Source organism: Strigops habroptila, chromosome 1 (assembly GCF_004027225.2).
Source record: "Strigops habroptila isolate Jane chromosome 1, bStrHab1.2.pri, whole genome shotgun sequence".
Taxonomy (NCBI): Eukaryota; Metazoa; Chordata; class Aves; order Psittaciformes; family Psittacidae; genus Strigops; species Strigops habroptila.
In genome coordinates, this window is record NC_044277.2 from 7,895,887 (window position 1) to 7,956,834 (window position 60,948).

At 41.5% G+C, this 60,948-nt stretch overlaps 1 protein-coding gene across 1 annotated transcript; it reads left to right on the plus strand.

Annotated features, from left to right (window-relative positions):
- The first annotated feature begins 19,723 nt into the window (after positions 1-19,723).
- Positions 19,724-59,167, plus strand: NDRG1 (N-myc downstream regulated 1). The gene is made up of 16 exons (XM_030482090.1): positions 19,724-19,790; positions 32,955-33,033; positions 35,397-35,432; positions 42,704-42,809; positions 44,488-44,608; positions 46,653-46,715; positions 48,340-48,400; positions 48,865-48,951; positions 50,399-50,455; positions 51,387-51,490; positions 51,874-51,930; positions 52,862-52,913; positions 53,568-53,615; positions 55,169-55,204; positions 56,550-56,601; positions 57,311-59,167. Exons 2-16 carry the CDS (start codon positions 32,971-32,973, stop codon positions 57,574-57,576), a joined length of 1,209 nt encoding a protein of 402 aa, XP_030337950.1. The 5' UTR covers positions 19,724-19,790; positions 32,955-32,970; the 3' UTR covers positions 57,577-59,167.
- The last annotated feature ends 1,781 nt before the right edge of the window (positions 59,168-60,948 follow it).

Genomic DNA, 60,948 nt, shown 5'->3' on the forward strand with positions numbered 1-60,948 from the left:
TGAAAGCAAGAGAGTCTGGGCATTCAAAGGCAATGTAAGGCATCTGGTTCAGTCTCACCGTAATCCAGGGGAGGTGTCACCCACACCATGCCAGGGTTTTGTCTTGGGCAGTGCTGGTTGGGTTGGTCCATATTGAATTCTGGGAGAGAAGTAGTTTTGGAGTGTGGGCAATCAGAGATTCATTGCTTCAGTTTCTTCCCTGGATGATCTTTGTTTATCAGGGCAGACATAACCCCAGAGCACAGGAGGGAGATCAAACTCTGCAGAACCTGTTCCTACAGTCCTCTCTCTCAGGGACAGAGAGGTTTTTGAAAGAGGCTCTCCTGCTTTAAGTAATCTAAACACCCCTCATGGTGTTTAGATGCAGAAACTAAGCATCAAGCATGGGGCTTTTAGGCTACAAAAAGCCCACTCTGCATGTTGAAGATGCCCTTCACTAAAAGCTTTTCCTTCCTCTCTTTTTCTGCAGCTGGTTGACAGAAGGCCCTAGAGATTAGCTATGTTCCTGTAAATTATTTATGCTGAAATATTTCGTGTTGAAAGATGTAAGCCCTTTGTTTCCTCTGTATGTACACAGTGATCCCCGAGGGCAAGCAAATCCTGCTTTGTTTTGGATCAGATACATTGTGAATTACTGTTGTAAAATGGCCTGGAGTGCACTTTTATGAGTCAGTCTCACCTTTACGCTTCCACATGTCACCAAGGACTCTCAGATGTCTGTGCAGCCTTCCAATTCCATATTACCCTAGTTAAAACACGACTAATCCCCACTCAGGACGACGAATTTCCAAAACATTTTCTCCAAAGCAATATTTCTTTATATAGTTTTTACAGGCAGATTAAGCACTTAGCTCCCTGGTTGAGCAAAATAAGAAAACCCTCAAGTAACATAGTTGACTGATTTGGTTGACTGATTTGGTTGGCTGATGTGTTGGATTAGGCAATCCTCAATAAGCAATGTAACCCCCATATCTTAAAACAAAATGCATGAGACTATTCAGTATTCTCTGCTCCTGTGAATGGAGGACTATGCTTCCACACATCCCAGGTGAAAGGATCTAAAGAAGAAACATGGAGATAAGAATAGTACAAAAACCCAGGCAGGCAAACATATGGATAGATTTCACCTTAGTCTTCCCTCTCCTTCTTCCTGCCCATAGCAGAATAGTTCATCTCCTGGAAGCATAAGGTCAGGCTTGTGTGGGAAAAGCATGATCAGAGATGCAACTCAGCAAAACTCCTAAGAGATTTCTATCCCCATAAGCAAGGACTCTGTCACAGGGAAAAATCCAGAAGTATGAAGTCCAAACATTAGGTTTGGAGAAATCAGCTGGCAATACAACATGGCCTTTTTCATCTCCAAGCTAGAACACTTGTTATCCTCCTCGTAGCTCTGCAGTGAACCTGACAGAACCAGAGGCAATGGGCATTAAATGAAAGACATCAGAATTCAACTGAACATCAAGAAACATTTTTTTACTGTGATGGTGGTGTAGGTTTCCCAAGGAAGTGGTGGAGTCTCCTTCCTTAGAGATATAAAAAACCCCTTTAGATATGGTCCTGGATAGCCTTCTCTCAGTGATCCTGCTTGAGCAGGGGGGTTGGACCAAATGACTTCCAGAGGTCCTTTCCAACCTCATCCATTATCTGCAATCCTGTGAATCCACTGGAAAGCTCCCATCCCCTGAAGCATCCCACATGCTGTGTGGTAGCAGGGGAGCTCAACATTAGCAGCAGCCCTCTGTTACAGTCTCTAACAGGGAGGCAGTTTTATGTGATCCAGTATGAGTCACTGGAGTTGCAGGTCAATGGCCAAATTCTTCTTTTTGTTACACCCATTTAGTCCTGTGGGTTTCAGCGAGTGGGAGTGAAATGGAACTGGCCCAGATACATTTTATTGAGCAAAAATGCATTTTGGTGCAAGCAGTTTCAAAAATGCTCAATAAACAAAGCACACTTTAATATGATGCCCTGAAAAGGTCACCCAAATCTTATCCCTTTGGGAAGAGAATTAATTTAAACAAGACTTGGTTAAGGAATAATACCACCCTAAAGGGGATTTTGCTTTTTCGTGGACAGTATAGGTGGCCATCAGTTGCTGAAGCCTTCCTTGGTTGCACAATTTAGTGATGCAAACGCAGAATGTACTGGACACTATTTGCACTGCTAATTCCCCTGAAATGAGGTTTTATGCTAAGTGCTTCCATACTTCACTGGCACTCTGTTTTTAAAACTTTTAATGTAAAGACCTTTCTCTTCAACTTAGCTTTGATTCAAGGATTTACTTTCCTTTACTTGGAAGTTATCAGTACCACACTTTTTAGGCATGCTGCAACCTTAGAAGGCTTCCTCAGATCCACTCAAAACACTCTGAGCATTTTTCCACTTTTTTATGATACCCTTTGGAGAACCTATGATGGTTATTTTACAGATGGACACAGCAATACATATCAAATGCCCCCATCCCTCTCAAATAAAAATCCCAAACAGACAAAAATAACTGTCTATATGTGAATTTTCATTATATGTTCTTTATGAAACTTCTCTAAAGCCAACATGTATGAAGAAGCATAGCAGATGAATCTGGGCTGCAGTGTAGTTTTACTCTGCTCCTTAAAGCAATGGCGCTGTAGGAAGAAATGCCACTATTGTTACAGATGTTGCTGCAAACTAATGAAAGTTAAGTCTAACCAATAGGTTTGTTATAATCTATTCTGTCCACATGGAACTTTTCTAGGGTATTGCTGAATTTTTTGATATAAACACATTTATGGAGAGTAAAATAATAGATAGCTGGAGAGGGACTCTTCATTAGGGACTGTAAAGATAGGATAAGGGGTAATGGGTTCAAACTGAAACAGGGGAAGTTCAGGTTAGATATAAGGAAGAAGTTCTTTACTGTGAGGGTGGTGAGGCCCTGGCACAGGTTGCCCAAGGAAGTTGTGAATGCTCCATCCCTGGCAGTGTTCAAGGCCAGTTGGACAGAGCCTTGGGTGACAGCCTTGGGTGACACGGTCTAGTGTGAGGCATCCCTGCCCATGGCAGGGGGCTGGAACTAGATGATCTTAAGGTCCTTTCCAACCAAAACCATTCTATGATTCTATGATATTTGTGGTTTTCAATTTTTATTTTACAAAGCAGAATATCCCCACTCATTAGATTTCTGATTTCTACCACCAAAGGGAAATTCTCCACTTTCAAAGATAATAAAATATCCAACTGTATTTATACAGAACCTAGACAACAATTCCACATATTTTCTCTGGTTTTTTTTGTCTGGCTTCTTCCTACCTCATATGCTGCACAGTCTCGTCAGTCTACCAGCCCTGATTGCTGGGTTTGTGCCTGGCATTAAGCATTTAACAGAGACCTTTTGTTGCTAACTGCATGGTTATGACAAATGGCAGATTGTTAAAGCAGGAGCTGTGTTGTCAAAAGTCAATCAAGAGTGTGCCAAAAATTCTGGCTCCTTGTACAGAATTCAAATGTGGAATAGGCATCTTCTAGATTGGAGAAAGAGACAGCTCATACACACTGGCCAAATCAGAACTTAGGAAGAAAGAGGAACACAGAGATGTACAACTGGAACCGGCAAGTGTGTCACCATGCATGTTCTTGTTTACTTGCTTTTGCTAGAGAACGTGTAAAAGTAAGAGTTGACTGCAGTGAGGTAAGCCCTGAGGACTTACAGAAGGTGAGTGTCCTGTCTGCCTTTAAGGAGATGGAAGTGAAGAGGAGGAACAAATCCAAGGAATTCAGTTGAATGTGGAAAGCTACTGGAACAAATTACAAAATGGCTTGGGAGCACTTGGAAGATAATAGAGTGCTAAGAAATGGCCAGCATGGTTTTGTCAAGAGTAAAGCATGTTAGTGGAGTTTAGTTTCTTCTCTGATATGCTAGCTCATCGTACAGGGTTTGTGTGGCAAGGTTTTGGTAGCCAGGAGGCTACAGAGGTGGCTTCTGTGAGAAGCTGCCAGAAGCTTCCCTTCTGTCCAACAGAGCCAACACCAGCTGCTCCAAGATAGACTCACTGTTGGCCAAGGCTGAGCCCATCAGCGGAGGTTTTAGCACCTCTGGGATAACATGTATAAAACAGGGTAAAAAGCCTGTGCAACAGCAGCAAAAAGGGAGGAGTGAGAATATGTGAGAGGAACATCTCTGCAGACCCCAAGGTCAGCGCAGAAGGAGGGCAGGACGTGCTCCAGACACCACAGCAGAGATTCCCCTGCGGCCCATGGTGTAGCCCATGGTGAGGCAGCTGTGCCCCTGCATCCCATGGAGGTCCATGGTGGAGCAGATACCCACCTGCAGCCCATGGAGGAGCAGCAGAGACAAGGAAGAGATAGAGGAGTCAGGAGTGAAGTTGAACCTGGGAAGAAAAGAAGGTTTGGGGAAGGTGGTTTTAGTTTTGCTTTTATTTCTCATTGTGCTACCCTGTTACTAACTGGCAATTAATTAAACTAATCTTCTTTGAGTCAAGTCTGTTTTACCCATGATGGTAACTGGTGAGTGGTCTCCCTGTTCTTATCTCAACCCACAAGCTTTTCATCTCATTTTCTCCCCTTGTCCTGCTAAGAAGGGGGGAATGAAAGAGTAGCCTGGTGGGCACCTGGTGGCTAGCCAAGGTCAATCCACGACACATCCAGCTGATGACATGGAAGCGACTGACATAATTTATTGCATTTGTAATAAAACTTGGAGTAAGACTTTGCTATAACATTCTCATACAGAGAGCAGGGGTATACGTGCTACATGAAACTACTATTAAGTAACCACAAAATTCAGTGGAATGACTCAGAGCAGGGCACAATAATTGCTACCCAGCAGAGATGGCACATCAAACAGCCCCTTTCAGTTTGTGATTTATATCACTGTAAAATAGAATTCCAATTTACGTGAGCAACTGGCACCAACCTGTGCAGGCAGGTTTGACACTCAAAATAATCTCATTAAACACAAGAAATGGCCTAAATTAATTAATTTATTAAAATTGTAGAAATCAGAAATCACAGACCAAATAGGAAGAGAAGCTCGCAAGGCAGGAATAGCACAGACTAGGATCTACAAACTGAGTATGAAAATGTATGATACTTGGTCAACTGAGTGCAAATGTCACTCTGGGACTACTGTCAAACACAGGAGGTAAACTTTGCCATTCATTTACCCCCTTGGAGTAGCAAATCTGTACAGAAATCCTTCAGCACCTGTGACTTTCAGCTTTCAGTGCCAGCTTTGGATACTGCAGGTTAAAAGAAATGTAAATAAAACAGAGACACTTGAATGAAAAACTATGAACCTGGCAAGGACTTTAGGAAACAAGATTTATGAGGAAAGGTTTTAAAAATACAGATTGTTTTGCTTTTCGAAATACTAAAAGGGGAAGGCAACCAGTAGAAATGCCACAGCAACACACAGAGGAGGAAAGTCCCAAAACTGCTTGCCTTGCTGTACGTGGAAATGTTATCAAGCGTGTTACGTATTAGCAGGAAAATCCGGTCTCCAAGTGTTCTCAGTCTATGATAAGAAAGAGCTAACAGAACTAAGTAAAAATAGAAAATACTTTCTTCAAATAATGAGATACATTATATATTAAATACATAAAATAATGTATCTCAAAAGACATTACCTAAAGAACCCCCAAACTCTATTGCTGCAGGATTTTAAAACAAGTTCAAAACCCCCAAACCCAAACCTTCATAAAGGATGGCTAAATTTACTTATCCTTTTCCAAAGCAGCAGATAGATTCCCACTTCAAGTCCCCTTCAACTCTAATATTCTATAATTTGATATGAAAGTACAGGTTCTGTTCTTCCCACTAGAAGCCGCTTTGGCAGCTTTCTCACTTTAAGGGGGAAAAAAAAGTAATATTTGGAAAACGCTGTGAGTTTCTTTCCAACTCTGGTTTCCTGTCAACAGAGTGATGCCTTGATTCTTACTGAAAGCCTCAAGGCTAGTAGCCTGTTTTCTCAAATGTATACAGTAAGCCAGTAGTTCCAGTAGTGTTTTCATCTAGTATCTTTTTTAATCCCTCTTAATGCAGGGCTGCAGTGCTTTGGGTACATCTTTTTTGAAGTCTTGTGCTGTTTAAATGGTAACAAACACAAGAAGCTGCCTGAGCTTCTCTAATCCTCTTTCTATAGGGAGGGGGCTGAAAACCTTCCTTCCAGTCTCTTGCAGTGTCACATCCCGTTTTCCAGGATGTCTGCGCTTCCCTTCTCCATGCGCTCGTGTGATGTTTATGCTATTTTTCTTCTTCAAATATTTACACCATCAATAGATTGGTCACAAAGCAATAAACAGAAAAATGCATGTTCAGCCTCCAGAGTTGCTCAGTTTGTATTTACTTTGTACACTGACATATGCCCATCTTGAGCCCAAAGCCCTTGTCATCTGAGCTACCCGCTTCCTCAGTGAAGTTTCCTAGACTTAAAACCATCTTAAATGCATCTAAACTTCCTCAAAACCAGCATCATTCAGGCTAGGATAGATAAGTCATTCCTATTCCACTTTTATAAGCAAATTTCCTATATTAAGGAACTGATTTAAGTGTTTAAACACAAGCACATATCAATGACAACAATGACTCATTATTGTTATTTAACTGCAGAAAAGTCACAGCATGAGTAACTGTTTAACAGAAAAAGACGTTTTAAAATAGTGGCTAATCCTAACCTTAAATATCTACCAGATATGCAGACCCAGTATCACACTCCATGCCCTGGCTCAGCGTTTCTCCAGTACCAGGGAACATACTAACTGAGGCCCCTTCAGATCATTCCAGGGAGGTTTGGTTCTTTGCCAGGAAAACTCTTGAGTGCATAGCTGCTGGATGTTGGCAATGGGCATGCAGACGATGTGGCTCTAAAAATGTCCAGATCAGTACTCTGCAGCTGCTGCAAAATAAAAGGACATTTCCCCTTTTGGTGAAGAAAGTTCTGTTTTGACAAACTTATAAGAAGAGGCTGTGGCAGCTGCTGAATCCAGGACACTGTTGGTACCAGCAGATATCATAAGCCATGTTGTTCGGGGGTTTTTTCCCATTTGGATTTTTAGTGGGCTGCTGGGTCTGTGTGATCGCTCATGCAGGGAGTACAAGTTACCCTGAAACGCTGATAGTGGCTGGTCCTCAACAGCCAGACACTCTTTTGAACCCATTTAGATATAGAAGAGAATCCATTTTCTGCAGCATCTTCCCTACATCAGCAATTCTGATAAGGTGCTCTTACAAATTTGCATGAAGGAGTGTCCAAGCAAAGGATGTGGATTCTCTCATCTAGAAATGGGCCTGAAAGATATAACTTCAATGGGAAGCTGCTTTCCAACAACCAAGGTGACAAATCTTATCTTTTGGGAGTAGAATTCACCAGATTCCTCCATCACCCAATCGCTTAGCACACAAGCTTGTCATTACAGGAGCTCTTGCCTGAGCTTATGAAAAGGTGGTAGATCAGAACTGGATGGGCCCCCTGTAGGTAGCCCAGGAGTCCTTGGGACCCTTCCTAGGAAATCATCACAGCCACAGTAGGAAGGGCTGAGGTCTTGCTTTCATGTCTGCAGCTGGAGCTTTCGGCTTGCACTAAGGCCGAGGTCATGCTAAAAACACTGACTTGATGAAAGGTCAATAAATAATGGGTCTCAGCTCAAGTCTGCTTTCAGCCTTTGTCTTGAGTTTCTAATAGTGACAGATAGAAAGGACCTAGAAAAACTGCTTTCACCATTGAAAACAAACTGCTCTGAAGCAGTTCCACAGCTGCCCGGGGGGGACAAGATTTGTCCCTTCTCCAGCCTGCATCAAATACCTCAGATAGAACATGAGATTAAATTTGGCTCCCATTGGCTTTTGTGTTTTGGAACTAATGACAGTAGGAAGAATCAGATATGGCAATGGTTTTGTAGACAAAGCAACTAGTTAAAGGTTTTTGATTTTGTCCATGCTACATAATACCATTTCTTAAAGCACGTTCCCCAGTTTACTGCAATTCAGTTTTAAATCCTGCTGCAGACAGAGTTTTATGCTTTTCACAATGTATTAACTGGTTATGGTCAAGAGTTAAGAAATTTTTTAGGTCTTCTTTAAATTTCTACAAGATGGCTTTGAAGTTCTGTCCAAATATGTCTTGAGATATCATGTTTGAAAATGGACCATAAAAACTACAAGAGATTTTTAAGGATTCTGATAATTTTTAAGGGGCTGCTTCTGAGATGAAAATAACCTACGATAGGTGGGACGAACAAGGCAAAAAAGGCATTCCAGCAGGGAAACATGCTAACCAGGAAATCTTGCATTCAGTAGCAAATGTTCTTCATGTCACCCCCAAAGTTTGCTTTATGTCCTTCTGAGCTGAAAGGACACAAAGTGTTGTACAGGGAGTGTTTTCAGATACGGGGCCTCAGAGCTCAAAATGTTTTGTTTTGGTACATTCATACTATTCTCCCAGGGTGAAATTGGTATTAATCATCCTGCTCAAATCTCTGATCTCATCATGGCTCAGATGTGTTCATCACCAAAGGTGAGGCAATCCAGTGAAAGCTTCATGATACAGGGCACTGTTTTCTGGTGCTTATCTTCCCCATTTTTGCAAGGCTGCCACAGACCACATGTCGGTAGATTACTGCATTCAGGCCCTTCTACAAAGTGTATCTGTGTCCATTCAAAATCTGCTTATCCCACAATACTAATATTTGTGGTAGCTCCAATACCTGTAATTAATAATAACCTTCAACTATTCAAGACTTAAACTCTGGCCTTGGTCCCCTATTTAGAAGATGATTGGGAATGTCCTCACCGTTTCAATAATGAGCATTTTTGCCACAAACTGTCTCTTGAGATTCATTTTTAGCGAACCATAGCAAAGCAGGGTTCCTAACCTTAGCTCTGTATTACCCAGCAATGTAATACCAATGCTAATGAATAATAATTAGCCACGTCTATAAAGCTTTTCTACACGCTATTAAGCACCTGTGGCCTTGCATGCATAGATGTTGTATCTCAGTGCCGGGTGATGAAAAGCTAAATTAAGTCCTCAGTTATGCTGGCAGACACTTAGAGAGTTCAATGAGGTAACAGCTAAACTCAACCTCGCTGCCCAACCTGTCTGGAAAGCTGCTTTTTCAATTTGATACCATTGGTGATCAGCCCACTGGACTGAGGATATGGGAAGCAGCAGCAGCATGTGTGCACATGTATTTCACTACAAGCTGTGGGAGGTCATGCCCACAGAGCTGTGATCAGCTATGTACTACGCTATGTAGTGAAGAGAAATTATATGTCTGAGTACTATATCTTCTGCCAAGGCTATCTTAGGATAGAAACTAAAAGAACGTAATGCATCCTAGCTAATAAACACAACTAAGCATTTAAGATGTATTTTTTCCAGCTACTGTTAACAGTGGCTTTGGTTGTTCCTTCCTACTCTGCTTAGCCTGTACTTTTTGTAAAAGTGGCAAGCCTTAGGATGTTTTGGTATCTCTGTTCCTTGGATACTCCCCAAGACAGCACTGAGAGTCTTCAAGGGTTGTGATGTCCTTATCCTCAGAAATTCTCCTGAATTCCTCCATGCTCCAACTGGTGCTCATCACTCTGGTGCCTCCGAATCCAGTCTTATTCACCAGTGAGCTCTTCCCTTCCCAGTGGCAACTGGAGCTGGAAATAGGCTGTACAAGCCACCCCCTACCAATAACTTTAATCAATGTCTTCCAATCTAAAGCCCACCCTTAGCTGTAGCTTTGCCAATGCTGATCACCTATTTGTTCTAAACAAAATACGATGTTTGCAGGTTTTAAGTGAGGTTGACCTGTTCACATTAAACCTTAAGTGTCTGCTCTATTAGATATTTATTCTGAGCATTAAGACATGGGTTAGCAATGACCACATTTTCTTCCAGAACTGCCTTTGATTTTTAATTCTGAAAATTGTTCTCTGAATATTTTTGGTAGGGTCTAGTTTGTTCAGTCTAGCAATGACATTAAATGCATATGTGCTAGTCTCCTGTAGACAAAATCCTGTAATTTTCCACACCCAGAGCTAAACCTAGATAATTCCTTTTCTTACTAACAAACCCCTGTTTGTTCTTACAATATATATCTTTGATTGCTTTTTAGAAAAGCACTACTTGGGCGTGGGGTAACTCCATTTACTGCTAATTGAAATATTATAGTAACTCAGACCTTATGCCTCTTTAATTTCTGCCTTGGGTTTTTAAAACTCTAAGCCTGAATCCCATATCTAGGGGACATGCTACATTTCAGACCAGAAACTAGTGATTTTGGCTAGTTAGTGGAAGCCTCCAAAGCTCACCTTTTTGAACAGTCTTGGCACCCTTCATTGTTGGCTCTGTTTTATGGTGGTAATCCCAATGTTGCTGTGATCTACTCTACGTCTTCCCATGTTGGCTTTCCTTTGGGCCTGCTATTTCCACTGAGCAGAACTTGGTTTTGTTTCCTTAGCTTTATGTTAATGCCTTAAACTTCTGTCTAATCTCACCCTCCCAAGCCACAACTTGTAGCCGTTGTCCTGCTATATTCTCTCCCACTACTGAAACAGGTTTGGCTTCATTAAACCACCAGTTTCCTTTCAAATAGACATAGGCTGCTATCAGACCACCCCTGAGTCTGCTCTTGCCAAGACTAAACAAGCCCTCCTTCCTTATCTTCTCCTTGAAGGTCATGTGTCCTACTCTCCTCACTATCTCTGCATCTCTTTGATGAGCTTTTTAAGGTTCTTGATATTCTGGTGTCCAAAACTGGTCTCACTGGATGGATAGAGGAGATAATGATTTCCCTAGATCTGCTGGGCATGTTTCTCCTGATGTAACTCAACATGCAATTTGCACTACCTGTAATGAGATTCTGGCATCAACCACAACCCCCAGATTCCCTTTCATCAAGTCTCAGCCATTCAGTTCCCAGCCTGTGCTGATGCGTGGGGTTATTCCGCCATAGGCACAGAACTCTGCACTTGTCCCTGCTGAATTTCAGGAAGTTCTTGTTGGCACAATTCTCATACTTCTCAAAGTCCTTCTGGATTAAAGCTTTGTCACTTAGTATATCAATCACTTTCCTTTACTGAGCATCATCCCGAATTCGCTGCAGGGTGCATGCCCCTGGTCTCATCATCCAAATCATTGATGAAGATATTGAACAACACTGGGCCACTGTGGCACTCCACTTGTTACTGGTCTTCAGCTGGATATTAAGCCATTGATTATTACATACTTTCACCCTGGCAGTACAGCCATTATTCAAGCCATACTCATTCATTCCATACTTTCTCAACCTGAAAATAAGAAAGCTGTGGATGATGGTGTCAAAAACGTTACCAAAGACAGGGTATATTATATTCACCACTCTCTCTTCATTCACATAGGCAGTCTTTTCACCAGTAGCCCTTTTCCAACTGTCATGAACCTTCACTAACTGGCATGATGTTTTGCAGATGATAGACATCAACCTCGGAGTCACTTATCTCTGCTGGTTTCATTAGCTGGATGATGCCTACAGCAAAGAGCCCTTCTCCTTTCCTTGCCTTAGGCTGAGGAAAGCTTTCTGGAGGCATGATTTGAATTGCAGTTGCTTTCTCTCTCCTCTATTCCGTGGTATCTTGAGAACTTCTTAATTTTCCTTTTGCTTTTTCTTTCTGATAAAAACACAATAGTTATGTTTTGTTTATGGGAGGGTCTGTGTATTTGTTAAAAAAGTCTCAGAGTTGCTCTGGACTTAACTGGCAGCTGTTTAACACATCAGAAATTTCAGCTGCTGTGAGAAATAAGGTTGCTGTCTTCATTTTGGCACCCAATTTCAGGCAGATAGAAGCTGAAATGCTGCTGTTTTCCCAGTGTTTTCCACCTACCCGGAGGCTGCAAGCAAAGGTGGTGTTTCACAGAGGACTGCCCAGTTCCTCTGGATGTGTGTAGGTTAAAAGGGGATAGGGTATGAGCTTAACACCCAGACCCTTGGCTGCCCACTCACTTCATTGCTGTTTCACTCACTGGCTCTGGTCTTTCCACTTCCCAGAAGCTGTCACCAGGCAGCATGGAGAACACCACACTCCATCCTATGCAGTCCCCCAAGGCTGTCCCTCAGGCTCTGCATCCTCCTGCACACTCATTCTGCTCCATGCATACCCTGGGGTATGCAATATATCCCTTCAGCTCCGTGCCATAAAAACATCACTGTTCTGGGTTGCAACATTGCCCTTAGAGATTATTTCAGAACCTTTGAACTAAAAAACACATTAAAAAATACTGATCATGTCTTAGGACCAGAGGGACACCACTTGTAGCATAGAAGAGAGCCAGGGCCAAGAGCCATACAATGTGTGGGGTCAGTCTCCCGCAGAGGGCTCGTCCTAAGGCATGGAGCCTGGGCTGGGCCACACTGCTTAGTGTGAGGGCCAGAGGCTGGGTTTTGGCCCTTTTATATTTAGGAGTACGGACACAGCATCTGTTTGAGACGCAGCTTGTACCGGCCAAAACTTAACACTAAAGTGGGATTTTTTCTGTGACTCATTTGATTTGCTAATCTGAAACAGATTTACCATGTCTTGTTTAATAGGGAACAGCCTTTAAAGCTATTAAATGAATGAATTGCTGATTTAGAGCTGGCTGTTTGATTCTGAGCAACTGTTTTGAAATGACTGGCAAAAAGAGCACACCCAGTTTTGCTCCAAGAGCTGCAATCAGCTTACCTACTGCTCTCTTCTTCTGTCCCTACTCCCTCCATTACTTTGTCTTAAGGCAATAAACACTGTTTGTCAAATGATGCCTAACATGACCCCTTAATCAGACTGCAATCAAAATCTGCTGTTTGCGTCTTCTCTCCTCTGAGGCACCCTCTTCTGTAAAACTTGTATAAAAACTGAGCCAATCTCTGTCATCTTTGCTTCAACACAAAACAAGGGAGAAACCTGAGGTATATCTTTCCTAGGTATTTGTATTTTACTTTAAGGAGTCCAAGACCATGAACGTGGTCCCAGGACTATCAATGTGGTCAACTGAGAGTACACAGTGCCAGCAGGCGAAATTACTTTGTGCTTCTCTGACTGTGGGTTCAAAGCTGTAAGAGCAGCATTTATAACCAAAACCCTTAGAAAACAGCTGTAGCCATCTAACTGATCACAAATGATACATGCCATTTAGGGTCTTGCAGAACCAGACTTTCTTTTAGTTAATTGCTTGCCTGTGTCATTGCTATGTGAATTTGTGCTCAGGGCAAAAGGACATACACTTTTAAGTGTATTTGCAGGCAGAGGGCACATGACATTTCTACGTTAGGAAGATTAGACAACGATCAGGCCTTTTACCAGTTCCTCCTTATCAGACATGAGGACCGAGTTCTGACTTGTACTTGCTTAGATGTTCCTCAAACCAATAGGCACTTACCAGCCTGTTTTGCTTAAATTCAAGCTATCTCAGCCTTGGTGGGTTCAAAAGTTCAGCTGAGATGTGAGCTGGATGTTTCTTCAGAGAGGTTGTGAAAAAGGGAATGGGAAGGATTCTGGTACATGCAGATCTACTGGTGCCAATGTATTTGTGTGTATAGCGATGCCTCAGCCAGACTGAGTGGGAGGAAGAGGGGCAGGGAGGGAATTACTTTACAGATTTCTAGCTAGTAGAGGAACTTCTTTAAAAATATAATAACTAAAGATGGGGACTACAGGGAGAGAGTGGAGCACTTGTACTTCAGTTTTGGAGCAATTTTGCGCAGCCAAATAACAACTGCAAAGAATCCAAACAACGTCAAGTTGCATTTGGTGCCTTTTCTGCCCTGGTCAGTACAGGAGATGCAAGCATGTTGGCTGATGTGACCCACACCAAAGTGTTTGGAATCAGGAGATTTTCTGGTGGCTTCCAAGTCCTGTGATCTCTTGCTTTGAATGATCTAATTTATCAGAGCACATACTCATACTCAACACCTCCCTGGTCACATCTTTCTGCTAAAGAACAAGTTGCTGCAAAACCTGTTTTAAGTAAATGATTTGAAGCTTCCAGGTTGCTTGTGAAGCCCCTAAACGAGTTCATTTGAACATCCCCAATTCTGTGCCTTAGGGTGGATATGTGCAGGGTTTTCCTCATAATGTTCAAGTACATAGAATCCTTTTTTTCTAGTATGTGAGAGAAGCTTTTATGAAAAGATATTTACAACTTAAAAGTGCTTCTTTAAACTTGCTATTGAATTTTCAGCAGAGGATGGTAGTTGCAATTGATGGTCAGATTCTTCACTCTTAGTGAATGGGGATGGAGGGTCCTGGCACCCCATGGCATTGGTGAGGCAGACTGTGATAGGATTACAGATGTAAGAAGTTGTAGATGACCAACTGGGGGCATCAGTTTGAGTGTGTTAAATTCTCTACTCATGCAATGCTTCAGAAATGCAATGTTGCCTGTGTAGCTTGTCTTCTTGTAGGTCATTTTGTAAAGAAGAAATGTCAAAGGATAGTTGTTCATGCCAAAGGCAGTGCTTTCTAACAGTTTCCTTTAGCCAGAGCAACCCCTTTCTAATAAACACAAAGTTTCTTGTTGGGAATGGGCTGGAGAAGGCCACCTACCACTGAGAAAGTTGAGGAACACACACACCCCCTTCCCATTTACAACCTTTTAGCATTTCATTTCTCCTGCCTCTGACAAGAGGTTTAAGACACTACTTTTAGACAAATTGAGACTACATCAATTTGTAGTTCTCTCTCAAGGAGAGAGAATTCTGTCAAGGAGAGAGAATTACCAGCAGTGAATTATGCTTTGATTGTGGTGAATGTGTGAGCTGATTCCACCTAAACCTCCTTAGTCTGAAATGCAGATACTACTGAGACTTTTAAAATCCCTGTTGGGCTGCCACCAAATCTGGAAGCACTTTTCTTTACCACTTGCTGTGTGTGAAACCACTGGCATCCTGGGTTAAGGAGTTGCTCTAATTCCTAATGAAACCCCAGTAGGGATTTCCTCCCTTTTGTCGAATCCTGTGCAAGTTTCAGAGAGTCACTGCTGGCTTAGTCTTTGCACAAAGATAGCTTTGAAAATGAAGGCTCTTTTCATGAGTTCTTGGTGTGAGAGGTTTTAATCTAGATATTGCAATTCGAGCATTTTTGGTTTAGAGGAGTGGAAGTACTGGCAAGTCCCAATTCCCTTTCCAACTGCAGCCAGGATAAGAAACTATCTCCTCACCTTCACAATGACATCTGTGAACTGCAGAACCAAATTCTTCCTTTTTCCCGTTTGACTTGATGAACTTTCGTTATTTTAACAAAATGCATTAGCTTCAACAGGAGAAATTGCAAGCAAAATGTTGTGCAATGGGTATATAACGACCCTGTAGGCTGTGGTTAAGACTTTTTCCTGGTAAGCAGAAGAGCTATGCTCAAACACAACTGTGTATGTGAAACCAAGTCCCCCAGATGCCTGCATTATCTGTGGGTTACAGACTGTGAGGCAATACCAGAGAAAGCGCTCACCATAAGTATTCATCTCACAGGGAGAACTCACAGTCAAAAACCTTATGTGGAAATAAACATAAAATCTATTTTAGACCTTGTCTCTCTTGGTTTTTTCTCTTGGCAAGCTTTAATATTTATCACTCATCATGTTGACTTCTCATAAACCCAGTTCTTAGATGCTTGTCCACATGCACTGGACCAAAAGCCTGAGTGGAGAATGTGGGGCAGGGCAGCCCTGTCACTCAGCATCACAGTCCTGCTGTGAGTTTAGCTCACAGATTCCACCCCATTTAACAAAGCTTCCTACAGAAATGTTCCCCTTGATAAAACGCTCCACCAAAAACCTCCTAAAGGGACATACCTATTCAAAACAATCCCCCCACCCCTCCATTCATAGAATGAACTAGCAGATAAACCCTGATCTTCTAAAATATATCAAAAAATAATTGACTTCCTTTGCAAATGGCAGGAAGGTCAAATTGCAAGACTAACAAAATGACTCACCCCACATCTATGCTTTTGCTGAGATAGATAAACCTGCCAAAAGCAGTTTCTAAACTGGAAATAAGTACTTATGTGTGGATATGAATAATATCAGGGAAAATCTCTGACAAGGGCATGTGAATCTGCAATCTGTGGTGTTATTTATTTAGATTTTATTTAAGGTCAGTGTCCTTGGTTCAAAGCTGCATTGGATAATTTTTGGAGAGACAACCAATCTGTATGGCTACATGTCAGCATCATTGAGGGATCCAAAGGCAAAAACAAAAGGCTGTAGTAGAATAAAATTCCCAGTGGATAGGGTGTGATATTTGATGGGTCACACTGGGGATTCTTTTGACATGAACCAGCAAACATAAAGTATATTTTTCATAAAACATGTAGCTTAATCCAAAACTACCCCTGTTGTATTGTTAGTGAGAACAAGGTAACACCCAGTTACTTTTGCAGTGACTAATAATATTACCACTGCTTAAATGTAAACAGTGTGCAGACCTTTCTAAAGAAATGCATGGTATTTCTATTGCAAAGCATAATGCTGTCCTCCTATTTTATTCAACTCTTTTTCCTTTGCTACTGCAGCACAACCACTGAACTTTCCTGTGTTAATGCTGGCATGGCAAGAAATATAATGTCAAAGGAAAGAGTAATAGTCTCAAAATCTGTTTCTGTAACACTGGAATAGATGGAATTTCTAGCCCTCAGCGGATTTTGGACCAGGTCTCTTGTCCTATGGTTCTTCATTTGCATCATCCTCTTTCCCCTGGAGCCTCGTAAACATTGATTAGTTAATGGCTTTAAAGTGCTACTTAAATGCTGAAATATCGTTACTGCCAGGTATTGGAACACATAGGCAGGTTTCTGCTCAGTGCGTATGATTAGTCTTTCTCTACCATGGAAGTATGCCATTTCCCTTCTTTGTGCAAATGTGTCTGTGTGTGCTTATACCTACAATAACCCAGCTCAGTAAAACAAAATAAAACAGCAAATCAGGGGCTTGTTTACTCTTAAAAACCTTGGAGACCTATGCTGCAATCTCAAGTGAAAGCCATAGTCAGCACTGGAGAGGGGTCATGCTTTCAGGTTAGTTTGAACAGCCCATTCACTGCTACAGGAATGGACATCTGTGGCAGGGCAGCCACTCCCTATAGAGATGCTCTTCTGGAAAGAACAAGTGCATGCCAGCTGCATAAAGCTAGTGTACTAAATTAAATCATATTTACAGTAGAAGTACTCATTAGCTTTTCAGTAGGCACATGTGGGTGCAGCTCGTCTTGCCTCCCTAACACAGTGGTTCCTAAAGTACACACGTCTGTACACGTACAGATCCTGGTACATGAGCCACTCGGTAGCGATGGGAATGCGGTGTGAGCAGTCGAGCAGCCCAGCACTCAAAAACTCAACGAGGCTGTGAAACTCAGTGAGGCTGTGGCTGTTGCAATGTCAGCAATGCCACTTTGGCAAACTAAGCCTTGAGATTCCTGTTTTCCCTACCTACCTTCTGAGTGGTCTTTTTCAAGCAGAGAGGAACGATATTCCCCATGCTTTCAGCTGTGCTCCTTTCTGGCACATGGCAGAATTTGGCTCTCTGAGCACAAACTTTAGCAATTACATCTTCACATAGTAAAATACTTCCTAACTTGGATTTTTGGAATTACTTCATTTTCTTTTCACCCTCAGACACTGTAAATCACCATGTTATTTCTCAGTCATAACTAGCAAAATAGCTGGGAAGAGTGTTTGTGCTAGTGAAGGCTCAGTTCAGATGCACGCATTCTCAGGCTTTCCTACTTATATGTGCTAGCAGCTACTGACTCCTGGGGTCTTCTACCTGCCTGTCTCCAACATATTCGGGGGTACAACACTGCATGTGATCTAAATAACAAACAAACTGCAAAAGAAAACACTTCATTCCAGTTCTCTTGTTCATTCCAGAATCAGTACTTTTTTTTACTGTGAAAGTCTTCATTCAGTGCAGGGGAACAGTTCATTCCATTTGAAACTCTGGAGGTTTCAGCCCCTTCCCCAAAATGCAGCCAGATACAGCAGACTCAAAAACTCTTGAGGATGGGCCAAACCACAGAGTTCAGACACTGGCCCAGATCTGTTTTGTGAAGGACTGAATGTCTCTGAGCTAGGAATTTGTTTCATGATCAGATGAAGGAAGTATTAAAATGAGTCAAGCCCATCTTCTTGTTCTAGCATTTGCACTTGTTCCATAACTTCAGAAGACTGAGCTAGACAGATCTTCCATAACAAACACAGCAAGCCAGTGATCTGATGACATAATTTTAAAGATATGACTGCAAAATAAGCTCAAATTATTTGTGATGATTTCATTGGTCTCCTGCTCTAACAGTTTAAAATGAATATGAAAAAGGTTAGACCTTTTATGATTCACAACCAAAGCAAGCACACAGAGCAGCACTGTCTCAGAATGACAAATGCTTCTCTTGTGTTGTTTTAGAAATACTTTTCATCCTTGCAGACATTAACTAATCAAATGTAAGAAAACATTATAAGAAATGTCCTTTATTCTTCACTTAGTAGTACTTAAGACTTGTTGCTACACAGTATTGTCTCCTGTCATTTCATAGTGAAAAGGAACTTTTTCCAGGGTTCTTTTTCCGAAGGCAGCACTTTCTGACTCAGGTGCAGAAGCTGGGTTAGGAGGAGAGAAGCTAATATGCATTTGAACAGCAGCAAGCTTTTATAGACTCGGCTTAATAAGTTTATTGGATAGCCAAGAAAACAGAGGCAGAGAGTTTAACAGAGTTTCAGGAATTTCAGATTTCAGGCCACTGCATGAGGGAGTATGATAACATGCTGTGATTTCATCAGCTTGGGTCACTGTAACCTGCTGTAAAAGCGACGTTGTTAAGTGAAATCACACACATGGGGTAAATGTGCTTTACAGAAAAGCCACAGAAAAAACAGCTTGGGCTGCCATAGTTCAACCCGCCCCTTAGTGGGTGGCTATGCACAGAACTGTGTATATAGAGATATTCTTCACTCAGCAGGCGAGGGCCTCTTTTTGGAATAAACGATTAGCTGCGCTTCTTGCCAAAGAGCTGTTCTCTGGGAAACTCGCACAGCACTTGCACCACCCGCTCACCCTCTGAACTTCATCAGAAACATGTGACGGCATTATTTTCTTTCTACTGTGATTAGAGTCCCTTCCTAGTGGTCATGATAATGTATGAGCATAAGATTTTTTAATTCGGGATCTGGTAAATAGACTTATTTTTACATAGTAGTACACATATTCACAGGATTTTGACCACCTGTACCTGGACACCACTGTAGAAGTCCTTTGTTCACCATTTCTCACCACTGCCACTCTTTTGGCCCTCGGGCAAACTGCTTGCACACACTCACATCTTCTCACCAAATTGTGTGAAAACCCTTCTTACAGGCGTGGTAACGCTTTGGGAAGCAGGGCAGCAAGTCTCAGCAGTTCACTGATCCCAAAGTTTGCCGAGAAAAGGGATGTCAGAGGTGAGCCTCCCCCTGCGCTGGGACTCACGACTTAGAAGAAGGGGGAAATCTGGGATTGCGGGTGTGCGCCAGGGATCCCCTTTGACATTTAGGGACCCTGTGTAAACCGGGCATCCGGGATGTAGCCGCCCCAAACGATTGCGGGTGACGAGGGGGAGCCCTGGGGCGCGGGGACGGGCGGGCGGAGCCCCGGAACGGGTGGCTGCCCGCCCCGTGCTCCCGACGAGGAGGCGGTGGCGGCGGCGGCGGTGGGCAGCGCCTCCCGGCGGGCGGGGCGCGGGCTATAAATCCGCCCCACGGCAGCGGGCGGGTGGCGGTCGGAGCGCAGCGGCGGCGGCGCAGAGACAGCGGTATCGCGGCAGGTAAGGGAGGGTCCCTCCGTCTACACACCCACCTGCATGCCTCGCCATTCATCCGCCTATCTATCCGTTCATCCTCCTCATCTCCCCCACGGACCTCGCAGCTCCTTCGAGGGTGCATATTTGCGTCATCCTCCTCCTTCTTAGATTTCTTATAAGTAAATCCTTTCCCCCCCCCCATTCCAAGCAGGACTTTGCCGGCGGAGGAGCGGGTGGTTCTTAGCGGGGTGGTGGTTCCGCGCTGTCGGGAGGGAGCAGCGGACAGGGTGCTCTTCTCACTGATGAGGGCAGCTGCTGGATGCTGCTGCCACAGTCCAGGATCCCTGGCAGCAGGGGACTGGACTGGACTGGGCTGGGCTGGAAAACAGCTGTGGAACGAAGGCACATACTTTTCCTACAGAAGTTGACTACTGGCGCTTGTTGCTTGTGCCTCTCTACTCTTGCAGCTCTGCCTTAGATTTGGGGCAGAGAACAGGCTTGACTGGTGTCCAGCCTTTACTACTCAGTTGTTTCAGTGGAGTTATTGTCTTCATATGTGATGATAGGTGCAGTTTGCCATCCGTGTTTATGAGCACTGCTCAGGTTCAGAGCACTTAAAAGTAGTGTTTGCAGTGGAGGCACAGACACATACTGGGTCTGATGAAATTTCATTTAATCAGGGAGGATGTTTTGGTTAACGCTTTCCATTGTGTTACGTTTTTCCTATGAAACACTTGCAAACTGGCATCGCTCACTGTTTTATAAAGACCAGAGTGTCTGATTTTGCACCCCATGCCCAGAACAGGACTCCTTTTAGGCTTCAGATAGAAGTATTTACCAGCTATGTTATTTGGATGTTTTTCTCCTCATTTGTCTGTTTAATCAGGACCTGTATTTTGGGTGTAGAAAATGCAGTTGTAGGGGCATGGAAGAGGTCAAAGGCAACCTAAAGCTTTCTGTCCAGATTCTCTGCAAGGTATTGCACTGTTTTGACTTACTTTGGCTTTTTGTCAACTTTTTTTTGTCTGTGTCCAAGTGTGTTGAAGTTAGCTGCTGAAAAACTCACTGTTGAGGGCAGTAGCCTGTAAACAAGAGCTATCAAATACTTCAGGTAAACATGCGAGAAGCCTACCTTAGCATTTTTAGTCTTGGCTGTTAGAGGCATAACTTACATCAAAACTTCAGATAGTGGTACAAAGCTGGTGCACTTTGAACTTGGCTCTGGGAACATGTGGTGGGGTTTTTTTTCCTTTAAAGAAAAAACTTGTGCTCTTTTAACCAGAGTCTAACATAGTTTGACATAGAATGACTGTGTTTTTTATCACGAGTACTTGAGTAAACAGCAGGCAGCTAATGCTGTACGATGTCCTGTGCACAGCAAGACTTTAATGACTGTGGATGAAATGGTGCGACTCGGGAGCGGGTGCAGCAAAAATAGTGTTCTTTAAAGGCTTGTGCAGTTCCCAGAGTGCTAATCTCTGTGCCCTTGAAGACAAATGCATGTGTTCAGGAGGAACTGGTGTGTGTTTTGCCATGGAAAACACAGATGCAGTGAAAACAGGTTTTAATGTGGTAATGAGAGATTACTTAGGGTGTGTATGGATTCTGTACCTGATATTTTTCAGTGTAAACTGAACAGATGCCATGGGAAACTGAGAGTTGTGGTTTCTCAATTGGAGTTCCTTGCACTGCAGTTCAGCAGATACCTGAACAGGCTGGATTTCAACTTTGTAGTAGTTTTGTTTCAAAGTTTTCAATCAGTGAACTGAGAGATTAACTCATCCCCTTGGGAGTGGGCACTCTGGAAAGTGCCTGGCCTTGAACCATGCTGGGGTAGAGGGGTCTAGAAGGTCTTGACAAGCTGTGTTTTTCATTTGTTTCCCTTAGAAAGAAGGTTTTGTGTTCTGATTTCCTATGTTCATTGGCCACTGTGCCCAAAGTGACAGCAGGATAGAGATGTCAAAGTGTCAGGTGTCCACAGGATTTGGCAATAGACAAAGAAGTGTCACCCGCTGCTGAGGGAGGGCTCCCACATGCGCCTGCCTGTGTTTGGGAACCAGCATCTGCACCACCCAAAACCAGACTCAAGTTTGTCTGTTTCTGCCCTGCACAATGGCTTTTTTGTTCTTTCCAAATAAAAAAGGAATGCTAAAACTGTGACATATCATCTGGGCAGCTTGTATGAATGCTTGGTAAAAACAGCAGGATTCGCCCATTTTCTTTACTTCAGAGATATTCTGTTCTTTGACTATTCCTTTTTGCACTATGACAGTTACGTGGGGAGATTACAGTGCATCTTGGGAAATGCTTTGGCATGGGAGCCTGGTAAAAATAGTTATAAGGCTGTTGCGTAATTTGCTCTTGTAGTTCAGGTGGGATTAACAGTGAACTGTTGTGAGCAAAATGCTTTGATTCAGATTTTTAAACCTAAGTGATTAATTTGTTTGAAGTGCAATATACGTCTTGTCATGACCAGCTGAAGAGATTTTGGCAAACTTCTAACTTCCCATAGAAAATACTATTTTTTTTTCGCTTAACCTCATTAGAGCCTGAGAATCTGTTGCACAAAATGTGGAGCATATACGTAATGAGGTTTTCTGCTTTTATTGTCTCAAAATAGACAAAGAATGAAAGACGATACAAAAAGGTGAAACTGGCTTGAAGCTCTTCAGAATGGAGACAACTAGAAACTGTGAGACTCTCAAATAATACAGATTCTAGTTGTGGTGGATTGGCAATGTTTACATCATGTGTACAGCTGGAAGCTGACAGCAGCAAAAGCCCATTTGCTGTCAGGGGAGAGTACAGCCTGGGAAACCAACAGCCTGAATCAGTTCAGCCCCAGCCATACGCAGCAGGAGTGACTTTCTCTAGTTGCTCTGGTTTGACCACTTGAAAGGGAAACCTTCCAAAAGCCAGGAGATGCAACTGCTTGGTATTAATAGGGATGAAATGCTGGTTCGTGAGATGGAGTATGACTTCCAGCTGACAGTTTACATCTAACTTTCATGTTGTGTCACAGCATCTAGAAGTCTCAGGCAGAAGTGCAGAAGAGCCCAATTTGTCCTGTCACTGTTTCACTAAATAAATGGTATTGTATGTAGACTGCCCTTTAGGTGAACATTTGTAAGTTTACCTACTGAGCAATGGTGCTGCCCTTGCAGCCTTCTTCGTATAAGAATTTTCCTGGTCTGTTGCATGGGGAGTGGATCTTCAGCAGGTCAAGGATCAGTAGTTACCCCTCTGCCATCTGTCAAAGGCTCTGTTCCAAAAGTTACAAGTAAATTATTTGCTAGTACTGGAAAGTCACGGGAAATACTCTGAAACTTTAAAAAGCTGAGAATAAGGCAATCCCACTTTCAGGCTTGGTGTGTGTGTGTTGCTATGGATGACTAAAATCTGGGTTAGGCTTCTTGGAAATCAATGGCTATGAATATAATGGCTATTGAACTTGGTTGTTTCTCTCAAATGGTGGTGGAGGGGTGTTTTTTTCTCATATCTGGGTCACTTCCAGAGCCCTGGGTGACTTCAGCAGGGCCAGTCAGCGGGAGGTAATCCCTATTGTTAATTCCTTTTGGCTGCAGAGTTGGAGCAGCAGTAAGGAACCATTCACGGCTTCTCCTGAATATGTGATCATGTATCATTAAAGGGTTATTATGATATAATTAAACTCAGTGCTGAGCATCCATGAGAATCAGTACCATTATTTGCCATTTAATCCAGCACAGCGACTGTGGAGTAAAAAGAAAGTAAAGCCTGCAATTATCCAAGTTTCAGGCTTAAATGCGGACCATTCTATGTTGGATGATGAGGGAGACGAGTTTAGTTTTACTTTTAAGTAAAGGCTGCTGCCGGATCAGGCCTGTTTTCTTTCCCAGCTGGCATGCGAGTGTTGTCTTTGGATAATGCCCAGCAGTTTGTTGTCAAATAGGGTGTTCTCCATGCAGAGGTGCTCCACACTGTGCTTGCTGATGCACAGCTGGACTGCCCGTGCTGATGAAATTTTCCACAACTGCATCTGTTTGTACAAAGCAGGATGTATGTCAGTTTTACTGCTCTAAATCTGTGTGGCTGATCACGTTTCCTATGTTTCTTTTGGGTTTTGCGCTACTTCCTTTCAGTTAATTGTCACAATTTTAATACATCTTTTTCATCTGTCAGTTGTTTTTTTTTTTTTCCTCTTGGTAGCTGGAAGTTTGTCAATGCAGATCTTCCTTTTCAAGCCCTGTTTTTAAAACTGGATATTCACTACTTTTCCAAGCCTTTAACTGGCTGCTTCCTGTCTGAACTAAGTATAGCTTCAAAAGTATAGCTCTTTTAGCTTCTTTTCTACCATGGATGTATAAGGCCAGTCTGCTGCTACTATACAGGTAATGTAGAAATTAATAGAAAGAGCAAATGGTAGGACATAGTGCAACATGAAAACCTAACTGACTGTAAAACAGATCTTTCCATGTTCTATCAACCATCGCTTGGGGTTTTGTGTGTGTGTGTTTATGTCCTTGCCATTTTGCCACTCGTATAACTTGCCCTCTTTAAGAAATTGGGATTTTTTAGGAAGCAAAACCTAAGTTGTAAGGGTCTTGAATTAGTAATGCCCCGATGAAGACCCTGTCGGTGGAGACACTGGTGGTGAAAAGCAAAAGAGTGGTAATATATTTTATATATACATGTGTGTTTATTGGTAGGCACAAGGTATAATGGAAAAGTAAACAGCAAAGTAGAATGCAGCTTTTAAGGGAACACAGTAAGCAGACATCCAGACAGGAAATGCACTATTAGAGGAAGGAAGGATTGCTTTTGCTGTGGGATTTTGGGTTGCTTCCTTCAGGAAGCTCATGTGCACCTTGTCAAAATAATGATGTCATTTTCCTACTGCTATAGTTTGAGTGCTCTAAATATATTTTGTTTATTGCGTGTTATGTATGTAACATATCCCTGCTAAAGATGCATTTGTGTCCTTAGCCGAAGTTGCAATGTGGTTATGTGACTAGTCTATGAAGTCGAAGCACTGTAGAGTTTTAAGATGACTCCTTATGGTATGGCAAATTCAAAATGATTGAATTTTGATTCAATTTAAGGCAATTCAATTTAAGACCATCACATTTTTTCCCCATGTGAAACATACTGAGTTTCATGAAGTTGTGTATAAAATCCCACTCTTACATGAAAACTTGGGCATGCATAACTCCAACCCCTCTTGTAAACATAGCCTGGAAAGTGGTAAGTTCTCTGCCTGATATAATAGATGTTAACCCAGAGCATGGATGGGTAAGGTTTTGGAAGAAGTCAGCTGAGGATGAAAAATTGCTTTTTGTCCACTTTGAAGGGCCTTATTTTGAGAAACAAGAAGTATTCTGGTACTGGATGGTGCTGACTTAGACACTCCCTCACCAGTCCCTTCTGTTGCGATATGGGCAGGAGCATGCTCAGTCCTTAGGAAGATCATATTGTATCTTTAGGTGCCAAGGCTTTCAGGCAATGGAAGACTCTTACCCAAATCGAGTCCTTCAGCATGTGCAAATGCTTTAATTTGGGTAATTTCATAATGGGACATTCTTGGGAAGAATGAAAGATGTGTCCTTAACACAATGCCCACGTGTGCAAAGTTTGAGTCCAGATTAAGATCTAGAATGCTGAAGTTCATCCCAGAAAAGGGGAGTGGGAGCTCACAGGAACAAAATAATACCCATAAATTATGCTTTCCTTCTCAAAATCAAAAACTCTCAAGACACTTATCATGGTAAATTTCAACTCAGACATCTTGGCAGGGTTTATAAAGAGAACTTGAAATAGTGATGAGCAAGCAATTTTAATAGGTGGCAGAACATGTTGTGTATATACTTAGAAGCTGTAACCCATGTAGTATGACCTAATGAGTAAATTTAAATTAGGATAAATCATCAGCCTTAGCTGTGATGTTTTGTAACAAGCACTTGTCTTTGCAACATCAAAATGAAAAAGCATAACATGAAAAGAAACCAGTATGTACTTGCAAGGGTGCAACCTAGAAAGCCAGATAGATAACACCCCTTGTCTCTGAGTATATGTTGAGCCTGACCCTTCTTGAATAATTTCAGTATGTTTTTGCCTCTAACTTGCACAGAACCACCCACTTTTTGAAGCAGTTGCAGCTGGACAGAAGCTATGAACTATTAAAGCATGGGAGATTGAGAATAGGAGGGGGTGTCGAGCATGGCCTGACACTGGTGAGCTGCAGGAACAATAGCTTGTTTCTTGTCTGTTTAGACAGCAATCTTTGTGGCAGAATCCGTTTCTTCCATGCAGCGAAATGCCTAATGCATCTTTGCAGTATTTATTATCTAATCTGCCCACAAAGCCCAGCCTAGCACCCAGGTGTGGGGCAGGCATCTGGTTCTGTACCAGTGCATTGCCTTTGGTCTTTAACACCTTTATGTTTGCAGTCAGCTGAAGGAAGAGTGGGATGGATGCAGAGAAGGATGATGGGACTATGCTAGGAGGATGCTAGGGCAGTGGAAGGAGACAGGCTGGCTTGGTGGGGTAAGAAGACAACGCTGGAGTAGGCAGATGATTTTCTGCTCTTTCCACCCTGCAGTGCTGCCACCCACAGCTCGGAGTCCTTTAAAGCTAAAGGATGATATTGGCACCATCACAAATGGTCATAACGTGATTTCAAATAACCTTAGGCTGCTGCTCAGATGTAGGATTTCTTATAAAAGCCCTGGGTTCCCCTGCCTCCACCGTGTGTCATCATGCCCTGCAAGGACTGTTTGCAGCCATGTCAACAGTGAGCAGTGGCTGCTTGAGGAGGGAGGTTGGGATGACAGCAGTCTTCATAGCCAGTAGTAATTTTAATCTATTTAAAGAAACCTCACATAATTGGAGATAACCACTTTTCACAAAGGTATGACCAGAAGCAGTTTCAGGTGCCAGATGCCAAAGAAACCTGGGTTTCAGAGAACTTGATTAGGGTTTGTAATCTGTCCCTCTGTAATATGATGTAATATTGGAGCTGTAATATGATAATGTAAGGATTGCAACAACAGAATAAAATCCCTAAGACATTGCAAGTTCTCCATTTCCCTGCCACCTAGGAATAGAATAGCTGCTTGTTATATCGGAGGGGGAACAACAGGGATGTCCAGATAGGTGTGCTGCGGACAGCAGGCATGACCTTTGGGTAGCACACCCAAAGAAACATACAGCCAGTTTCTACTCCTGTGAAGGATGGGAGGAACCCGAACTTTCCAAGGAACATTCATCATTGCATCCCACAGCAAGAAGATTGTGCAAGCTGCGTTGCAACAGCTTTCTTGCTCAACATCTGCGGAGTAGACAGAAGGGTTGCTTCCAGCTCACTTTGTTTTAATGCTACTGCCAGAGCATATCAAGCATGTGAAGAGTAACCAGTTCCTGGTCTGAGGAACTGGCAGTTTAAAGGCTGTGTCCGATGTCAGAGCAATTGCAGCCCAACAGCTCTGTGCCAGTCACACAAGTGAAAAACAGCCAGAAGAAAAGGACTGGGGATGAGCCTGGAGATCCTCTTTCTAACTGCGTGGATATGCCAAAGCCATGAGCAAGCGTAGCTGTTGAGGATGCTGCAGACCCAGACCTGTGCATTGTTGGGGGAGCCTGGGTGGTATCAGTTGCTGGCTCTGTCCTCGCAGCCTTCTCCCGGCTGTTATTTGGCACAGGGCTCAAGTTCTCAGCTAAAAAGTTCCAGTTCCCTAATCAGATTGATTAGCACACAGCATAAGTCTAAACTTAAAAGTGGCTAAAACTTTAAGCCTTTCTTGCTTTTTGGCTTTGAAAATCACTGTTCCGCTACATTATGCTCCTAAACCCCCTCCTTTTCCCTTGGTTGCCAGCTCTTGTTTTCAGCTAGAGCCTTCACTAAAGCACTCTTGTGGAGCAGCTCACAAAGGGGGTTGAAAGGAAATAAAAGCAAATTGGTCAGAAACAAATAAAAAGTAATTAAACCGAGTGTTGGCAGTGTGCTGTGCTTGAAGAGGGCTGGGTGATGGTGGTTCTCAGGACAGCTGTGAACTGGAGGCCACCAAGCAGTGCAGTTGTCTCTGTTCCCTGATATTATTTAATTTAATGTTTTAGTTTCTGACCTTTTCTGATTCGGAACTTGAGGTTATTTAAGGGTTATTAACTTTTAGTTGCAAACCGAGATAATCATGTATAACCAGAGGCTAAGGAAACTCAGAGTCTTGAGTAGTTGAGTGTGTTCAGTTTTTGAACTTGCTGCTCAGACTGCTTAGTCAGGTGCTACTTACTATCAAAAGTCATCTGCCTTTTTATAAAGGGGAGGAACTGCTATAAAACCTCTTCCGTGTTTTGTGTGGAATTATGTCAGAGAAAATCAGTAACTCAGTACACAAAGGACCTTGTGATACCAGTGCCCGTAACAAAGAGTAGCTTAAACAGGGCAGAGTGGGCAGATGCTTATGTATGAACTGCTTTGAATGCTTGCAAAATGCATCGTTTTCAAATGAATCACAAACAGGAAGATGGGATTTGTCAAGTTTATTATAAAATGTCTGAAATGTAAACTGCACTTAATGAGAGCGTGCACTGTGGACTGTAACCATACATGGGTGCTATTAACTGATGCCCACTTGTCTCTGTTTAGTGGAGACAAGTTTTCCCAAGCTGCTTTCCAGTTATTTTGGTGCCAGGCTAGTTTGCAGTATTTACTGTTAATGACTGGAAGAGGTCTAATCGACCGTATGTAAGGCTCAAATGCTGTTTGAGCATCACAGTAACTTTCCTTGCTTCATTGTCAGAGGCCTGAGCTGCTTGGGTATTTTTCTGAACTGGAACTGATGGGGTTCTTTGCTAATCAACTTCTGCAGAGCGCTGGAGACATCTTAGCTCTCTTCATCCTTGCCTCAACTGTGCTTCTTTAACAGTGCTTTGAGCACCTGCAGATTCACAAAGCCTCAAATTGCCACCTGTGTCTTTTTTACCTGTTTTGGTGTCTGTCCTTTGAAGATGCTTGTGTCTTTCAAGGCATAAAGCGTAGAGTGATGTGAGTGGCTTGGAAACACCTATCATGTCTGGCCATGGAGCTGAAGCCTCATGTGGTCCCTCTCCCTCTAAATAGATTAACACCAGTGCCTGGAAGCTGTGACCCTTGGTGCTCATGGTCCTCTCCCTCTTTGCCATTATCGTATACTCATTAGGTGCTCATGAGTATATAATACCACATATAAAGTGATTGCTCAGCCTGTAAAGATGGAAGTGCCATCAAGCTGCTCTGGTGAGGTTACCCTTCTGTATATCAGTACTCAAAAGGACATTAATCTCTGCTGCTAGTGTTTAAACAAGCTGTTCTAAAGAAATTGTTGCCTTTATGAAACACTCAGGCAGGAGTCTTTTTCTGTTCTTTGTTTTTCATGATAACATGTAAATAAGAAGCAGTTGAGTATGAGGCAGAAGTAAAATGGTAGCAGTTCCCCCAGCCCTTTGTGACTGTGAGACCATCACACTTGATGGTGCACCCGTCAATACAAACTTGGACAACCATGTGTGTCATTAGAAGAATAAAGTTTGAAACAAGGGATCTTTGAACTTGTTTCACTTCTGTGCTTGGAATGAATTTGGTCACGTATGTCAGGATTACCTAATGTTTGGCACTTACGATTGCAACACTGCTGGCGTCTGAGGATGGGTGGCCTGAAGTGTGGCTTCTTAGCTCTTTTGTTGGGATCCCTGTTGTGCAAAGCCAGGCGGAATATCCATCCTGTATTCCCTGCTGCCAAAACAAGGCTCCAGCAATTACTGTCCCTCCAGCAATGATGCAGAGGGACAGGGGATATATTCTGAACCTTTAAGAGCAAAATAACAGGGCTCAGTAAAATGATTCCTGAGCCTTGCTTATGACACTTGCTGTGGTGGTTTTGGGCTTGGGCTGGAATGGCTACAGAAAAGCCTCTTTGGATGAAATTAGTGAAAACAGTATTGTACAGATTACTTCATTCCCCATGCCCCTTTTGTTCTGAGAGGCTAGTTTAATGCCTTTTCTGCTAGTTGGCAAAGGGAGATATGTGATCAGTTTTAAAGCACTTTGCCGGCTGCAAAGGTGCCTTGAACCTTTACTTCTTGGTTAGTTAGAAGTATGATTGTTTTGCAACTTAATCCTTTGAGCAGCAATTTTAACCAGTACCTGGGTGCAGGGTGATGAGTGTTTGATGAATGGAGGTGGTCCTCCCAGAGAGGAGAGCTTTGGACCTCTCAGCAGGCTGAACTGGCCAAGTGGAGTGAAAAAAGTTGGTTTTCTCCAAGTTGGCAACTTTACTGCTTGCAGATAGAAATGAGCTTTGTCTTTTGCACTGTGAGGCAAGTACTTTGAAATGTGTATGAAGGAATGCTTGTACAGTTATCTATTTAGCAGGGTTACACAGTTACATTAGCTTCAAGCTACCCTGTCACATAATGGGGGGGAGCACAAAGCACCTATTTAGAGATTACAAAATCTGTGCTGAACATGGATGGTACAAAACCACTTCCCCAGCATCTTTCTCTCTGGGAAATCGGATGTTTTTTACAGTGCTGTCAGATAGCAGGGCTTTGTTTGCCAGCTCTCGTGAACAAACAGCATGTTGTTGTGCTGCCTTATCACAAGGTTGTTTCTTGGTAGGAATGTATCAGGTATTCCTGATGCAGAGAGGGAAAACCCAGAGCTTGGAAATGCCTGATCTGGAAACATTATGTGGCTCCGAGATCTGGTATCTTTCCAAAAGTGAGAACTTGGTACATGTTGGGCTTTTGTTCAGCAGACTTTATAGCAGTCGTGTAATCTGCTGGTCAGCATTTCCTAGTGCTGGTTCTTTCGGAAACATAGAGCAACAACTTTGAACTATTATAAAAACAGGATTGTTTTTAAGGCTATAAAAGGCATCCATCTTGTTCTTTTTGGCACAGATTTTCTGGTCATTTGTAGTCAATGCTCTGAGTCCCTGAAAATCTGAAACTATCCCATGTAAACAACTTTCTTCCACAAACACTAGTTGTGGCTTTGTTCCCTGAGCCGCTTCTTACTGGAAAACTGCAGGGGACCTGGCTTCTTACTTTCCTCCCCTATAGGAAAAACATGGAAAAATATCTTGCATTTCTAGTACCTGTTGAATTAGGTTGCAACAATTTCTGTCTTAACAGAATTTGCTGAATTGCAAAAAAAAAAGCCATTTGTGTTGGGTGCAATTGCATGTAAATATTTTTGACCTCCAAATACTGCAAAGGTATTTATTTTTCCTCTCTGCCATGCACAATTGCTCACTGTGTGGAATGGCAGATTGCATAAATGGCTGTAAGCATGAAAATATGTAGCACTATTTCTGAAGTGTCACTTGCAGTTGCCTGAAATTTTGGCGAACTTGGTTTTTGCTTGTTCTTCATTATTAAAATCTGTAATGGATGAAACTTACTGAAAAACCTGGAGAAAAAGGGTGAATCGAAGTGTCTGTATTGGCTCTTCTGACTATTTAAGTATCTCTGTTACTTTGTTGTAAATTTGGATTACAAATTACTGGTGGTGGGGTTAGTTTTGTTCCTGTCCTCATGCCTCAAGTGGTGGGGTTAAATATTCATGAAGCTTTTCTCTATGCTTAAAATCCACAGTCAAACTCTTTAACAAAAATCCACCCAATTGCATAGCTAGCAAGGAGGGTTCCTAAAATCTGAAGCTGTTTGCACGTGCATGGACACCAGTGTTTAATCTGTGTGTGCCACTTCATAGCTTCCTGCAGCATCCAGCCATCTTACATCTCACTAGAGCATTTTGCCCAGGCAAAATTGTATCGAGTTGACCCACAGATGCTCCCGTGGGCATCACAGCCTTTCTTGAGCACCAGGTCATTTATGTAGGCAGGGTTGATTGGCTTAAATCAGATTAAAGTCAGGAGGTGAGGAGTCATGGTTTAAACAATCTATTTAAATTGTGTTCTGTAGTTCTGTATCTTCAAGAAAACTGTTAATAATTAAAGTGTTTGCAGTTAACACAATCAATAATTCTTAAACATGTTTCAGCCTTTTAGCTTGCTTTATGTGTGCACTTACTCATATATTTCACTTGAGACCATTCTGAACTTTCCTTAAAAAGTAAATAATTGATTTGTGTTATTGTTGTGTAGTTAATAAATATCCATTTTTGTCCAAAGATGCCCCAAACCCACACGATAGGAATTTCTCTGGCAGGCAGAGGATATGCAATAAATATACTTTGTATTTGTCATCTTACTGTTAAGAGTTCTGTCCTCTCTCTTGAAAACTGTTTCTGGCCATTCATTAGAGCTTTTCAGGGATCAGCCCTCTGCCTCTGGCACCTTATCTTTGTCAAGAGGATGACAATATGCTGTTATTCCTTTTTAACTCCCTGATATGATTGCTGAACTGAGATGCCTCTTGGTCCAAATGCAAAAGGTGCGCTGCACCTGCAGCACAACCTGCTACTCTGTCTGCCTGGGCAGTCACCTCTTCTGGGGCTTGGCCTTATCCATGTTCGCAGTTCAGTTTCCCACAGATGAAGGAATCACAATGCCAGTCCTTTCCTAGAGCAGGATACAGCAGTCTTGTTCCTTTCTTTGACAGTTTTGAAAATGGACCTTGTAGATGTCCACTTAAAGGACTGTCTGTTTTACTTGGTACCATTTATTCAGACCAAGAACAGTGTTTCTGTCCCAAAGAATGGAGCACATTGATCTGAGAGTAAAGTGATGCTAATGAGTGTCCAGTTTTCTTATAGTGAATAATGGAGAGGGAAGCTGCATCAAAAAAAAAAAAAAGGGAAGAAAAAGGAATTTCAGAGACAAGTATTGAAGCTAACTTCAGAAGGTGGTTGTGCAGATTTGGCCATGCCTCCTTTCACCTGTGAAATGACAGTTTCCATGACACCCTGTGTACTGGTCCCTGCCCTTTTTCCTTCAGCATTCCCCGTTTTGAAGCTGCCAAACTTTTGTTTGATCTCACGGCTTTAATATTTCTTTAATCTCGTATTGTGCAGGAGTGTGTGTACATAAATAAACCAGGGAGGCATTTTACAAGAGATTCTTAACCTTCTTGCCAAAGGTCTTTTAAACTATAATCTGAGACAGTGGGCCACTGCTTGGGGGAGGGGAGGGGGGTGGAGCAGGATCTTTATTTGTTCCTGTATTTAATCTTTGATGCAAGCTGAGAACAAATCTTTTTTCATCTTTGCAGATATCAGCTACTGACCATGTCAACAGAGTTCCAGGATGCTCACCTTACAGAGGTGAAACCTCTGGTGGAAAAGGAGGAGGTAATGAATTTAAAGCTTTTTAGAGCTTATGTATTTTATTTCAGGGCTGCTGTTGGAACTGCGTATGTGTTCTTAGGTTAATTTTAACATACTGCATGGAAGAAATAAGTAAGAAACTGGAGATGGAGTAAGAGTGGGGTTTTTAAATAGTGCAAAACCAAGACGTAATTATTTTCTCTTTTGGGGTATCTGGTTTTACTCTTCTCTAATGCTGATCTGGTGGTGGCATTTTTTTCTTCTTCTCAATTTGAGTGCTTTGGGTGTCTTTAGCTATTTAGAATGATGCCAATTGAGCTATCTCATGTACATCTATCTATAGGCATAGACTTCTCAATGCGAATATAAAGACTTTACTCTATCAGCTGCCTTTCAAGGAGGCACAGAGAGAACCTGCACTTTTCCTTTGGGCACATCTGAGTCCAGAGGTTCAGCTGTGCCCCATCTAGTCCTCTCTAGCTACACTGAGCAATGACTTACAGCCAAAGTGCTATCAGGTCTGCAGTTGGCTGGGTGTACATGAGCTGCAGCCTTTCCACTGGCATTGCAGTGGAGAAACGTCCTAACATCCCAGCCTTTTTGTTTTGGTTTGTTTTTTTTTTTTTTTTTTTTGCTTGTACTTTTGGGTTTTTTCACCATTTTCTTCAAAAATCTGCCCATAGCATCTGGCTTCAGTGTCTGTCTGACTCTGGTTGTAGCAATACTCTGTGCTGTGGTATGTTCATGGCAAATAAATCACTGCAATACATGAAGGAACCTCTCAGCTTTTTTTCTTGACACAAACCTAGATTTTCTTTTGTTCCCAAGGATTTTAATTCTTGACAATGATGTATATAGCCTGTTGGGCTTTTTTCTGGTTTTCTACACTGGAGCTATTCATTGCTCTATTTCTGCTACTTTCTTTTCTATTCCCTACCTCTTTCACGTAAACACTTCAGAAAATTATTTGCACTTGTGACTGCAGTGAAAATGGCTCGAGAAACTTTAAACACAGCTCCTCTGCCAAGGACATTGCATGAAAGCAGAGCTTGTTTGGATACCAGTGAATGCAGCACTCAAATGCTTCAGAAACTAACATCCCTTTTTAATGCCAATATTGTTCAGTAATAGTAAAGCAAAGGAGATACTAAGCAGAGGCCTATGCATACTAAATGCTTTTGCTGCAAAGTTTGGAAATATCTTAAAACACTGATTAACTTCCTTGGTTTTTGTATCATGTAGATCAAAAGTTGGAAACCTGAAAATGAACCCTATATGGTTTTATTAACTTACCTTTAAGTTTTGTCTATATGGATAAATTAGCAGAGAGTTGGACTTCCTCTGTGGCCATTCTTCACATATAACAAGGGTGTATTTAATGTATTTTGAGAAATGGAAAAGATTTCCCTGAAAGACACTCAGCACTTACTAAGGTTAACAATGGAGTTGGTGTGGACTTCATGCACACAAAAGTCACATACTGGCTTGTTGTGCTTAGGTTTCTTTTAAAGGTGAGTCTTTGTTCCTAAACAGTGGTGAGCTTTATTTCATATACTGTCTATATGGATTCCACATATAGTTATTCCTTTCAACCCCACTGTAACACCAGTGTATGAAACCAGCTATGTTTAAAATGTTGTGAGACCAACAGTATAGTAAGATTAAAACCTAGCATATTGTCTAATGCTAAGGCTGTGTAAAATGACTTCCACAAGCTCAGCCAGCTCTTCAACTGGCTTATATGTACAAAACAGTGCCTAATTGCCTAAAGATCATGCCTTTGAAGTCCTGTCATAATTACAGGTTGGAGTGCAATGTTTTGAGGTCCATTATCTGAGACGATATTGCCCAGGACAGCAGCTGTATTGCTTCTGATATCTTCTATCCTTAATTTACCTGGGCTTCTGGGACTAAGTGACCTCCTTGCCAGGATCCTAAGCTTTTCTTTTTATCTCAATGCTTTTTGCAAGCTTTGGCTTCTCTGTTGTACTCTGCAGATAAAAATGTTTGCTTGGCTGCTCTTCCCTCTGTTTTCAGCCCTCCAGTGGAAATACAAGTTTGACTTCTTCTTGTCTTTTAATAAAAGGAGGTGACTGGAAGATACTCCTTCCCTTGAAGTTATAAGCCTCTTAAATTACTGGAGGTGGGGAGGGTGTCACCTAACTCCTTTCAGATGGAGATCCTCTGTGGGCACATGAGCTTGTCAGTAAAAGTAATGGATGATCACAGGTTGGAATGGACCTCTCTGTGCCCAGCCAGCCTCCCAAACATAAAAAGGCCTAATTTTTGGCTAGGATAAAACCCTTCTTGGGTGCAGAACCAGTGGGTTAGAACACAGGTGTACATGCAAAAGCTGCATGCATTAATGCTTTAAAATCTCTTCACAGGCCATCACTCGCCTCCTTCCAGACTTTGATGTTCAGGCAAGTAGAGCTATTCTTTATTATTATTATTTATTATCATCATCATAATCATTGTTATTATGAATTGTTGTTATTATTTTGTTAAAAGGGGAAACTGAATCGATATTTTGAGAAAATAGCAAAATGTGATTAGAAATGACTGCCTGCTTGCCAGAAATGCTGTTACTGTGGGAGAAGGGTCTGAATGGGGCTCTGATGTAGTGATGTGAAGAGGACTGCAGGAGGTCTTTTCAGGCTGAAGCTGAGAAAGCTTCGTTCATAAGGGGTGGCTGAGTTGCAAGAAGTTCTATTCTTGCTAAGAGAATGAGTTTCTTCAGCAGTGGTAGTGAAAGCAAAATATTCCCCTCCTACATGGACACACACTTTCCCCAATTAATTTGCTTTCATTAGCAATGTGCATGCATTTCCTTGGAGGAAATGCCCTCCAAGGAGCCCCTCTCTATGCTGTTGAAAGTTTCTAAAAGATTCCTGGAGCCTGTAGAGCAGTGGAAGGCACTGAGCAATCAACTTTACCCACAACAGGAATGGTGATAGTTTCTGTATATTTATTTACAGCCAGAACAGGAAAGTCCATAAAGCACACCACTGGGTCAAACGGTGGCTTTCCACTTTTGCATGTGTCATGCTTTTGAGAGGTGACTTTCTAACTCTTAGCTCCTGTTTGTATAGTATTTTGTTGGTATGTGGGCTTCTGACTGAGCAGTTTTTCCTTGCTGGTTCCTAAGCTGAACTAAGTCGGTGTCAGGCTGTATTGAACTGGAAGGGAGGGAGACCAGGATGCTTATACCTACGTCAACAAGAATTCCCACTGCTGAGGACAAGAAAGTGTATGTGTTGGGATAAGAGGCTCACTGGGTGTCTTATTTTTATCAAGAGATGTAAGGAAGGAGGTAGAACATGGAGGGATAAGGAAAGCTATTAAACTGTTCTAGTCTCTTGAATATTCAGGCAGAGGTCATTGAACGAAATCATCCTTCTGCGCTTTGTGGCATGTTACACTTTATTTGTGCCTGTCTATATTTTTGTTAATGTTGTGCAAATTGGTTAAAAATCCAGCACAAACTCAACAGTCTTTTCCTTGGAAACCAAGAGAGACACTTATCATGAACATCTTTTTACCATCTTTCAATGGTTCTTACCTCTGTAGCAAAGCTCTAGTTTACATTAATCCTGCATCTTCCTCCTTATCCTTTCTAATGATGAAACACACTGCCTGAAGTCTTGATAAATGCAAGTTAAAGCTGTCACCATATGACTTCTGCAGGACAGTGCACAGCATGGGAGAAGCTTTCTTTTTGTGTCCAGATTGATCACTTGGTCTAAATAAATCTGAATCCCAGATTAAGTCTGCTAACAGGAATACTGTGGTATTTTGATTAAGAATGCAGAAGTGACCCGTATTTCATTTCTATTCTTGGAATAAATTGCTTGGTTTGTAAATCATGTGTATATATAGATTTTTTTTTTTTTTTTTGAACTTTCAGCAAATTCTCTAAGCCTTTTGGGTTCTTTTTTTTTCCGTGTTTCAGATTAACTGTTGCTAGCCCAGAACAGTGGTTCTTGTTTAGCCCTGTTCTGCCAGCTCTTGCTTTTTGAATGATCTTTCTTTCTTAGAGTTTAATCTTTGGCTGTTCTAGTTCAGGAAGGGAAAATATGGAAGAACAGTCTCAATCCATTATGTTAAGAACTGCTGCTGCAAAGGAGGTTTAGCTTTGGTCCTTAAAACCACAAGTGCCCTACCTATGTGTCTTTCAGCTCTTCTGTGTTTGATTTATGAAAGAGATGGTTTGAAGTGGCTACAAGAGATTCTTTTTCTTAGTTCATTAGAGAAGTTCATGTGTGGCCCTGGAGGATGTGGGTCACTCAGGGCTGACACTGAAGCTCATGTGTGTGCTTAATCAGCAGGCTGTCCCATGAACTGCACTTTGGGCAAGGATGGACCTGGCCAAGGAAGGAGGCAACCAGCCATTGGCAGGATGGAGCTTCTTTAGTGCCTGCGTATGGATGTGGGTATCCACCATATCCCTTGCAATTTACTCCATCCTTTTTGGGACAAATTATGCAGTGTTCAGTTAATGACCAGTGAAAAGTAGTGACTGCCTGTGAGGCATCTTGGTTCCAAAAATAAATTTTATCTAGTTATTCAGGTTTGGAAAGAAAGTCTTATTTCACATTTCTTATTTCACATGTTTTATGCAGACTTGGGTTAAACAGACTTTTCCATTTTTGAAGTAAGCCACTGTATAGTGCAGTATTGCCCTTCTGAAAGCACACATTGCAAGACATGTATATAGTTATTCTCTGGACAAAAGCTTTCCTGGAGTTACCAGAGGTTGGCCAAGAGAAGAGATAGCAGAGCTGACAGCTCCGAACTAGCTTTAGACAGCACTATGTCTGTATGTCTGTCTGTGGCACCCACCTGAAAACTTAAGTGAAGGTCCCCTGCCTCCCAAGAAGAGGAGTGCTCCTGGCCAAACCTGGTTTAGCACAATTAATAATAAACTGGTGCAGGGCAGTGTGCCCTGTGCTGCTTTAGGTTGGCTTAATGCCAAAGACACTTTAATTGTATTTCCAGTTTTATGTATTTGCCTGTTCTCTAGTTTGGCAGCTTTGGAGCTGATGGAGACCTGGCTCCTCATCATGGTATATATTAGCTTAGTGTTCCAGAAGTGAGCAGTCCATCAGGATACTGCTTTCTCAGTAACTAAGCAAACTTTCTGAGGTGGGTGTCAGCTGTAGGTGGCAGAGGTGAGTTTGTCCCTTGGAATTCAGGGCTCATTGCAATCTGTATTCACTGGCATGCAAGAGCCATGTCTGCTTTTCCTCCTGCCTGTGAAGGGAGAAGGAAAGAGCTGCCTTGCAGAAGGAGAGAAATCGGCTGGTCGTCATGGTGCAATGGAGTGGGTTTCCTGCTGGTGTTGATGGATCCTGTTTGGGGTGTTGCAGCGAGTTACATGGATTTCCTCATCCATTTACATCTCTGAAGGAAAGAAATGGGGATGTTTGTGGGTTTGTGCTTTCGCAAGGCAGTGTGACCCAGTGATAATAGGACTAGGAAGAATTCCTGGGTAGAACTACTGCAATAATCTGCTTCAGTTTCCTAACCAAAGTTTTTGTTGCTGGCTTCCATCTTAGCAGAGTCACTGAACATTTACATCTAAAGTCATCATACATATTAACGTACTGTTAATGTAATTAACTCACAACCTGAATTGAGAAACTTTTTACTTAATATTGCTAATTTAATATTGAAATCTAAACAAAAACAGAACAGAAACAAGATGAAAAGAAAAAGAGAAAAATAGCTGGAAAGGTGGGCATTGGGATTTTAGAAATACATGAGATGAATTGAAATAACTATTTTAGAGCGCAAAAACCTAGAGGAAAAATGCTAAATATCTTCAGGGAAAAGGGAATTTGAAACCCAGCATTGCAATATCATAGTAAAAGCTCAAATATTCTTGTTCTTCAAGATATTGGAGGAAAAAAAAAAAAAGAAAGAAAAATAGCATGTGTAGATATTACTATTTTAATTTCTTAAGTAATATGATCTTAAAGTATACTGTCTCCTAGCAATCTGAAAGCTATTTAAATCCTTTTTAAAAGCTCTGAAGCTTTTCTCTCAGTTCCGAGGCAAGAGAAGGGAGGTGCATTTAACAGGCATAGTAGAAATTAAAATAAAAGCATGAGATGGTAATTGAGGATTCAGTATATTTGAAAGCTTAAAATAATCTTGATGGAATGCAGTATTTTACTTAAAATATAAAATATGGTGGGTTTTAGCAAAATATGCAGTGTGTGTGTGTTTTCCTTTTTAGATATCTAAAAGTGTTTTGGTTGCATGTTCCATACTCCAGAAAACAACTTTTTCATAAAGATGTTCCTCGGTCCATATCATCTCTAGCCAGGGTAGAGAGGGGAAGGAATAAATGGGCTCTCCCATGTTACCAACTTAGAAATTGGCTCCCCCTTCTAACCTCATGCCAAAACATCAAGAAAGGTCACTTGACCCCGAAATAAAATCTACTTTAGCACAGATCAGCTCCTTCAAACTCAGCCTCTCTTAAATTGCACGTATCGAAAGTACTTTTGTGTCTGCTTTTAGAGCATGAAGATGAGACTGCACCTCTGTTAAAGTGAGAGATGTGAACAGATGGTGTGTTTGTCTTTATCCTTATATCGGATTAGTGTACCTTGGATTTTTTTTCCAAGATAGTGTTTTAATACAAATCAGTTGGTGAAGAGCCTCTTACTATAATGTCGATGTTGATTGGGATGTGCTGCCATCTGTTTTTAGTGCTCTGCGTTTTGAAAACATCCACCCCTACATCACGTAGACAAATCTCTTGATCTTTAATAGGATCAATAGGGATGTAAAGTTGTTGGCTTGATGTCACTGAACAAACTGGTTTGAACTGATTGGGTTTTTTTTTTTTTAGGAGAACCTTTAGGGTATTCACCGTAAAGAATTCACGCTAATGAAAAATAGCACAACCTTCTAGAACTAGGGGAGTCTTACTGTGAAGATAATGAGGAATTAAGCCAATTGTTAAACTGACTGTGATTTATGCCAGTGATTAAGAGTATGGGTCACCTGTCATCTCTGAACTATTTTTAATTGACACTCAGTGTGAACGAGACTTGGGTTTCTAGTTCCAGAATCATTAGCTGTGGACGTCAGTGGAATGTGCAGGTCCAAGGGTCTGGCTTTATTCACCATGAACAGATTTTTTCTTTCATGCACAAAGGAGAAAGATCCCAAATCTTGAAAGGTGGGTTCCCTCCTAAGAAAACATATTCTAGGCTTTCAGTGCTCTTACTGGAAGGATCTAGCAATAAAAATGTGATGATGCAAAATGCCTGTTAGTCTTCAATTGAGGAGGAAAGGATTTCTATATTCCACACTCATTAGGAGGTGTGTTACACAATATTGTTTACTCTCATTACTGGTGTTAAGGCTGCCAAACTATCAATTTTTATGCTTTATATTGAAAATTATCTTAGTACAGAAGGAAGGTAGAATGTGGAAAATATTAATTGCCATTAGTATTAGTTGATATTTATTGCTACTGTAAATCTCTTCTAGAGTATTGTATGATAAATATACCAACAATACCACATTTTCTGCCAAAATTGGAACTTAGTGATGTTAGTATGACTGAGGTAGGAATACTTTAGATTAAATGTTGCTTATCTAATTTGGATAATACTAGACTTCAAACATTTAAAGTCCTCATTTTTGTTGTGCAGAATCATTCTGACTTAGACTAATTTTTTGAAGTCTTCTGTCTTCTTACCAGACACTTTTAATCCTGGCTTTTAGGAAAGAAATGGCTTCTGATGTGATTTAGAATAAGTCTGGAATGTTTTTGCATTTGAGATGATAAAACATCAATGAAATGATGCTAAACTTATCAAAACCAGATTGAAACAGCGACAGGAATGACTGTACTAATTCTCAGGTTTGAAATTCAGCACGTTGTACATTGTGTGGTCAAGACTGAGTTCACCTTTGATCTCTGAGCTCTGTTGAATAAGTTCTTCTCCTGGACAAACCTGACTCAAATCCTATTTAAGAATGACATCCTCATGAATTAGCCTGTTTTGTTCTTTCTAGCTGGGCATTATGGGAGTCATAAGCCTGTCTGGGATAGCAGCTTGCCTATATAACCCAGTTTCCTACTTGGATAAAGTAGAAACCTACTGTCCTCTGTTTGACTTGCTGGATTTATCACCCTGTTTTGACTAAAGATGGTGCTGGATATGGAAGACACAGCTTACATGCTAAATGATGCAGTGAGTATGCAGAGGAATGAATCTCTGAAGAGACATAAAAGCTGAAAATTAGTGTTTCGATGGAATATAGTTCAGATATCAGAGATGCTCAGCTTGCCCAGTGTATGAGGAGGAGACAAATTTTGATTCATTGCTGTAATTATAATTTAAAACTGATGAAAGTGTGGAATTGCAAGGAAAATAAGTGAATTGTGGAATAGTGTTGACTAGCATTCTTAATTTCAACAAAATGTGTGGTGTATTCTATGTATTAAGTTAAAGAGCTGATATTTAGATCAAATTACTATCTCTGAAGAGCTTTTGGTTTTGCTCTGTAAGTGTTCAGAGTCTGTACACTCCTGAGTTCTACAGCATAATTTCTAATAGATTTGAATTTAACTTGGACTTTGGGCGTTACTGCATGGAGAAGACAAGCAAGGCCTGCAGCAGGGTATCTGTCCTGTACAATAAATGAAGTATTCTGGTGAAATGCTAAGCCTGCCTACTAACTATGTATTGCGTTGGCTGTTACAGGAGTGTAATGGTACTGTGAATAAGTGTCATAAATAGCTGTTGTTTTGTGATTACTTTCATACATGTTCACAAAAAACCAAATTGTTTATATCCATCTGAAGTTCAAGTGCAAAAGAAACAAACCTCTTCTGTATATTGTGGATGTTATTATGACCCAAGCAACATCTAGGTACATAGACATCCAATACATAAAAGATGATGCTCAGGAGGCATTGATTTGATATTAAAGGTGTCCTTAGCTTGAAGATCATTTAATAGTACAAACTCCTGTTATGTCACACAATAGCAATATGCTGCTTAATGTTTCTCTCATAATCACCACAATGTTGTGGATCTGCTGCTCTATAGCAAACCTTAGATAGTTGGGTTTATGCTCAGGTCTATACATAGCAAGCCATAAAACTAACATATGTGGCTGTTTTTATTGAGGAAGGCTACCAAAATCACAAAGCCCTACAGTGTGATAAGTCTTTGTGGCAAATACAGGCCACTTATTACTGCTTTCTTTGGAGAATAGTAGTTATTTGCTGAGTCTTTTTCCTAGAAACAGAAGTATTTTTATCATGGCAAACTGCACTTCTGCAAATGTCAACAGTCATAGTTGCAAACTGTTCTTATTTTAGGTGTCATTGCACGAAACAGCTTTCTTTTTGTTTCCTTTTTTTTTCCCCTTATGCTGCTGTTTAATGAGGTTTAAACCTATTTAACTATTCCCTCAGCATCCGGTTAGAGCGAGCAACTTATATTCTTCTGTTGTTGTCTGGGGACTGGAGTAGGTGAAAGCCAAATGTACAACCTGGGTGACAATGGGATGTGTTAGCACTGGAATTACAGATAGTCCCAGGCCACAGCAGACCCTGGGATGGGGCAGACCCTGTCCTGGTCAGCCAGAGCTCTGCTGCAGCAGGTGGTCCATGGGGCACTTGGACATGCCCCTTACAGATCCTCTCATTCCTTGCCAGGAGCAAGATGTGGAGACTGTTCATGGCTCCGTCCATGTCACCATGTGTGGGACCCCCAGAGGGAACCGGCCAGCTATCCTCACCTACCATGACATCGGGCTGAATCGTAAGTAGACTTCTTATTTAATAGCACAGGAATGGCCTGGTTCCTTTACACTACTGCTGTAATCAAAGGAGTGGAAGCAGTGATGGTTAGGAAGCCTCTCTCAGGTCCTCGCTTGTTTATGTGGATTGTAGCCTGTTAGATGGCACCTAATTCTGCTCTTACAGCAAGTTTAATTCTCAGATTTTCCTTTTTATCGTTGCAAAATAAGTGGAATATTTCACTTAAAGGAGCAAAATATTTCTGGGCCTCATAGTGACCATGTAGAAAGGCTGTAAGAACATTTTCAGAGAGTGGCTGATGGTGTATTGCTGGCAGGATTGAAAACAACATCACTGGTGCTTTGTCTTAAGTTCCTGTCTGATAACCAGTCTTATGGTGCCATGGGTTTATATGAATTACATTTCAAATCAGGATGTTGAAATGAGTGCTGACATTGTGTCCTTAGCCAGTATTAACAAAATAACTTTGAAAGGTGTCTTTTGCCATTTCTGCCATATCCAAGAATACAATGACCTGATAGCTGGATTTGCTCTAATTTCTCTTTTCACCAGTATTGTTCACTTCACACAATTTAGTGTTTCTTAATCAGTTGACAATATTTATATTTAAAAACACCTGCAGATCTTTAAAGTCTGTTTATTGCTTGGGGGGGCAGATGTTACTCATAAGAAAAAAATCTGTTTTCTTAGCTGGTTTTTTTGTGGAACTGCCTTACTTTATTTTGGATTTTCAGTGGATCAAGGCAGAGCTTAATCTGGATCACATCTTTGAATAAGAGTTTGTTCTTTCTACAGTTAAAGTGTATCTTCATGGTGAATAAACTTTCTCTCCCTTTGAAAGGGGAAGAACCTTTTCCAAACTTGCATATTCCCCTTAAGCTGATTTTAGCTAAAAGTGTTTTATATTCTGCAGTGATTGTGCTTGTATGTTGTAGTAGGAAGACATTCAGAAACACACAGAATATTGAACTGTTTTCAAGGCATCTCAAAGATGGAGCTACAGAATTCATGCTTTCCACTCAAGGAGGGAAATATGCTAACCCTCTCCCCACATTAACATTGCAGAAATCAAATCATCTCAAAGCTGGGAGCCTACAGCACTGAGTGTCCCAGAAGGATGCTTTTGTCTTGAGCTGCCTGCAGCAGCCTATCATGTAATGTTTCTCTTATAATATTTGGGCAAAAGCACAAGTCACGATCTTGGATACCTTTTTCCTCCATCTGTTTTGACACAGTCCGAAGAAAAATGACTGGAGAAGTAAACGGATAACTTTATCTAAGCCAAATCCTGAATTGAGCAGTCCTGACTGCATTTTATTAGTATTTTAACTTTGCATAAAGAAGTTTTTTGACTTTTCGGTGTACCAAGCAAATACTTCTCGCAGGTACCAAAATAACATGGATAAACCTTAACTGGCCATGATGAAGAAGCTGTTCAGGAGTTTTGCTTCAAGGAATAAAAGCAAGCTGGCACAGGTTTTTTTTTATTGCAAGGCTTTACTGGTCTTTCCTCCTTAGAAATAAAGGACTACCACTTTTCCCAGGCTATAACACAGCTCACCCGATTGAACCAACTTTTCATTAACCTGCAGGATAGGTTAATAAATGATTTTATTACAGCTGCAAACTTATTATTTCCCCTCAGCATGATGATTCCATATTTTGTGTTTCTTCTCAAGACAAAACTTGCTTCAATCCTCTCTTCAACTTTGAGGATATGCAGGAAATCACCCAGCACTTTGCAGTCTGCCATGTGGATGCCCCCGGTCAGCAGGATGGAGCACCGTCTTTCCAAGCTGGGTGAGTTGCCAGGGAAACAGCTCATGCATTCAGAATTATCCTCTTTCTTGACAGAGTCTTGATCTGCAGTTTAATTAAAAGCACTTGCAGCAAACACAGTAGTTGGCTTTTGAACTTCAATCCTGACACTGTTTCTAAGGTACTGCAGCTCTGGGAGCTGTGTGTTGTGCCAGTTTGTGGTGGACTTTGGGGCTATAATTTTGTGTGTTATCTTTAATAACTAGACTGCTTGTAAAGGAGTTCCTTGACAGATGTCTGCATCTGTCAATTTAAATATCAAATTACCTTGTTTCGTAACGACATCCTCAATACAAATACAAAACTAAATTGTTACTATAAACAAGATGGGCATTAGCTGCTATATAGTGTCCTTCTTGAATCCATGTTTTTTGTGAAATGGCAGTATGGTAGATGTTGATATGTAGACTTGACAACGTATCTGGAAAATCCAAGTTGTTTGACAGTAACAAAGTGATGTACCCCCACAGAATATCACAGATAGCTGCATACTCCTGTACGTGTATCATGTACAATGCTCTAATGCTTGGAAACCTTTTGTGCCATAAACAGTCTTTGCCAAAATCTTTGTCCCATTTAGATCAAATGTCACAGATTTGCCTTAAGATGCGCCTTGGATAGGAATAACCTCGGTTGAGGAAGGGAGCAGTCAACATGTCAAGGGGAGGGTACAAGGAAAGGAACAGTTGTTCTATAAGAACTAGGTATTAAGGAGCTTATATGTACCCTCATTGCATGAGCCAGTCTATTTCCCTTCTGAATTGTTAAGCTGGTCTGGTGCTGAAGAGGTCACAATGGGCCAGATTCTCAGCTAGTGTTAACTGCAATGGCCCAGCTGTCTACCAGAGCAGCCTGTAAAGCTATTTCAGTCCCCTCCCTGCCCCATTTGTATTTGTTTGAATCATAAGCTTTTAAGTGTCTTAACCTCCATGTCCTGACCAAGCATTAACACTTCTGAGTTGTCAGCTGCAAAGGGCAGCCATCATAATCTATGCTAGTAAGACCACTGCCTAAAAACATTGTGGTGACAGCACAAGAAGCTGTATTACCTCTACCAGCCTTCCAGCCGTGAAACCAGAATGCTCAGGTTTAAAGTCATAGCTGTTGTGGTAACACTAGCCTTTGTCGTGACAATGCTCATTGCAGGGGAGTTGGACTAGATGATCTTTGAAGGTCCTTTCCAACTATGATTCTATAAGGTTTAGGTTCCCGACAAGAAAAATCTTAAGGAAAATAACTTAAACTAGTTTTGCAGTGGTTTGGGGGGTTAAATTTGGTTTTATTTTGGAGAATAAACTAGAGAATCATTAGGTGTAGTCCTCAGACGAAGCTGAGATATGGATACATCCTAAGCAGATGTTCTCCAGCTACTTTGGATGGACTTTTTTCCATGTGCTGCTCAGTTGAGATTTTGCTCAGAATTTCCTTCCCTCAAGACTTTGTTTCCGCTCTGCAGAAGACCAGCAGCTGACAGCTGGTTTTATTGAACTTCCTCAGCAGCTTTGTAGCCCTTCCTGCCTTCGTTTTCTCCATCAGTATTAATAAAGCTATCCTCACTTATCCTATGTAATTTATGAGCCCATGAAAACACGCATGCAAATTATTTGCCAAAGATCTAGATCTCCTTGCTGTAGTCTGTGATTCTGCAACAAAGGGAAACTTTTTTGTGGTGGACCCAAAGTACAAATGTGCTGAATGTAGTTGAAAACTCACCTCTCCAGTTCAAACTTTTTCATAAGTTTTAGGTGTTAACTGTTCTTGGAAGAGATTCCTTATCGTCTGTTTTGCTCTCAGCCAGACCAGACATCTATCATCCTGTAACTCACAGAAAGTACCATATAGATCACGCTCATATTTCTGCTAAACTACTTACTTGTGCTTGCTCCTGATTTAAATTCAGCTCAGTCAACGATCTTGTAAAGAGCACATCTGGTATTAAATCTACAGTGACCACTGTGTCTCTAAACATACCAGCCTCCTCTACTGAAAGTGGTGTATTAACTCCACAAACACATATTTGTTGTAGGTACGTGTATCCCTCCATGGATCAGCTGGCTGAAATGCTCCCTGGAATCCTGAAACAGTTTGGGTGAGTGCAGAGTTATTTACTCATTCTCTTCATTCTTCACTCTGTGTGGCACACCGTAAGAGCAGGGCAGAGCAGGTATTCACCCATGCTGCCTCTGAAGCTCTGGTCCGGCTTTCTGGCATTTAGTTTCCTAGAACTACAGTTGTGGTTGGCTTTTAATTCCTCTAGTATAGATGGATCATTTTGCCTTTGTTTCTGAAAGAGCTTATTTTTTGGCCTTTTTTTGAAATGTCAGTTTATTTTTAAACAGGAAGTAACTTTGAGTGAAATCCCATGTGCCTAATTTAGGGGCTTCCTCCAGTATTTTCTATGCATCACCCTCACAGGGGCAGGGCGCAGGCAATCTGTTCTTCCCACTGTAACAACCCATGTTTTCCTGTGTGGTTAGCAGAAAAAAGCCCCGTGGTCCCATCTGAAGGCACTTACTGTTTTGTTTGTGTGGCTTGAGTGTCTGAGTGGGTCAGTCTGACCTCCTCAAGCCTCTTCTACTACCAAGTGCTGATGTTGAAGGACCTTGTGGCAGTGTTGCGCTCTCTACCTGCAACAAGTTTAGGTGTGTGTCCTTCTTAAAGCTGAGCTTTAGCAGGAGCTGTAGCTGCAAAGGTACCTTCACTGAGGAGCTGGTGCTCCTGGTACACAATGAAGAGTGTAGGTGGGCACCTCCAAAGGGTTTTCAGGCAAATCAGAGTGAAAACCCAGCATTCAGGGTTAGGCAGTTGTGTAGAACAGAGTCTGGACTGCATGTGTGGGTTTTAGACACAGACCGGCATCCTAGTTGTTCAGCTGTAGTACCTTGGACCAGTTTACCTCACTAACTTAAGAGTTATGTTTTTTGAAACACCTAGTGTAAGGCACAGGGTTGTCAATTCTGTTCTTGCACTGGAAAAAAAACCCTGCTACCATAATGTCATTACCTTGAAAATCAATTAAACTGCAGTGTACTTGCAAAGCCTTGATTTAATATTGCTAATGAGAATGAAAACTACCCTCAGGTGTTTTCCTAAAAGCGTTGTATAACCTGTTTTTCTGAGTGGTTTTGTCTAGTCCTTGCTTCCACGTATTTTCTAAGACCTTGAAGGCGATGCTTTAAAACCGATTTCAGTTAATGCAAATATTTGGTTTGTCTCTGCCCTGTTTGGTTATGAAGTTTAAACTTAATCACTGCAATGGCTGGACAGCAGGAGAGGTTTCCCTGCCAGCCCCCTGTTAGAGAGGAATCAGTGTCCCAGCTGGATAGAGGGCAGGGGAGCCAGGGGAGGGAGAGCTTTGTATTTAGGCTGCAGATTTCAGGACTGTATCTTATAAGTTTTTCTGGCAGAGATTATTTCCTTCAGGATCAGAACAATGCCATGGTTGCTCAGTATATTTACTTAAAGATAAGTGAGAATTGCTGCTGCCCTGCAGTACGTGAGGACCAGTGTCCTATATACCTGCCAGAAACAAACCAGCTGCTATGTCAAGCTCCTTAATGGGGCTGGTGGCACTGCTGAGGGTCCACAGTGTGCCTGAGCTGCAGCCCACCCTCCTATAGATACCCGCTGGCATATGAAAGAGGAAGGTTGCTGACGTGGGTTTATTTTTGGTGCTCTTAGTCATTTGTCTCTTCTGGTTTACTGCTGTGCAGGCTGAAGACCGTTATAGGAATGGGAACTGGAGCCGGTGCTTACATCTTAACCAGATTTGCTGTAAGTTTTGCAGAGCTTCCCTAAAGCCTCAAACCAGATTTCCCCGACATGTTGCTGCCCCTGTAGCGTGCATAGAGAATTCCTGCTCTGCCATGCCTGTTTAAGTAAGCAGTTAGGCTTTTAAGTGAAATACCACAATCTGCGGGATAGCTAATCCAGAAGACCTAGATTTTTCCATTTTAAGGCCTGAGCTCTACCCAGTTAATTTGCAGAAGGTTTTTTTAATGGGAGTTCTCTATTTAAACTGAGGGTGGAGAAGAAGTTAAGTCTTAATGTTCTCCAGCTGCTCAGTTGAATTGCTGTAATGAAAAATCTTTTTTTTCCATACATATGCTTGTTTTGTGCAAGATCAAACCAGACCAACCACCCTTCTCCCCAGGAGATAATTTGCTAATTTAGATTTTATGCTGACTGTCAAATTGCAAAGGATATGTGATGAATCTTGAATCTCTTTTCTTTTGCAGTTAAACCACGCAGAGATGGTAGAGGGATTAGTTCTCATTAATGTAAACCCTTGTGCTGAAGGTTGGATGGACTGGGCAGCAACGAAGGTAAACATATTTAAGTTAGCAAAATAAATCATACTGTGAGCCTGTCAAGCATGGGCAAGCTTGTGTGTCAAGACATAGCTGCAGACACAAAATATCCCAAGCTGAATTCCTTTGAGGTTTATTCTTTCATTTGCAAACATACCTACTGGAGAGCTAGTGATAAAAGTAAGTACTTTGTGAAAGAGATACCCATGGTACAATGGGTATAGACAGTTCTTAGAGCTAGTAACTGCTGGGGAAAATGCAGTTTAACCTGTACACAGGGTAGTTTTGCAAACAACTTACTTGCAAGTAAACACCAAGTGTAGTGGAACATTCAGTTTTTTGTCGTCCACGGCTTGTTAACCAGCACAGTCCAAAATGGGAGCTAGAGCACAGAAAAATGTTCAGAATAGCATCTTCTAGGTTTCAATCATCTAGCTGAGTTTTGGATGCCAAAAAGTCTCAGAAAAGGTCATTAGCTACAGTAACTGTGGACAGAATGTCCATACAGCCTGAATTAAGTGAAAGTGTTCTCATATAAAGAAGCTCCTGTTAACTGTATTTTTTTTTTTTGCAGTTGTAAGATTTCAATGTGGGGAAACAGGTGCCGAGAACTGGTTTCAAAAATCTTCCTGAAGCCAGTATATTTAAGCATAAATGTTACATTACATGTCACTCAGATTTAATGTGTTCAGACATTTTTCAGGGTAAGCTGATGGAAGGCACTTTGGTTTTGTTATAAACACTGAGAAGTACAAAAATTAGTGCATCACCTTTTAACCACAGAAAGAAAAAAGTAAAAAGTGTCTGGGGTGATTTTAAATATAATGACAATCTTATACCAGGAGACACTTTCCAGAGCTGGGATGTAACATTCTTTAAAGGCTTAGTTACTAATTTTTTAAAAAATAACTTTGCATACCAGTTTATTTTGGTGAGTTTGGTCTAGAAGTATATTTAGTAACTCCTCTACATTGAGATGTACCAGTTGACCCATTTTGATTATCTCACCCAATGTCTCACCATAATTAAATTCTTCCATATCTGTGCTTCTGCTTTCTATCTCTTTTAAGTATTGCTGACGTTAGGAATACAGCAGGTGCCCTGTATCCTTACAAAGCAAGAGCACATACTCTGGGACATGAGCTTTAGGTACTGAAAACGCATTGTCAGTCTGAGCTGTTAGGGAGGAGATTGGGCAGTGAGGTTAAATGACACTCATCTGGCTGGTTTGCTTGGTGTTTCTGCAGGATGTGATTCCATATATACCTACACCACTAGTAGTGTGTCCCTATATAACTAATGGTGTTTTAGTTGGATTCAGGGGAAAAAAATATCTATCCTGCATATTGTACATATAAGGACAGCAGAGAAACATCCATTGGTCTACTTATGGGTAATTGAATGGTTTCAATTGTTCAAGGATTGTTTTAATATCAGATATTCAGATAATCTTGCTATTCAGATTTCAGGTTGGACAAATGCTTTACCAGACATGGTCATTTCACATCTTTTTGGAAAGGTATGTTCAAAAGATTGCTCTGATGTATTTGGTCATCTGTATTTATCTCCTGGGGCTGGGAGGGGGGGAGAAGCCTTCACTTAAACCACAAAATATGAAGTTAAACTGTGAGATAGGATTCATACTCGTGCTCCCAGTATTTTGGAGGTGGTATGCTGCCATGGGCCTTGCTGTATCCTGGTGACTCAAGTGCATTTCAGCCATGACAACCCTAGTAGGTTGGCCCTGTTTAGGTAGCCAACACTTAAACATGAGCATAAGCGTTGTGTGTGCTCATATTCTGACCATAATATACCTATAACTCTGAGAAAAATAACCTGTAACTCTGAGAAAGCTGGTTATTAGTACTAATGGTGCTCTTCAGTGCAAGCCTACTTTAATGGAAAGTTCTACGCTGAGGCTATTTTGTGGTGCTTGAAACTGTTAGTAAATGCACTGGAAAGCTTCATTCCAGCAGAAAAGGGAACTAATCTATAAAGACTTTAGAACCAAACTGTTTAAAAATGTTAGTGATTGAAGTCCTTGAAGCTTAGTTATTTACTATTGTGAAACTGAGCTCCTCATTACATGTGTTTGTAAGCTTTCAACATCTGCTTTACTCTGGAAACATTTATTGAGCTTCTTACCCTGACTCATTTTGTTTTAAAACCTCACACTTGTCTGACTGTAACCATCTGTACTACAACTGCATGTTTTGAAATTGTAAGATCTTGACATTACAACATAATGAAGTTTTACAGCAAAAAATGTGGTACTGCAGTTGGAGGCTAATACTAATCCTGGGTGACACCAGTAGGTACAAGAAGTTGCCCGTTCCCTAAATGTGCACTCCTGCTGTGTAGATATGAGTCTGATACACAACTGCTGTGCCATGTCTTTAGATCCTTTCAGAAAATAGCCCCTATTCTGAATGATTCTGTCTCCACTGCAGGAAGAGATTCACAGCAACCATGACCTGATCCATACTTACCGTCAGCATATTATTAATGATATGAATCAAACCAACCTTCATCTCTTTGTCAACTCTTACAACAGGTAAATACATTTACCTGATTTCTAACTGGAAACTGTTTCAAGAGGCTGTCCAGCTCTTAGAGCCAGTATTACTTGTGTGGTGGAGTTACTTGTGTTCCCCCAGTATAATGTTCTGCTTGACAGTGCCTTCAGGGGTCTCGGGTGGCTTGCTTATGGGAGAAGGACCTTATGCATCTGTGGGGAGAAAGCTGGTACACTGGGACTGAAGTAAGTCATTGATACTTCAGTCTAAGAGTGGTTCTCCATGAGTTGTGGAGGCTACAACATGTATCAGATTAAATTAACATATGTGAGTGTCTGTGCTTTCTCTAAACTAGAATAATATGGAAGTATCTAAAATTTCAGTGTATTAAGAGCCTTTGTCCTCTCCATTCTTTTTTCAGTCGGCGAGACCTAGAGATTGAACGTCCTGTTCCTGGAATAAATGTTGTCACCCTTCAGTAAGTATTTTATGTGCTACCAGTTCACCTGTACATGATGTGAACTAAAAGTTATGATCAGTGAGTGTGTTTCATATGCACTGCAGAGCTGCAGCTGGATGTGCTTATGTGCTAGAAAAGGATCTTGAAACTTCATGTAGGAGATAAGAGGTTACTGCAGGTCAGGGACCGCCATTAGGAAGATTTCCCCACTTCAAACTTCACAATCATATTAGCTGAAATGGAAAGTTAAGTAGTTTCTGTCACAGTGTATCTGCAAACTTAGAGTAAGTATTTGAAATGTAGATGTACTTAGCTTCATCTAGAAATGTGTTGCAATTAATGGAAACGATAGGTCTGAAGGCACTTGAGCTGTCCTATACAACCAAAAAAACAGAACCCAAAGCTATTTAAAAAACCCAAACAAAAACATTCAGAAAGATGGAGCAGGCACGAGAATGATGATTTGTCAGATCTTCTGCTAATAGCTTTTCACTTATGCTGCAATTTGTGCAACGTAACAGTTAAGTCCTTCTCTGCTCAGCTACTGATGTTTACACACAGGAGACTTTGGGACTGCTCCTCTGCCAATCTGGTTGAAATAGGATGGACAGGTCCAAAAGCTGGAGCTCAGGGACCTGGGGAAGTGGGGGTGAGACTTTGATGCTGATCCCTGCATTCAATTTCTTATAAAACTAGGTATAAGAGCACTGGGAAGTGCTGATTGGTACAAGATGGGGAAAGGGACAGGTTCTCAGGCAAGGTATCAGTGCGTGTCAGTAGATGTAGAGCTAGTACAGTGAATTTAGTGTATAATTAAGGTGTCTGGAATACAAAGCAAATCACTTTTGCACAGTTAACTTTCTCATCCTTCCAGTGACACAAAATGCAGCTTAGGGCAAGTAAAGGCTGGATCACAGCCATAATATCGCTTCCATGTGCTTCCTTGCAGATGCCCTGTCCTCCTGGTGGTTGGCGACAGCTCCCCAGCAGTGGATGCTGTGGTGTGTATCTTGAGTCGTTGATCCAGCCCAGCTGGCTCTGCTCTTCCAGACCATGAGACAGCTGCCATTGATTCCTTGCTGTTTGTCCTCTCTGTCTGTGCACTGTTATTTAATAGATCCTGCGTTAGGAACAATCGCCACAGCAGTTCCAGTGAACCGCAAATATTTTCCTTTCAAGAGGAATCTGCTGCTGGTATTTTAGCTTGTTCCATGGTGTTGGAGCGGTGCCTGGGTCACTATGGAAGTGAAGAGCTTCTTTTTTGACCATTATAACTTGTCCCAGATGACTGGATGACTTTAATGGGCATGACCAGTCTGCTGGCCTGTGGCCATATGGCTGCTCACCACTTGGGATGCTACCAGATGACCCCAGATTGCAAGATAAACAACACTTGTTGCCACTGGAGTTACAGAAACAGATAGAAAAAAAATCCTCAGTTCCTAACTAATGGGTTTGTTTGTACATGGAAATATGAACTGCCCTACTTGGGTTTAAAGATGTGTATATGTATAGATAGAGTCTTTATACAAAAGCCTAAGATAATCAATTTCATCTGTATTAAGCCAGAAAACAAGGTATTTAATCTGTTTTTATCCAGCAGTTCGTAATTACAATCTTGTGTATAATGCATATGCTGCTGTTCTTTAATACAGGTTGAATGCAACTCAAAGCTGGACCCAACAAGGACCACACTTCTGAAGGTAATAATATAAGTGTTGGTTTTGGTTTGTTTGTTTTAATGAACATTCGCCTGGTTTAAAATCAGCTGGATTAACTAAAAAAGCAGAGCCAGAGCAGTGTGCAGCAGTACAGTCAATGGTGAGAATCCTTTTCTTATGTGGAAAGGCAGTTTCTTCAGGGTTAAGAATATTTTAGTGGGATAAATGAGACTAGGGTTCTTCTCAAGGTTAAGAACCAGGGAATTTCTCAGCTCCTCCGTTTTAAAACAGTAGGGGTGAGGCCTAAAATGCTCAGTATTTCACATACCCATAATGAATTTGACTAGAGCTGGCAAAGTTGATCTCAAGGTGTTTTGAAAGATTTGAAAAAGCCATCAGCAGAGTGGATGTGCAAACCAACTCATTCCATTCCTGTGCTTGCCTGTCCCTCAGTGGTAATGTTGATGATTGGATGATAGTAATGGATGAATAGACAGCCGATCCATCAGCCACTGTTCTGTCATCCTGCCTTTTATGGGGGCACAGTCCAGTACATCTTACTGTTGAAATTACTCTTATTTTCCAAACACTTGATAAAATGTACTTCCAAACAGCAAAACATCATGCAAAGGCTTTGGCTGATACTCAGCATTCAGAGTATGGGTGCAATCTTCAGCTAGTTACTGATGAAGTAAAATGGGATGAGTGTAATGGCAAGCAAATGGAAACAAGTCTGGTCCCAGCTTCTGCTGGGAACTTTCACTGCATCTCTCTTTATTGAACTGGTCAGTGAAAGTTATAATAAACGGTTAATTTTATAAATGCTTTTTCCTCCTAACACTGAGGATTTACACTGCTGATGTGCTATGTGGACAAGACAGACTCACCCTAAAGAAAAGATCCTTTGTCAATGGCCAGCCATTGCTCAGTCCAGGGATACAGCTGATGCTGGATCCTGCTACAGGCCTGTTTTGCTGCTAACTAGTCCTAGATAGGATTTGGGGTTTCCTGTAATTTACAACTCGACTGTTTTCAGCTTGGAATGGCACTGTTTTTGTTGGGTTGACTTTGAGGGGTGGAGTGGCAGGAAAAGTGAAGTGCTCCAAAAATATTACATGCACTCAAGATAGCTTTTCTAATTTGGCTTTCCCTGCTTCCCTTGGCAAGTCAGGCTGATGCTTGCCATCCACAATCTCAGCAAGTCATTTCTGCCTGTCACCTCTGAGGTTTAGGTGTTTGTTCTCTCTCCCGTTTGTCATTCAAGTCAATACCGAGTCACTTTGTTGTAATTCAGAGCTGAACTTGCAACCAGGACTAATAAGCTGGTTTCTAAGAAACTAGTAAGCACTGCCTAGCAAAAAGTATTTATTTGCTTTGCCTGAGGATGAAGACACTTCAGGGTTTTCTGGTGCAGTTGTAGCTTTTGGAAACGTTTAACTGCTTAGTTCAATGTGTACATCTACATGTATGTTACTAATACAACAAAATGAAATGTTTTTTCTGCCAAATAGCTAAAGCAGTCAATTTAATATATCCTGAGCATAAATGAGTTCCTCTGGTATTATGATAACTGGCTGTTCTCATCCTCGTTTCAGATGGCTGACTGTGGTGGGCTCCCTCAAGTTTCTCAGGTAGGATTTGGATGTAATTCCTACTAATCCTGTTCTGTAGCATGTCAGACTGCAATAAATGGGTATTTTCCTGTAGGGTACTTTCTGTTCCCAAATGTCAGCCAAAAGGATGGTTATGATTTCACGAATAATGATGTCAGTTGGTCATCTGAGCTTTCCTTTTTCTTTAAAGAGCAATGAAGCACAAAGTTAAGATTGGGAGGGGATATTATTTCCACTAATTACATCTTAACCAAGTAAAGGTCTGAGGTGGGAATGCAGAGGTATTATTTTATGCCTATCTGCTAAGATAACATGGGTTAAGGCTTGAGCACTAGTGTTTTAGAAAGATATTCTTATTTGGGCTATTTATAGTATATATCAGGAAAGTCGGAGGCAAGAAATAACAATGCTATGTTCTTGCATACAGTGATGTGGCTTGATTGAGATTCAACTGGAGTTTCTGAAATGTATTTAGGCATAAATTCCAAGGCTGCTAATAAAAGCAGGCTGAGAAAGTTAAAATTTACCTATGCTATAGTGTTGCTTCACTGAAAGAGCTGACCTGTGAATCAGCTTTAGAATGGGATGTAACATCCAAACAAATTTCTAAGGAACATAATGTGGTGTTCATGAACTTAAGGAAAAAAATGAACTTGTAATTACCCATGCTGAGAAGTTCTTGTACAGATAGCGTGTGCTCCAACAGTGGGAGGTGGGGAAAAGGCTTTTTAAAAGCCACACAGGAGTATGTGCATTGCTTCTGTTACACAGAGTCCATATTTGCACTGGTTCAGATAGAATTATACTAAAAGTACAGGCAATATTGGCCTGCACAATAATTGAGATTGTGAGGCTTATTTGGCCACAGCAGCAGAGAAAAATAGCGAGTGCCTCATTGCAAGACTGTCAGTCATAGTCAGTTGCGCTTGCATATTCCTGCTGAGCTTTTTTGCCCTATAAACATAACTATCATCCCTGACCAGTTGAATTTGGTCTCTGCTGATTATAAATTGCTGTGTGAACTGCCCCTTATATTTTGTAAGGCCAGTTGTTTTACTTTGGCTCACCTGCCTCAGTAATGGTATGAGCAAAGTTTGAGCCAGGCTTAGTCCTCTTGTAATTACTTCTCTGGAAATCTCATTCTCAAATGTACATATCCATTTGGTAAAGTAATGGGGCAGGGGAGCAGATGAGGGAGAGGAATGGTGGAATTCGCTCACATAAATAAAATTTTCATGCATTCATTGAAACCCAGAGAATATTTAAGATGTCTTTGTTAAGACAGGACATCTATGGCATGTATAACATTGTAATGTAATTAACTTGCTGAGCACTGAGTACAATAATACTCTTTCTTTTGCAGCCTGCCAAGCTTGCAGAAGCTTTCAAATACTTTGTTCAGGGAATGGGATACAGTAAGTATTGGTTTTATGGTGGAATGGTTCACCTGGCTATCAAAGTTTGTTGGGCATCTAAGCCCCCAGAGAGTCCTCTGATGCTAGATGTGTGATCTTTTCCTAGTTGGATATGCATTTGCAAGGGGAAAAAAACACGTGGTGTTTGAGCAAATTCAGACCAAATTATGTTACTACATAGTAGAGACCTTTGTAGATAGCTTAAACCCACAAATACCTTCTTTATTTTATCTTGATATTTTGAAGGCTGATATTTGTGTCCCCTTGATGCACCACAGAGTATGATTCATATACTGCACATAACATTTAAAACCTCATTAATTCAGAAACTTGTGTGATTTGTAGCTGTTTGTCCTTCATGTATGTGCTTCTGATGACTGCTCTTTGTAGATGCATTGCCAGCCTGGTTAAAACATATGAAAGTAGCAGGAGGTCTGATGAGCCTCTTTAGTTTTCCTCTGGATTGTTGCAGCCACAGCAACATGCCACAAAGCTTTGTCTTGAATCCCTCAGCCCTGACCACCAATTTTGCTTTAATAATTTGGGCTTCTTAACTGTATACCTGGAGCAGTGGTGGTACATGAAGCCACCATGAGAAGTATGTATTTAATCATGAAGGCTTCTCCAAGGGTAGTTAAGGCTGGAGAAGAAGGCAAGGCTTCCTTCCAAGCCCATGAAGCAAGGCATTAATGAAAGACTGTTCTTCCAGTCCCTTCTGCTAGCATGACCAGGCTGATGAGGTCCCGCACCGCTTCTGGCTCCAGCGTAACCTCTTTGGAAGGACAGAGGAGCCGGTCTCACACAGGAGAAGGCACACGGAGCCGGTCTCACACTGGGGAGGGAACAAGGAGCCGATCCCACACTGGGGATGGTGCCAGGAACCGCTCCCACACAGACACACGCATCGAGCTGACGCCAAACTCAGCAAGCAACGCTGAACAATCAAGCCCCAAGTCCATGGAAGTGTCCTGTTAGATGGCTGTGGGAGGTTTAAACTGGTCACAGTGTGGAAAAAGTAATGGATGCCCCCTGTGTATCACAAAAACATAACTGGTATTAATCTCAAGCTATTCTGTAGGCTGAACTCTGTTCACCAGGGTCTGACAGGGACCAAAGAAAAGAAGCATCTCATTTGCTCTGTCGTTATTCTTCTAACTCAGACAGTTGCTGCTATTGTGCCCTCCTTCAGTGGATGCCAAATTCTAAAGGATACTTGCCAAAAGCTGATGTGGTTGTAAACACTTCAGAGTCAAACCAGACTTGCTTAGTATCCTCCTTTTAAAATCAAAGCTGTTACATGTCCCTTTATCTCTTATTCTCTTGAAGTAAACTGGCACAATTTGAGATGAGTTTCAAAGAGGGGGAGAGGAAAAAAAAAATCACTATTATGGGTGGCTTTTGACAAAGGAGACAAAAATGTATTATGGCCTCATGTTGAAGCTGGAGTCGAATTCATTGTATATAGCTTGACTTCAAATGATAGAGAAGTTAATGTATCATGCATTTATAGGCCTTCTAATTCCTTAGTATTCAAGCCTGTTTTCCTATGTACAATAATATACTACTAAAATAGGCGATTTAATGTGACTTTGAGACAAACTAAATCTAAGCTTTTTTTATTTCACTTTTTTGAGACTTAGTTCCAATCTTCCTTTTCTTCCCCCCTCCTAGCCCCTAAAAAATGCTTAGCCAAATGAGGACAGGATTTAAATTTGATAAGCAAGGTAGCATCTCCTGTTTGGGTTCTTGGGCCAAAGGGTTTACCATACCACAAAAGCTGGCATAGTTGTAAGAAGTAGGGTAGCTGTACATGCCAGCAAAGCAGAAACAGCTTGATTTTTCCTTCAGACAGTTTCTTATCTGTGCAGCTCAAGTTTTTTTGTGTCCAGCACAATTGTGATGAATTAGGAATTCTTAAGCAAAGCCAGATCCAGCTGTTCTTTGTCAGGAGAGATGAATAACTGTGGGATGGTGTGTAATTAGATACTGTACATTCAACTGCTACTAATTACTAGATTTGAAACTCTGATGAGATCTCACTGGTGCTGAGAAGTGTATTGCACAAAGTGGTGTAGCGGCAGCGCTGTATCTGTGAAATACAGTGTTTAATGACTGCCTAAATGTAATGATGTTCTGGTTCTGTATCTTTATGCAGTCTCTTGGTACCTTGGGTTACTTTGATGCTAGTGGCTTGATACCTTTCTGCCAGTCAGATTTTCACAGTTGGGTGTTCTTATGCTTGTCCTTCCATAGGTAGTGGGACAGGGTTTCCTGAGCTCCAGTGCATACCTGCTGCATTGCAGTCCTCACACAAACAAGAAAACTCAAATGCCGAGCAGTTAAATAGCAAATGTTAATACTTTTGCGATTGCTTGTTCGGAAGAACGCAGTCTAGGTTACTTTATATTGACTAACTTCAGCTCTTGTGTAGAATATCCATAACAGCTTGTGGGAAGAACAGACAATTTCCAGAAAGAATAAAGCTATTGTGTAAAGTCTATCAAGAAAAGTTTCTTAATGAAGTATTTGTATTTATTTCAAAACAAATAAATTTGTAACTTTGCAATGCCTGGTGTCTTGATGTTTTACCAGGAGTACAATGGTCAAGTATACTCTATGTATACAAGTATATTCTTGTGTTGTGGTTTAACCCCAGCCAGCAACTAAGCCCTATGCAGCTGCTCACTTACTCCCCTCTCTGAGTGGGATGGGGGAGAGAATCAGAAGAGTGAAAGTCAGAAAAGTTGTGGGTTGAGATAAAGACAGTTTAATAGGTAAAGCAAAAGCTGCACACACAAGCAGAGCAAACCAGGGAATTCATTCACTGCTTCTCATTGGTATCGCGGGGCTCCATCCTGTGTAACGGTGACTTGGGAAAACAAATGCTGTCATGCTGGACATTCCCCCTTTCTCCTCTTTCCCCAGCATTTACTGCTGATCATGACATCATATGGTCTGGAATACCCCTTGGGTCAGTTGGGGTCAGTTGTCCTGGCCATGTCCTCTTCCAACTCCTTGTGCACCCCAAGCCTACTCACTGGTGGGGTGTGGTGAGGAGCAGGAAAGACCTTGGCTCTGTGTAACTGCTGAGCAGCGCTAATGAAAACATTTCCGTGTTATCAACACTGTTTCCAGCACAAATCCAAAAAGTAGCCCCATACAAGCTTCTATGAAGAAAATTCTCACAGCCAAAGCCAGCACATTTTGTCACCCCTTTGTATCTATTAAATCCTTTTTTGTTTGCTCATGTCTCTGCTATTCCCTACTTTTGTGCTCAGAGGTTAGAGTTTTTTTCACTCCAGCCTACTCGTTATAGAAACAAGAAACTCCAACTCACTTCAGTATTAACTGTTACAGTATCCTGGTTTCAGCTACTCCTTCCTCCTGCATCCCAAAAAAATCCAACAATAGGAAGAGGCAAAAGCAAATATTTGGCATGTCTGAGCCAAGGTGCTTCTAGGTATGATGGTTCAGCAGTTGTGATTGGACTGGTACCAGCAAAGGGCTTGATTTGATTAAGCACAGGCACTGCCAGTGAAAACAGGAGGAACCTGTGCCAACTCATCTTACAAAAGAAGGGCAAAGTTACGTTCTTTGCTGAGCTTTGCTGAGAATGGCTCATCATTCCTTCCACAAGGGCACCATGGTGAGCCTGTCAAGCATAGGCAGTTTATTCTTCGTTAATGGGGAGGAATGCATCCAAGCCTTCTTGCAGCACAAAGGGATCTGTGAGCACTTCGGAGCAGTGAGGAGTTGCTAGGACCACTATAAATGTCAGCTTTGTAACAAAAAGTATTCATTTGGCAAGGAACAGCATGTACCTGTGCAGAAAAGCTGGAGGACAGTACAGAGGAGTGGTGTCTTACCTTTTCCAAGGAATTGGAACTCCTTGTTCCCTGGTCTCCTGGCATCTTTAACTTGTGCTGAACTGAAAAGTGGTGGGTTTAGTAGAAATAAAAAATCACAAATAAAAAGGGGTTTTTATAAAACTTCTTTCTAGATCTTGTAAACTGGAGTTCTGCATTATACTTGGAGACAGAATTAGCCTGGATACTGTAGTGTCACTAAACCAGAAAAGGTGAGCTGGAGTTTCAACTTCTTTTCAAGGTATGAATGGCCATTATGGAGCAAGAAGCTCCTGTGGCACAGAGGAGATTCAGATTGGATAACAGGAGGTTTCCAGAAAATAAACATTTCATCCCTTACAGTGTTTTTGGGGTTATAAAGGATGGTATAGCACAAAATGGGCCCTCAGGGACCAAGAGGCCTCCTGATTGCATTGAAATATCTCAATACCAAACCTTTGCTCACTGGTGTTCTTCAAAACCACTAGTAGAAAGGATGTTG

What these genes read in the sequence shown, in the direction of transcription:
- NDRG1 (XM_030482090.1), top strand. Translation starts at nt 32,971, where the DNA reads ATGTCAACAGAGTTCCAGGATGCTCACCTTACAGAGGTGAAACCTCTG. An exon ending in TTCCAGACTTTGATGTTCAG is followed by an intron (nt 35,433 to 42,703) that starts GCAAGTAGAGCT and finishes ATTCCTTGCCAG; the next exon opens with GAGCAAGATGTGGAGACTGT. An exon ending in ACATCTTAACCAGATTTGCT is followed by an intron (nt 48,401 to 48,864) that starts GTAAGTTTTGCA and finishes TTTCTTTTGCAG; the next exon opens with TTAAACCACGCAGAGATGGT.